The sequence below is a fragment of the Pan troglodytes genome, chromosome 18 (assembly GCF_028858775.2).
Source record: "Pan troglodytes isolate AG18354 chromosome 18, NHGRI_mPanTro3-v2.0_pri, whole genome shotgun sequence".
In the NCBI taxonomy this organism is placed as follows: Eukaryota; Metazoa; Chordata; class Mammalia; order Primates; family Hominidae; genus Pan; species Pan troglodytes.
The window spans coordinates 67,464,176-67,536,264 of record NC_072416.2 but is presented as its reverse complement, the minus strand read 5'-3'; the positions used below and the strand labels follow the sequence as shown (position 1 = coordinate 67,536,264).

General features: G+C 41.5%; 1 protein-coding gene and 1 pseudogene across 1 annotated transcript; one reads left to right on the top strand and one right to left on the bottom strand.

Moving 5' to 3' along the window:
• Nucleotides 1-21,181: 21,181 nt before the first annotated feature.
• On the bottom strand, nucleotides 21,182-63,058 carry CYB5B (cytochrome b5 type B). The gene is made up of 5 exons (NM_001242609.3): nucleotides 62,726-63,058; nucleotides 40,249-40,377; nucleotides 39,370-39,399; nucleotides 28,330-28,358; nucleotides 21,182-25,021 (listed from the first exon to the last, which is right to left on the bottom strand). The coding sequence occupies exons 1-5, from the start codon at nucleotides 62,897-62,899 to the stop codon at nucleotides 24,931-24,933; spliced, it is 453 nt and encodes a 150-aa protein (NP_001229538.1). The 5' UTR covers nucleotides 62,900-63,058; the 3' UTR covers nucleotides 21,182-24,930.
• On the top strand, nucleotides 40,520-45,750 carry LOC107968681 (ER membrane protein complex subunit 3-like; annotated as a pseudogene).
• Nucleotides 63,059-72,089: the final 9,031 nt, after the last annotated feature.

The window sequence follows — 72,089 nt, the reverse complement described above, 5'->3', positions numbered from 1 at the left end:
GTTACCTCCGGCAGGGGGAATGAATATCTAGGCAGAAGAAGACAAGAATGGGAGGGAGCCTTTGCATGTGAATGTATTGCCTATTTAAAAAGAGATTAAAAATAAAATTTGAAATATATTTTTTGTTTTTTTGGAGATAGAGTCTCGCTCTGTCACCCAGGCTGAAATGCAGTGGCGTGATCCCGGCTCACTGCAACCTCTGCCTCCCCGTTTCAAGCGATTCTCTTGCCTCAGCCTCCCAAGCAGCTGGGAGGACTACAGGCGTGCACAACCACACCCAGCTAATTTTTGTATTTTTAGTAGAGACGGGATTTCACCATGTTGGCCAGGCTGCTCTTGAACTGAACTCCTGGCCTCCTGTGATCCACCCGCCTCAGCTTCCCAAAGTGTTGGGATTACAGGTGTGAGCTGGTGTGCCTGGCCGTATCATATATTTTAAATTACATAAATAGCATACAGTTGTTAATTTAATTTTAACAGTTGTTTTTAGCAGTTTTTTTCTTAATAAAAAAATAAAAATGAAAGGTAGACAGTGACATTCCTTTCCCTAAAGGTTACTATTGACAGGCTTTCGAGAACCCTTCCAGACTTGGTCTGTTAGGGACAATCACACATAATAACTTTATGATGTAAGCAGGATCGTAGATATCTGTGCTGGGCCTTGTGGTTTTTGCCAATAGCACCATCTCTTAGACATTTGACCATGTCTGTGTGCATTTGTTCTTTCTTTAGACATCACCAGAGTCCTGCCTCCGTTCCTGTTGATGAAGGCTGGACAAGGAGGGCCTTTTTCTCTCACACTGCAGGCGGTCCTTGACGCCACCTCCACGTCTCTTTTGAAACCCCTGTGTCAGGCTGTTTCCAGGTGCCGGCAGAGCTGGCGTCAGTGGGTCTAGTCGATCCACCCATGTTGCCAGCCAGGTGTGGGGGCGGGGTTGCCTCCCTGACCTGGCAGGGGCTGTTCCTCCTGGCCCTCCTCCTGCCTCCGGTATCTCCTTGCTTGCACCTTTCCAAGGTGTGGGGGTGACATGAGAAAGGCACGCTGGCAGAGTACTGGGTGTCAGAAGGAGTCACCTACAGGTTCCTCTCTCCTTCTCCAGCAGCCAGTAATAACAAATTATTGTTGTTTTTGTTTTTTCCTTTTTGTGGAGAATGGGGTCTCCCTATGTTGTTCAAGCTAGTTTCACACTCGTGGGCTCAAGCAATCCTCCCTCCCTGGCCTCCTTAAGTGCTGGGATTACAGGCACGAGCCACGGCACCTGGCATAACAGCACTTTTACTTACTCCTCTCCTTTGCCCTCCAAACTCTCTTCCAGCCCCGACCTTGCTGGATGCATTCCTAAACCGTCCTTAACTCCCCCGCATTTCTGTGATGGGTTTGCCACATTGACCTTAGAGGTCCACTCCCCACTCCTTCGCTGGGTGCATCATTGCTCATGCCTTCCACAGGCAGGGGAGCAGAGTGAGCAAGGTGCACTTCCAGAGCCTGCATGGGCTGGGGTGGGCAGGGGAGGGAGGCAGGGACACAGGGGCTGAGTCACCTTCAGATGTCTCTCTGATGCTCTTGAAATTCACCACCCAGCACCTGGACCAAATGGAGGCCCTCCAGTTCAGAATTTTGTTCAGGAAGGTAGTGGGCCTGTCCCCTCACTGGGAAGCCAAGTAACTGATTGAGCTTCAACGTTTGTGCTCCTGGGCCCACTGGACCAGAATATAGAAATCATTAGAGACAGAAAGAGATCAGCGATTGTCAGGGGCCAGGGCTGGGGAACTGGGGAATGAGGAGTGACTGTTAATGGGTACGGCACGGAGTTTCTTTTCGAAGTGATGAAAATATCCTGGAATCAGTGGAATTAGATGGTATCTCTGTGAATACACTAAAAACCACTGAATTGTAAACTTTAAAAGGGTGAATTTTATGGAATGTGAATTGTATCTCGATAAAAAATTTAGAGGGCTGTACATGTATTGAGATCAAATTTATATGCAATAAAATGCACCCACTTAAATGTAGAGTTCAATGGTTGTTAAAACATATACCCATGCCACCACCACCCCAATCAAAATATGAAACCTCTCTGTCATTCCAAAAAGTTCCCCTGTGCCCCTCAGCCTTTTTTTCCACCCGCATGGCCTGAAAAAGTCAGTGGACCCCCAAACCAAGGAGTAGCTAAAATCCCCAGAGCCTAGAGATTATTAAGGTCTCCTCAATACACTGAACTGGTCCCACCAGCCAGGGATGATGTGGAAAGAGTCAGACAGATGTGGGTTTGGATCCCAGTTGTCACTTGTTAGCTATGTGACCTTGGGCGATTTACCTAACCTCTCTGAACTTCAGTTTCCTCATCTCAAAAAAAGAAAGAAAAAATAAATAAATGAGGCTAATAACTTGAACTTTGTAGGGTTACTGTGAGATCAGATGAAATTGAGGTATGCAGTTGGCACTTAATACATATCAGCTCTTCTTTCCTCCTCCTGCCTGCCAAGGAGATTAACTTTCTGCAGGGACAAGATCAGCCAAGCCACTGTCTCTTAAGGAGGATTTTAATCATTTTTGTTTTTCTGGAAGGGCAGGAATAGGAGACTTTGACCTGAGAAGAGACCCTAACTTTGGTGCTGCTAAAAAGCATTAAGCTAGAGTTTCTATGGGGCCTTAACCACTGTGCATTTGCAACACATGTTACAAAGAAAATTGTCTGCACCAGGTGTGTTCACCTGGAAAACGGTCCACTGTCTTTCTATCTGTAGTGCCACCAAAGAGATCCGAGGCACCACGACCTCACTCACCTGGACCACGAATCAGCTTCTCACAGGTCCCCCATTTCCGTTCTTGCTCCCAAAGTTATGCTCCTTTCCACAGTGATCAGTTCTAAAAATGCAAATAGGGCCGGGCACAGTGGCTCACACCTGTAATCCCAGCACTTTGGGAGGCTGAGGCAGGCAGATCACCTGAGATTAGGAGTTCAACACCAGCCTGGCCAACATGGTGAAACCCCATCTCTACTAAAAACAAAATAGCCAGGCATGGTGGCACATGCCTGTAGTCCCAGCTACTCAGGAGGCTGAGGCAGGAGAATCACTTGAACCCGGGAGGCAGTGAGCGGAGACCACAACACTGCACTCCAGCCTGGGCAACAGAGCAAGACTCCATCTCAAAAAAATAAATAAATAAACAAAAATACAAATCGTTTCCACTCTACATTCTCCATTGTTTTCCCATCACCCTTGCAATAAAATCCCAACTCATTCCCATGGCAAGCAAAGCCCACTGTGACCTTGCTTCGCCTACCTCTCCCATCTCATCTCTCATCTCCCCGGCCTCACTCTGCGCTGGCCACATGCGTTTCTTCTGTTCCTCAAGCAAACCAACTTGTTCCAACCCCAGAACCTTTGCAGCAGCTCTTTCCTCTGCCTGGAGCTCTCCTTCTCCAAATGAAGGTTTCAGCTCCAATCCTGCTTTCTTAGGGACATTTCTGATGATGTTCCTGCCACCATCACATGGATCATGTCAACTTATTTTATGTTCATTTTTGCGCTTGTCACTACCTAAAATCATCTGGTACCTTGTGTGCGTTATTCACCAAGTACCCCCGGTGCCTAGAATTCTGTCTGGCACATGGCAGGCACACAATATGTGTTTATTTAATCGAGCCCCTTTGACTCGTCATTGATGTCTAAGTCAATGACCTTCAGGATCAAGTCTGTCTTCGTATGAGAGCGTCTAACATGTAAGTGTCTAGACAGTCATTTTATTTTTGGTATTTTTGGCAAAGTGAGTTGCTTCTGGAAAACCAGACAACGCCTGTCTCCCTAGAGTCTCATCCAAAGCTGTGCCACCTCTTCTTCAATCTGCCAAGACTCGCACTGCCTGGCCCCTCCATCAGAAAGAGGCATGGATAATACAAAGATTTTACAAATCTTACTGGAGCATTCTACTGAAAAATAGGCATGCCACTGGATTGGACCCTTCAACCAGAGGCGGCCAGAGCTAGCAAGAGCTTGTGCTCCTCAGCGGGTTGAACACACGGGATTAATTCAGGCAGGAGCCAGGCGAGAAATGCCGGCCCCTGCAGAGTGCTAAAGAAGAGGAATTTTAAGATCCAGACTGAACAGAAAGCTGTTGTGAGGGTGGGGATTAGGGGTGATGAAGAGAGGTGGGAAGGACTTACTGCCTTAACCCAAGGGATCTGAATCTACTAGGGTTGATATTAAATGTTTAATCTAGGGCCAGGCACAGTGGCTCTTGCCTATAATCCCAGCACTTTGGGAGGCTGAGATGTGAGGATCACTTAAGGCCACGAGTTAGAGACTAGCCTGGTCAACATAGTGAGACAACCATCTCTATTTAAAAAAAAAAATTATTATTTTTTTTTTGAGATGGAGTCTTGCTCTGTTGCCCAGGAGTGCAATGGTGCAATCTTGGCTCACTGCAACCTCCACCTCCCAGGTTTAAATGATTCTCCTGCCTCAGCCTCCCGAGTAGCTAGGATTACAGGCACCTGACACCGTGCCCAGCTAATTTTTAAATTTTTTAGTAGAGACGGGGTTTCGCCATGTTGGCCAGGCTGGTTTCGAATTCCTGACCTCAGGTGATCCACCCATGTTGGCCTCCCAAGGTACTGGGATTACAGGTGTGAGCCACCATGCCCAGCCTATTTTTAAAATTTTTTTAAAGTTTAAATAAAATTTAACAAATAAAAATTTAATTTGGGGCATTTACATGTGTGAGTGTGTGTGTGAGTGTTGTGTGTGAGTGTGTGTGTGTGAGAGTGTGTGTGTGTGTGTTTTAGAGAACTGGTCTGTAGTTTTTTATCAGGTTTGCAATAGGATCTGTGTCCCAAAAGGTTAAGAACCACAGTTCTGGAAGGCATGCAATTAGGCTAGCAAATCATCTCCATCCTAAACATGACCTGAACTGAAACAATCACGAGAAAGGAAAAGTGCTTCATGCTCCAAAGAAAACAAAAGCCACTTCCAACAGGAATTGGCTGTCACATTCTCTGCACTTGGAAAAAAAAATCAACAGAGCATCCGCCCAGCCTGCCCAAGGCCCATCCCTTAAGCCCAGGTCTCCAGGGAAGGCAGTGAGCTTTTGTTTTCCAGTCTGTGGGCAACTGGCTGGGCAAAGAGCCAGTGGGGAGAGATCTCGATGGAAGAAAATACAGCGATGTGCCGAGTCGAGTGGGCTGGAAGCACCCGAAGGTGGGCCCTGGCTGATGCCGGGACAGAGATGCTGCGATGACCCATCGCGGGAGGAGCCATGTGCTGGCTGCTGCCTTCTCTCCTTCTCTCTTGACTTTGCTCCAGCCAGGATGTTGGGCCTGCTTTTCTCTCTTGGTGCTCCGGGCACCTCAGTATTAATCATGGGCCTCAGTGTTTTTCTAAGTAGATTTTTGGACCCTTCATGGTTGGCAAATCCATGTTTCTCCCTGGGGCCACCCGTGCTATCAGATCAGAGCACCTGCCTATATTTAAGGTTGTGTCACGTTTGGTTTTCAGCGAACACTCCCTTCGCCTGGCCCTTCTTGCCTTTGTAAGAGAAGGACCTAGGACATGGCAAATGTCCCAGTAAACGCTGGAAGGAGCCCTGAGAGCAAGCGGGAGGGCCCGGAGCCAGCGTGCTGCGCCAGCACTCCGTGTAACCTCCAGGGAGGGCGCAGTCCACACATGTCCTGGCTTCCGAGAGGCAGGCCCTGGGTGTCAGCTCACAGCCATCCGCTCCAGCTCAGCCTCTCCAGCAGCCCCAGGGATTCTCACTCGGCCTGGAGTTGTTGTTTTTCTGTGTTTGCATATATGTCCTATCTTTACAGGAAACCAGGGGGATTCCTGGTTTCCTTCCCCAAATCTGTTTCTCCTCCAAGCTTTCTTATCTCAATAAACAGTGCCTTCAGCACCCAGGGGCTCATCTTTCAGGTCCCAGCTGAAGCAGCACCTCCTCCTTGGAAAGATCCTCCCAAACACCAGATCTGAAGCGACCCCATCACCCACCCACACACCAAGATACCCTCCTTCATGCCAGCCTGTTTGTTGATCACATTCTGTAATTATTTCATTTTTCTGTCTGTCTCCTCACTCAAAATGTAGAGCTGGCTGGGCACAGGGGCTCACGAATGTAGTCCCAGCACTTTGGGAGGCCGAGGTAGGTGGGAGGATCGCTTGAGCCCAGGGGTTTGAGACCAGCCTGGGCAATATAGTGAGACCCTGTCTCTACAAAAAAGAAAATAAAAAAATTAGCCTGAAGTGGTGGCATGGGCCTGTAGTCCCAGCTACTGGGGAGGCTGGGGTGGGAGGATCACTTGAGCCCAGCAGGTCAAGGTTGCAGTGAGCTGTGGTCATGCCACTGCACTCCAGCCTGGGCGACAGAGGAAGACCTTGCTCAAAAAATAAAAAAAATAAAAATAAAAAATAGAGTCTATGAGGATGGGAACAGCTGGACATACTGTGTTTGCTTCTTTCGATTCACTCTCCAGCCCTCTCCCCTCCTGCCTACAGCTCAGGAGGCTGACCAAGGGGGACTGTGCCTTGGGGGTCTCTGCAGACTCCTGGGTCGCCCACGCGCAGTTCCCATCCACGGAGGATCCCCAAGCTCCCAACTCCAAAGGCTTCCGGTTTGTGTCCCCTAAGGGGAGGCACAAGTAGGAGATGAGAGAGTGGAGGACAATGAGGCCAGGATGGCCCCCTCCCTGATGCGGCCCCTGCCCGCTCCCTCTGCTGCGGCCCCTGCCCACTCCGTCTGCTGCAGCCCTTACCAGGCTCTAGTAACCACTTTCTCCCCTTGCCTGTCTGGGCAGTAACAGCTGCCATGTGTCACCATCCCTGAAATGCTTCACCATGCCTTCAAGTAGTTTCTCTCTGCCCTGCACACATGGCTGCAAATGTCCCTTCATGAAACTCTCCTCAATGACCCCTTTTGAATGTGCCATTTGTTACCTGTCAGGAGCCTGGGGATGGTTCTGATCAATACTGGGGCCACGTCTGACTCATACAGTGTTTCCCAGCAACGTGCTGGGGAATGTCTGGCGTGTCTTAGGTACTTAATGCGTGTGTTTTGAATACATAAATCAATGATAAAGATATTGTGATTTTATTTACCTTTTTATTAAGAAAGAATTTATGGGTCGGTGTGGTGGCTCACACCTGTAATCCCAGCACTTTGGGAGGCCGAGGCAGTGGATCACTTGAGGTCAGGAGTTTGAGACCAGCCTGGCCAACATGGGGAAACCCCGTCTCTACTAAAAATGCAAAAATTGTCTGGGCATGGTGATGTGCGCCTGTAGTCCCAGCCACTCAGGAGGCTGAGGTGGGAGGATGGTTTGAGCCCAGGAGGCGGAGGTTGCAGTAAGCTGAGATCGCGTCACTGCACTCCAGTCTGGATGACAGAGCAGGACTCCATCTCAAAAAAAAAAAAAAAAAAGAATTTATGCACCACAAAATTCACCCTTTTAAAGTATACAATTTAGTGTTTTTCATTGTATTCACAAACATATGAGATGAGACCATTACCACTGTCTAACTTCATCCCCTCAAAAAGGAACTCTGTGCCCTTTGGCAGTGACTCCCCACATCTCCCCTCCCCCTGCACCCGGAAACAACTTATCTACCTTCTGTCTCTATGAACTTGCCTATTTTGGACTTTTCATTCCAATGGAAGTTACAGTATGTGGTCATTTGTGTCTGGCTTCTTTCACTTAGGCACAGTATTCTTAAGGTTCACCCATGGTGGGGCATGTATCAATACTTGATTCCTTTTTATAGCTGAATAACATTCCAGTATATAGAGACAACACACTTTGTTTACCCATTCATCAGGTGATAGACGTTTGGGTCATTTCCGCCCCTTTGGGCTATTATGAGTAAGCTGCTATGAACATCGGCATACTTGTTTTTGTGTGAGCATGTTTTCAATACTCTTGGGTACATATCTAAGAGTGGAATTGCTGGGTCACATGGTAACTCTATGTTTAACTTTTTGAGGAAGGATACTGTGTTTTCCATGGGGCTACCCAGTACTTTCTTTATCCTGTGGTCCCAGTTATTGGCATCTGCATGGAAAAGAACCCAAACACACAAGGATGTGAATCAAAGGAAGGCTCAACACTGCAGGTCCACTCCAAGGTATACATCCAGGAGACATTCTTGCACACACAAACCAGGCTATAAACGCAGTAATGCTCATAGTAGTATTGTTGGCAAAAAAAAAAAAAAAAAAAAAAACGACCTAATGTCCATTAACAGTAGATTGAGGTGGGCGTGGTGGTTCACACCTGTAATCCCAGCACTTCGGGAGGCCAAGGCAGACAGATCACCTGAGGTCAGGAGTTTGAGAACAGCTTGGCCAACATGGCAAAACCCTGTCTCTACTAAAAATTTATAAAAATAATAAAAATAAAAAAATTAGCCAGGCATGGTGGCACTCACTTGTAGTCCCAGCTACTCAGGAAGCTGAGGCAAGAGAACTGCTTGAACCCGGGGTATGGAGGTTGCAGTGAGCCGAGATTCCACCACTGCACTCTAGCCTGGCCGACAGAATAAGACTCCATCTCAAAAACAAAAAACAAAACAATAGATCAGATAAATACATTGTGGATGATGCATCCAAAAAAATACGAATGACAGCTACACATAACAGCATGGGTGAATCTCACAAACATATTGTTGAAAGAAACACATCACAAGAGAATACATACATTATGATTTCATTTATACAAAGTTCCAGAACAAGCAAAACTAAATCATGTGGTTTAAGATTGCAAGTGTAGGTACAAAAACTATTTTAAAAAAATTACAACCAAAAAACCAGGATATTGGTTGTCTCTGGCAGGAAGAAAGGGAGACACGTCAGAGAGGGGCACAAGAAAGTCTTCCAGGCTGTAGCCAATGTTCTAGTTCTTGTCCTGGGTGATGGATACATTGGGGTTTATTCTGAATGGCTCATAACTGTATATAGGTACTTACCTACTTATGCCCTATTCTGAAAGGATTTTTTTTGTGTTTGTTTTTTTGAGACAGTCTCGCTCTGTCACCCAGGCTGGAGTGCAATGGCGTGATCTCGGCTCAAGTGATCCTCCTGCCTCTCAGCCAGGCTGGTCTCGAACTCCTGGATCAAGTGATCCTCCTGCCTCAGCCTCCCGAGTAGCTGGGACTCCAGGCACACACCACCATGCCCAGCTAATTTTTATATATGTATATATATATATGTGTGTGTATATATATGTGTATATATATATATACGTGTGTGTATATATATGTGTGTATATATATATACGTGTGTGTATATATATTTTTTATTTTTATTTTTATTTTTTTGTAGAGATGGGGTCTGGCTATGTTGCTCAGGCTGGTCTCGAACCCCTGGGCTCAAGTGATCCTCTTACCTCAGCCTCCCAACATACTGGGCTTACAGACATGAGCCACCACTCCCAGCAAGACCTCTAGCTCATTTTGTTGTTTATGGAAGAAGAATATGTGGGCTTTGGGGACCAAAGTATCTGGAGAAAGACCTGGCTCAACTAGAGGAAATCCAAATAAGGAAAATTAGTGGAGCCTGAGGCAGGAGGATCACAGAAGACAGAGGCTACAGGGAGCCATGATCACACCACTGCACTCCAGTCTGGGTGAGAGTGAGACCCAGTCTCCATAAATAAATAAATATATACATACATAAATAAAAACTAAAGTTCTCAATAACCTAGACAGCATAAGGTTTATAGTTGCTTTCTTCTAAGTCCAGTGATTTCTTTGGAGTTTTCCTCCCATAAATAAAATTTTTCTCTCAAAATGTTGCTGGACAAAGTTCTCCAAGGACCATTGCTAGTCCATTAGTTTTTATTCTGGTTTTTCATATTAATTATGACTGGGTTCTAAAAATGATGAAGCTGTTCATTGGCAAGGCTTTGAGGCCCTTCCATCCAAACCAAAAGGGAAAACATTTCGACTGAGATAAGCGTGGGTTGGCCACACACTGGTGACAGGAAAGCTTTACAATAAGCTTCTGGGAGTTTGTGAAAGAAAGCAGAACCTACCGCTTCATTCAGCTGCCTGGTACAATAACCACAATATGCCATCCATATCCTTCCAGGCAAGATATAAACAGTTTGTTTAGAGGTCTGGCTACAATATAATACTTAAAAAATAAACTTTTTAAATTGACGTAGAACTTACCAAAAAACACACAAATCATAAGCACACAGCTCAGTGAATTTACCCTAAAGTAAACTATAACCACCACCCAGATCAAGAATTTACTGGCATTCCAGAAGCCCCTCTCAGTCACTGTCGCCACCCTCTCCCTAAAGGCAACCATTATAACTTTAATATTCTGACCTCCATATTTTTATATATCTGATGGCCCAGATAATTATCTCTGGAGGCCAGCGTTAATCAGAAGCTGGGAGGATTGCTTGCCCATGAGTCATTCCTCTTAGGAATAGTTTATCAGTGAGGATGCTTCCAGCTGCAAGTAATAGAAACCTCAACTCAAATGGCTTAAACAACAAGAAAATTTATGATCTCCACATAAATGGAAGCCCTGCTGCAGGGTTAATTGAGTGAGCAGCTTGAGTCAACAGAGACCCATGTTCTTTCCACCTCCTGCCTTGGCCATCCTTGCTGTTTGCTTCCTGCTCCAGCTGGTGGTAGAACAGCCACCAATGCTCTTTCTTGTGGCTCTCTCTTTGGAGAGGAAACTTCTCCCAGAGGTCCCTCTGCAGACAGCCCCTCACAGTCCATTGGTGAGAACAGGGTCACATGTACAACCAGTCAGACCAGGGGCTGGGATTATCCCAATGTCCTAGACCTATCATTGGGGTGGGATGGACATTGAGAGGTCCACTCCAAAGCTCCCCAGAGAAAGACATGTAATTAAATGGAAAGTGTCTGCTTTCCTTTATAAACATGCTTTACATTACTAATTGGTAACAAGAGTTATAAACAGGGGAGGTACGTGGCTAAACATACTGTTGGAGATTCAGGGTTAGAGGGAAGAAAGTAACTCTTTGATGAAAGCATAAATTGACCATGGCAAAATAAACACAGCAGCTCTTGCTCTTTCTCCTCTGAACGTCAACGATCCTTCCTGACTGAATTGCCTCTTTGGGTACTAAGTCATAAACATATTTTTTTTAATTATTGGGATAGTGTCTGTTACCAGTTATGTTAAGCACGGGACATCATGTTTCAGTCCAATTTAGGACGAGTCCCCCCTCTTTGCAAATCACATGATGACATGCAGTGCACACGGGGCATGTCATTTAAGTGCCTCAAGGTGTGCAAGCTGCAGCTCTTCCAAAGACTCCAGGTTCCTTCAGTTACCTCAATAATATCCAATAGCCATTCAGTTGCCCTAGATGTTTGAATATCCTCTCACATTAAAAGCCCAATTTTTACAATTTAAAATTTCCACCATTAAAAGCACTGTGGTGGCCAGGCACGGTGGCTCACGTCTGTAATCCCAGCACTTTGGGAGGCTGAGGCAGGTGGATCAGCTGAGGTCAAGAGTTCGAGACCAGTCTGGCAAACATGGCCAAACCCCATCTCTACTAAAAATACAAAAATTAGCTGGGCGTAGTGGCGGGCACCTATAGTCTCGGCTACTCGGGAGGTTGAGATGGGAGAATCACTTGAACCTGGGAGGCAGAGGTTGCAGTGAGCTGAGATCACACCATTGCACTCCAGCCTGGGCAACAAGAGCAAAACTTCGTCTCAAAAAAAGAAAAAAAGGCCGGGCGTGGTGGCTCATGCCTGTAGTCCCAGCACTTTGGGAGGCCAAGGTGGGCGGATCACAAGGTCAGGAGATCAAGACCATCCTGGCTAACATGGTGAAACCCCGTCTCTACTAAAAATACAAAAAATATTAGCCAGGTGTGGTGGCGGGCACCTGTAGTCCCAGCTACTCAGGAGGCTGAGGCAGGAGAATGGCAGAAACCCGGGAGGCCGAGCTTGCAGTGATCTGAGATCACGCCACTGCACTCCAGCCTGGGCGACAGAGCAAGACTCCGTCTCAAAAAAAAAAAAAAACAGTCACGGTGGCTTATGCTTATAATCTCAGCATTTTTTGGAGGCCAAGGCAGGATTGCTCGAGCCCAGAAATTCGAGACCAATCTGAGCAACGTAGCAAGACACTGTCTGTACAAAAAAAATTTTTTTAATTAACGGTGGGATGGTGCACATCCTTAGTCCCAGCTACTCAGGAGACTGAGCCAGGAGTGCTTGAGCCCTGGAGTTTGCAGCTGAAGTGAGCTATGAATGCACCACTGTACTCTAGCTTCGGTGACGGTGAGATCCTGTCTCTTAATAAATTATAATTAAAATGTAAAAGTCCCATTTTTTTCTAAAGAATATTATAAATATGAATCGTACACATGGATACATGTATTAATATTTATATTCTCAAGGTGGCTGAGAATGTAACACACTTCCATCTCTTTCTTTTTTTTTTTTTCTTTTTTGGAGACGGAGTCTCACTCTGTCACCCAGGCTAGAGTGCAGTAGTGTGTTCTTGGCTCACTACAACCTCTGTCTCCTAGGTTCAAGCAATTCTCCTGCCTCAGTCTCCCGAGTAGCTGGGATTACAGGCGCCCACCACCACACCCGGCTAATTTTTGTATTTTTAGTAGAGATGGGGTTTCACAATGTCAGCCAGGTTGGTCTTGAACTTCTGACCTCAGGTGATCCGCCTGCCTCGGCTCCCAAAGTGCTGGGATTACAGGCCTGAGCCACCGTGCCTGGCCAAGAGGTCTTTAAATAATCATTCGCAGAGGATGAATACACAAAGTGATATTATTCTTAATACCAGCAAGAGAGGATGAATACCAGGGCAATTCCAATTGAAGAGTGAAAAGTTCAGCACATCCTTCAGAAAACTAACATTCCTGAGGAAGGTTTTTTTTTTTTAAATGTTTCTAAGATTTTAATTGTACTATATTTATAAGGCATTGTGTCAGCACAAATATTATAAACATTATAGCTAATAGGCACAGTTCTAATATGAGAAGGTACACCAATAGTACTTGATCTTGATGGGCCTAATCCTACCCAAGTTTTAGAAAATTTATTCCTTTTTACAAAGTAAAAATATAATATTGCACAATCATCAAATATTTTGGTTGTTTTTATGATATCCAACAGCCATTCAGTATTCCTGGGATGTTTAAATTTTCATTCCTGTTAGAATTCCAATTCCTTTTCAAGAATAACATAGGAGTCATATACATTTTGCTGTTCATTCTTATGTCAACCAGAAATGTATCTTTTATTTGTAACTCAATACTACTTCCCTTTGCTTTTCAGTGTAGGTTAGGCCTTCTTGAAAGAAGTTGAATATTTCATGATGTCAGGACCCAATGTAGCCAAGGATCCTCCAATGAGGACCCTCAATGTTACAAAGAAGCCTCTGTTAATTTGTTCCGTGAAGGTCAGATGAAGGTTGTGGAGATTTTAAGAGGAATGCTCTTTTCTACCATACCAGCAGAGTGCACATTTTTCACTTCTGTTTTGCTAAAACTACCCCCAGCCAAGCAATCCAATGGATTCTGAGCATCTTCTATGTGTAGGGCGTTGCACTGTGATATGGTTTGGCTCTGTGTCCCCACCCAAATCCCATCTTGAACTGTACTCCCATAATTCCCAAGTGTTGAGGGAGGGACCTGGTGGGAGATAATTGAATCATGGGGGCGGTTTCCTCCATACTGTTCTCATGGTATTGAATAAGTTTCACGAGATCTGATGGTTTTATCGGGGTTTTTGCTTTTGTGTCTTTCTCATTCTCTCTTTGCCTGCTGCCATCCATGTAAGACGGGACTTGTTCCTCCTCCTTGCCTTCGCCATGATTGTGAGGCTTCCCCAGCCACATGGAACTGTAAGTCCAATTAAACCTCTTTCTTTTGTAAATTGCCCAGTCTCAGTATGTCTTTATCAGCAGTGTGAAAACAGACTAATACATACTGGTATAGTGAAGGAACATAGAGTAAGAATACTGCCCCATCTCTGCCTTCAAAGAGACTCCAGTCTATTTGGGAAGACTAACAAAAACTATTCAGGTGCCAAAAAATGACATGGCACAAGTGTGACAGGGACTCAGGGAAGGGAGAATTCAGTTGGAGTGGACAAGAGTGATTTGAGGTTTCATGGAGAAAGTGAGACTTAGGCTGGTCTTTGAAGCCTGGATATGACTTAGCTAGGCCGATGTGGCAAATATGCTGCCTGTGTACTGCCACTCTCTTCATGCCAATGTGGTTCCACTTCCTACTGAGCTCAGACCCAACACAGTGCTCCAGGCAACCCAAGCCCATCCACTGGAGCCAGAACTCATGACAAAATTCATTTGCCAACAGAAATGGGTGGGAGTGGATATTGGATATTGGCTCATGGAAAACAACGCTCCAAAGTACAAGGGGTAGGAAAGAACAAGGTGGGAGCAGAAGACAGTGGATGTGGCCAGCTGAAAGTAGGTTCTCTAGGCAATAAAATCTGATAGGTAGTATTGGATCAGTTCATAGAAGATATTGAAAAACAGGCAGTTCTCAAAGAATGTTTAATAAAGAATAGCTTAGAGGCCAGGCACATTGGCTCATGCCTGTAATCCCAGCACTTTGGGAGGCCAAGGTGGGTGGATCACCTGAGGTCAGGAGCTCGAGACCAGCCTGGCCAACATGGTGAAACCCTGTCTCTACTAAAAATACAAAAAATTAGCCAGGTGTGGAGGTGCGTGCCTGTGGTCCCAGCTACTCGGGAGGCTGAGGCAGAGGTTGTGGTGAGCCAAGATTGCACCACTGCACTCCAGCCTGGGCAACAGAGCAAGACTCTGTCTCAAAAAAAAAAAAAGTGATAATTCATAATTCTTATGAGCAAATGATTTCTTAAGTAAATAGATTGGATTCATTTTAAAAGAATTACGTGACCAAAATGATTTCTACTTTCCAGGTACCTAAGAAAAGGTACACCAGCATTGGATTTAAGATGCAAAATATCCAGTTCCACAGTGAAACGGGCATTCTTAGATCTTGCTGGTGGGACGGTAAATTGTGCCACTCTTAGAAAGTAGTTACAAAGTGATACAGAGACTTAACAATATACACATCTTTAGCCTGAATAAGTTCAGAGCAAGAAATTGATCCTAAAAAAAAAAAAAGCCAAGAAAAGGCTTTCAGACAAGGATTTCTTTACAATGCTGCTTATAATTTCTAGAAGTCTTATTCTCTGAATGTTCCTTTTTTTCTTCTTTTTTTTTTTTTTTTTCTTGAGACGGAGTCTTGCTCTGTCACACTACACTCTGTCGGAGTGCAATGGCGTGATCTCAGCTCACTGCAACCTCTGCCTCCCAGGTTCAAGTGATTCTCCTGCCTCAGCCTCCTGAGTAGCTGGGATTACAAGCACCTGCCACCACACCCAGCTAATTTTTGTATTTTCAGTAGAGATGGGGTTTCACCATGTCTGCCAGGCTGGTCTCAAACTCCTGACCTCAGGTGATTTGCCTGCCTCGGCCTCCCAAAGTGCTGGGATTACAGGCTGAGCTGGCTGAATATTCCTTTTCTAAAATAGCATCCTACTGTATTCATGGAGACAATGTCATCTCTCATCTCTTTGGTGTTATCAGCTTGTTGTTTTGTTTTCCCTGTCAGTTTTATTCTGCATTGTTTTTTTCTTTTTTTTTTTTCTTTTTCTTATTTTGTTTTGGTCTCTAAGTTTCATGGGAAGGCTTTCCAAAAATGGTTGATGGCTTTTGGCTATCCACATTTAGGCAAGTTACTAAACACCTTTTGGGGCCGAGCATGATGGCTCATGCCTGTAATCCCAGCACTTTGGGAGGCTGAGGCAGGCGGATCACGAGGTCAGGAGATCGAGACCAGCCTGGCCAACATGGTGAAATCCCATCTCTACTAAAAATAGAAAAACTAGCCAGGTGTGATGGCACATGCCTGTAATCTCAGCTACTTGGAAGGCTGAGGCAGGATAATCACTTGAACCCGGGAGGCGGAGGTTGCAGTGAGCCGAGATCACGCCACTGTACTCCAGCCTGAGCGACAGAGTGAGACTCCATCTCAAAAAAAAAAAAAAAAAAAAAAAATCTAAATATCAATCCACTATAAAATTCTGTGAAACCTGGGCGTGGTGTGGTGTGGTGGTATGTGCCTGTAGTCCCAGCTACTCAGGAGGCTGAGGAGGGAGGATCACTTCAAGGCCAGAAATTTGAGACTGCAGTGTGCAGTGATTGATTGTACCTGTGAAGAGCCACTGCACTCTTGCCTGGGCAACCTAGTTGAGACCCTGTCTCTAAAAATAAATATGTAAATAAAAAGAAATTTTAAAATCTATGAAACCAATCTCCTATCCAGAAAGATTCTAAATAATTCATGTAGACATTCTGCTCTCAGGGAGATGGAGCATAACTCCCCACTCCTTAAGTGTGGGCTGTGCAGCAACTTCCTGCCACAGTGTGGAACAATATGGAAAGTCCCTCCTGAAGAGTGACTAGAGAGTGGAGGAACCTGATAAACAGTCCCTCAGCCAGGTGATCAAGGTCAGCATCAACCATCACAGATCATGTTGACAGTGTGTCCTCTGGAGATGAAGTAATGAAAATGGCAATTTATCCCTGTGGTCTTCCTCTCCCCATTTCATAACCTCTGTCTAATCATGAGAAAAACATCTGACAAATTTTAACAGAGGGCATCCTACAATGTACCTGACCAGTACTCCTTAAAACTGTCAAGGTCAGCTGGGTGCGGTGGCTTATGCCTGTAATCCCAGCACTTTGGGAGGCCAAGGCGGGTGGATCACGAGGTCAGGAGTTCAAGACCAGCCTGGCCAGCATGGTGAAACCCCATCTCTACTAAAAATACAAAAAATTAGCCGGGCGTGGTGGCGGGTGCCTGTAGTCCTAGCTACTCGGGAGACTGAGGCAGGAGAATGGCGTAAACCCAGGAGGGGGAGGTTGCAGTGTGCTGAGATTGAGCTGAGACTCCGTCTCCAAAAAAAAAGAAAAAAGACAACAGGCAAAAACTAAGAAACTAGCATAAGAACTTCAATAATAACGTACCAATATTGGTTCATTAATTGTAACAACTGTCGCATATAAACATGTAATGTTAATAATAGGGGAAACTGGTTATGGGACCTCTACTTTTTTTTTTTTTTTTGAGACGGAGTCCCACTGTCGCCCAGGCTGGAATGCAGTGGCACGATCTCAGCTCATGAAACCTCCACCTCCCAGACTCAAGCAATTCTCTTGCCTCAGCCTCCCGAGTAGCTGGGATTACAGGTGCATGACACAACACCCAGCTAATTTTTTTTTTTTTGTACTTTTAGTAGAGATGTGGTTTTCCCATGTTGGCCAGGCTGGTTTCAAACTCCTGACCTCAGGTGAGCCGCCCACCTTGGCCTCCCAAAGTGCTAGGATTACAGGCATGGGCCACTGTGCCTGGCCTATACTATCTTCATTATAGCATGGCTATAGTTGTGCATGCAGGCACAGCATGATAAGCCATACTGAATCCACTTCGCCCTCCCTATGGCCCAGCCTAATGCAGGGCACCCTGAGAAATGCAGAAGTGCCTTCCTTCAGAGGGCTTTTAGTTCATTAATGAAGACATTTAAATATACATGCAGTATGCGATTACAGCATCTCCCTGGTGAAACTGCTTTCCCTATGATCCCTTTCCCATTCAAGGCTGGGGGATGGGTCCCCATCCCCTTGATGGGACCAGAAGTAGACACTCATATTACTCAGCCAACCACATTTTCACTTCTAATTATTAATTTCCTTTAGAAGTTTAGATAGGAAACTAAAGTAACCACTTTGGTTCCTATGGGTTTCTGGTTCCTCTTCCTAGTTCCTCAGGAGGGCCAGCTGGGATTTCTACCCTTGTGTTCCACCAGATACTCATTCGTTACTGATTCACAGCAAGTCATTTCTCTTTTACCTATGTGAGCTTAAGTGGGTTTCTGTATCCTACTCTATGACAATAATAATCTGTAGGTGTTTTAAAGTGAAGAATGTTTCTTCTTTCCAGAGATACTGAGACTTGGCATGGAATAAGAAATGAGTTTCTGGGCACAGTAGCTCACACCTGTTATCCCAGCACTTTGGGAGGCCAAGGCCAAGGCCAGAGGACCACTTAAGCCTAGGAATTCAAGACCAGCCTGGGCAACATAGCAAGACCTTTTCTCTAAAAAAAATTAAAAAAAAAAAATTTAAATTAGCTGGGCACGGTGGCATGCACTTGTAATCCCAGCAACTCGGGAGACTGAGATAAGAGGATTGCTTGACCCTGGGAGGTGGAGGCTGCAGTGATACATGATCATACCACTGCACTCCAGCCTGGGCGACACTGTGAGACCCTTACTCAAAAAATTAACAACAACAAAATGACTTTCTGTCTTATGGGAACTCAGGTATACTTGGAAAGGAAGAACTCTTATAAGGACATTACCCAGGCAAGTGTTTTAAGGTCAGATAAGTTGCAGAGACCATAGTTGTCAAGAGACGTGGGTTTCAGAAGCCCAATTTGAAGTAACTTAAAAGGCAAATTTGACTCACATGAAAGGCCCAGAGCTAGAATGTAGATTTAAACGAAGGTGAATAGAGATGTTCAAACAGAACTGCATTCTTTCTGGATGGTCCAGCTTATAAACAAATTATTTCTTCCCAGTGTTTTTAGGACAGAGTGTCAAGTACATTTTTGTACCACAACACAAAAATGAAGATGTAGCCAGTGCAGTGGTGCGTGCCTGTAGTCCCAGCTACTGGGGAGGCTGAGGTCGGAGGATGGCTTGAGCCCAGGAGTTCCAGTCCAGCCTGGGCAACGTAACAAGACCCCAGCTCTAAAACAAAAGAAAAAGAAAAGAGGAGTATAGCTGAGGTGTTGTCTTTTATAAAATAAAACACAAGGCAAAGCAAGGGGGCAAGATGAGGTAGGATGAGAGGTAGGGAAAAAAAAGTTACAAAAGAGAAAAAAGGGTCAGACTGGGAGTCTTGGAAGCTCATTTTCCAGTGCTGTTCATGACTTAGCCTCTCCTGGTTCTATCTCTATTTGTCTCTGATTAGATTTCTTAGGTTATTAAAATCAGAGTGAGTAGGTCTGTCAGAAGATTCTTATTATGAACATCATTGTATTGTTTGGGAAGACAATCCCACCTCAATTTCTGAAAAACGGGAAAAAAAGAAAAAAGGAAATTGGGGCCAGGCACAGTGGCTCATGCCTGTAAACACACACTTCGGGAGGCTGAGGCAGGAGGATTGGCTTGAGTCCAGGAGTTTGAGACCAGACTGGGCAACATAGACTCTACAAAAAAAAAAAAAAAAAAAAAATTGACGTTGCTGGGCATGGTGGCACACAGCTGTAGTCCGAGCTACTTGGGAGGCTGAGACTTGAGCAGAGGAGTTTGAGGCTACAGTGAGCTATGACCATGCCACTGCTCTCCAACCTGGACGATAGAGCAAAACCCTCTTTACAAAAACCAAAAACTATATATTTACATACACAGTTCCAGGTTAAATTTTATCCAGGATCCTAGACTGATGGAGTTATGCAAGGACTTCTCATCTGTGCTGCTTAAGGATTTCATCAGTCGTCCTCAATTCTCAATCCCTTGCCTCTTATGAAAAGTTGTTTCCAGCAACATAGTCCAGATCTAAATTCTCATTAACTGGCTTCAGGAAACTTTTGCATGGGATTCAAGGGTCATTTCAAACTAGTCTCTACTGAGGCAGGTTTAAACCCTGGCTCTCAGGCGGTGGCTCACGCCTGTAATCTCAGCACTTTGGGAGGCCAAGGCGGGTGGATCACTTGAGGCCAGGAGTTCAAGACCAGCCTGGCCAACATGGCATAACCTTGTCTCTACAAAAAAATACAAAAATTAGCTGGTTGAGGTGGCGCATGCCTATAGTCCTAGCTACTTGGGAGGGTGAGTGAGACAACTGCTTGAGCCCAGAAGGTGGAGGTTGCAGTGAACCAAGATCACGCCGCTGTGCTCCAGCCTGGGGGACAGAGTGAGACTCTGTCTCAAAACAAAACGAAACAAAACAAAAACTCTGGCTCTCCTCTTACCTCTGTGGTCAAGTCAGGTGGCTCTCTGAGTTGCCATAAAAATGTCCTTACAAGGTAGACAGGGACTACCTTGTAAGGACACTGTAAGAGTAAGGATCAGCAAGGTTTGTAAACCACACTGCATGGCACATAGTAGGCATCAGAGAAATGACAGCATTGCAAGTGCATCCTCATGTTTCACCTGAAAAGCCACTCTAGTCTCTCACTGCTTCATCAAATAATTTTGTTTTTAAAATGCTGGTATATATGTGATTAAGCTGACTGGGCTTTGAAAATACATAGTAATCTAGTTCACTAATTAACGTTAGATTTATGCTATCAATTACCAGCAGTTTAACAGATTGTGTGGGTATTTCTTCCCTTAAATTTACATAATTGGACAGTCTTCTACCTCAGGCTTTCACGAATCAACCAGGATTTGTCAAGCACCTACCCACTATTCAGCATCAGGGAGAGTGCTGTGATAATAAATTCTTACTAGTATCAAAGATTAAACATTAAATTCAAACTTTGGTAACAAGAATGGGGTTATCCTTTCCTGTTAGTAATCCTCAGTTCCTGTGACAGTGAAATAGCCAAGCCCTAATGAACGATCTCTCAACAGAAATCTGATATGTTAGTAATGTTAGACGGCTATCAGTATGTTTTAAAGGTAATTATAAAAACGGTTTATTTCCCTTGTTTTATTAACACAGTCACTAAACTTCAATCTCAGTGTTTAATTTTCCCCAACAGTTTAGCTATTTCCAAGAAAAACAATCATTTGAAGACTGGCATTGCAGATAACAAAACAGTATTACCTGGTACTGGCTTCTCTGTCAGTAGGTATTTTCAGTGGAAACAGAACCTCAAACCTGGCTACCCCGTTCCCACTTCACAGCCATTAAAACACAGCCTTGCTTTTTGCATTTCACGATTATCAAATGAACGATTCACTTCACGAAAAGAACAGTGAGGAGAATCCTGGAGAACCACGGAACTCCCCACCACGTTATGCTAAACACACCATTAGCACAGACACGGGAGACTGTCATGCTTCTGAAATCCTTTTCTTCCAGAACACCTGAGGATTACAAAACCAACACTTCTACTTAAAAAACATCTTTTTAAATTAAAAATAATAAGTGTAGTCGGGGCAAGAAAAGGAAAACAGTGTCTTTATTGTGTGTAGTTCTAACAAACGTTCACTGTGTGCGCATTCCAGCAGAAAGAGACAAAGATCTTTGTTCAAAATATTCTGAAAAAGGTAAACTAACTGCATTATTGAATACACAAAAGGAATGTTACTGTTACTTGTTCATAGTCAAAGGTGAAGTTAAAAAAAAAGGGAAGTTAAATAACTGAAGTAATGGTTTGCCCAAATAGCAAACGTAGGATACAAGCGTGGGCAAAGAGCAGCTACTGAAGCTCATGAGGAGGATGCTGGATATAGGGTAGGTAACTTGACAAATGCCTCTGCTTCTTTGGAACCTTCTTCCTAGATCACCCCCACAAATTCCAAACCTGGCTCTTTCAGAGCACAACAGCCAAATGTAACTAAACTCCTCATTACTTCTGTGATATTTGGCAACAGAATGAGATAGTTAAAAAAAAAAAAAATCAATTTCTTGTTGAGACAAGACATGTCTGAATCCATTTCTCTTGGGGTAGGAGGAGGTAATGAACATTAACGTTCTGCATCTCAATCTCCTAAAATGGAATTTAACCAGATAGATATCGCTTGAGATTTTAAAGCAGGAGATACCATAAGTAATGATACTCCAGGCCTGTAAAGCATTTTTCATTGTCCCACATTGCAGCTAAATGAGTATAAACTCGACAGTGTTCTGATTTCACAACATATGCATTTATGACAACTGCTAAAACAACTTTACAGGCTCAAAGGATAGGTTCCAAGGGATTTTTGTTTTTGCTTAAGCAGTCTTGAGGAGATCTAAACACAAGATAAACTTTGACCCCACCACTCTGTTATCTTTACAAATGCAGAAGTCATTTGGAAACCAAAACCAATTGCTGAGTAGGGGCTGAGGAATTTTGGTGTCATTTCAAACTAGACTCTACTGAGGCAGGTTTAAACCCTGGCTCTCAGGCCAGGGGCAGTGGTACCAACACCCTCTATTTCGGTAGCATGAAACTTCTCTCACCTCCTCCTTCGTGTCCAGCAGCCATGATGTGTACAGTACAGTTTGCAGCAGCAGCAGCAGCAGCAGCTAGTCTTCCTCAGGAATAAACAACCGAACACCCCAGAGACCAGCTCCAGGTGGCACTGTCAGCCAATGGGGACTGGCTCCACTTGCTCTCCAGAGGGTTTTTCACCACCTACCCATGTCAAGACTGTTTTGTGAATTCAAGTCTACTTCCTAAAAAAAAAGGTCCTTTTGGATGGATTTGGCTAGTGTGCTATACTACTTTATTGTATAGAAAAACCTCTGCAAACTCTCACACAAGATTTAGCTTTCTCCTGGCTGTTTTTGTAGGCAACAAAATAACAGTAAATGGACCCCAAAGTGATTTTCCAGATACAAAGTGACATCATATCGGCAGTAGTTCAGAAGAAGCCCTGGGTACTGGGGGATTTCATGGGTAGAAGAGACAAAGTCTAATTATCTTTTCCTCTGGCTCTCAGCAAAAAACAAGTGCAGATGTAAACAGGAAAAGAAAACCAATGTGAAGTAGAAAAACATACCTTTTGCATTGGCATTTACCTTAAAAATAACAAAAACACCAATTTTACTTAAGATGGTAGTTCTTTAACATTTCTTATAAGCCAGGTGTTTTTCATTCAATTTCGGACATTGCCAACACACTTTTACAACTGATTCAAGTTATCTTCAGGCTTGGCTTTAGTTTGAATGTTCCCTTTCAAGCTCCTCAATACTCCTCTGTTCTTTACTTTTACCCCAATGTACTCCAATAATCACGCAATTTATTTATTACAGGCAATCATATACCAATCCTTCCTTGCCTTTAAATAGAGAAGCATCAAGTCATACCACTTTTGTTAAATAATAACCAAAGTTTTTTTCAATATTGTCTTAAAAGTAGCATCTTATAATGCATACATTTTTCTAAAGATAAAAGCTTTACTAAACCCATATCCCTGATAATAAAAGTCAGCCAGAAATCTCCTAAAATTACTCCCAAATATATCCAAGTGTGCAAGTACAAGGTTAATATTATTTTGATGAATTCTGTATTCATTCAACTGCTAAATCACAGGATACAAGACCTGGGTTGAACTTTTTCTTAAATAGTTTACATGGGCAGTCCCTGGTTTGCTGGGCAGTTTCCTGTCTCATCAAATCCCTGGCAAGCTGGGAGGGAGGGAGGAGATGCTGAGCAGCCTCTATGGTCCTTCTTGAACCAAGCTGCTCCCTGCTGGATATGACAATGGCTCAGAAGCAGACTAGCAATTCTCAAAGGACAGGGAGAAAAATCACCACAGTTGCTGGCAGAAAACAGCCAGTGTACTATTTATTTCCTCAAGTGCTTCCATGGGGGAAAAAATAAAAGTCTAATATGCCAGAGAAATCATCACTGAACCAATAAGACACAGTAACATAATTCTAGTAACCTACTTCTCAATGAACACACATCTGAGAAAAAAACTGCCAGTATTTTATTCTCATGGAAAAACAGAACAAACCCACAAGTTGAAGCCACGGAGGTAAAATACAGATGAAATGGAAAACGGTCTCTTGTCATGAACTCTCACTTTCAAATACCATTTTATATGGAAGTTACTTTACTGCGGGGCAAACAGAAGGCCATGCTGGAGTCTCTTACTTTTGGAAAATGGAGAATCAAAAATTTGCTAATCAACAAACAAAAAAGGAGGGAAAATCCTTGGTAAAGCTCTACAAACATAATTATACATTTATATTTTACCAATAAAAGATAGCTAGGGTAGAAAAAACAGATGGTTAGAAACTGGTGCCAAACCAAAGTGAAAGCTTTGGTGCCTTCTCTAAACTCCTATCCTGTTTCTTTAGAAAACACCAGTTTTCTAAAGAAAGATTACTCTGAATTCACCAGGGTTCTATCACCCCAATTCATCCCTCCCTTTCCACCCCCAAGACACGAAAGGGCCATGTAGTTTTTTGTCCGGCACCACTTGGGAAGGGGCTGGGCTCAGGGGGTGGGAAGAGCTACCTGCTGCCCTAGCTTGAAAGGGAGGAGGTGGCCACACCATTCTTTGTATTTTTATCACGCACATAAAAGAACAAAAATCATTTGGCAGTTTTAAGTTTAATAGGTGCAAAAGTTTACTTCAGGAATTAAACCCCTTATGATAAATAAAAGAATTAAATCAGTTTTTTTTTTAATACAGATAGGGGTCTCGCTATGTTGCCCAGGCTGGTCTTGAACTCTTGGCCTCAAGTGATCTTCCCACCTTGGCCTCCCAAAGTGCCAGGATTACAGGCCTGAGCCACCACACCTAGCCCTAAATCAGAATTTTTTTAAAAAAATTTACTTAAAAGAAAAATGGAAAAATAAAACTTTCAACACTAGACTGCCGCCCTGTTAAGAATGTCTAATATGCAATCAAAGTATTGGAAAGCAGGCATTTTTACCAAAGAGCAATGTCACTATAACTTATGAATAGAAAGTTGTGAAATATAAGGGTACTCATGGAAACCAGTGAAGAGAGGAAACACCGGCAATTGTTCAACACAGAACAGTGAGCAGGTACTTTGGGAGTAAGGCTCTGAGAGATGGAAGACGCTGGTCTCAGATCTGAGGTGATGTCTGGCCAATCGTCTTGGCTCCAAGGGGGAAGAATGCAACTGGCAGGATTCGAGGAGAGGGCACTTCTGCAGCCCCCAAGCAAGTCTCTAGTTTTCACCCCAAAGTGGATGCACTTTCTAACTTCAGCAAGGCCTCCTCAGGAGGATTTGCTTTCCGATGTGTAGTAGCGGTACAGGAAACCTAAGAGAACAGCGCCTATGATGGGTAAAATCCAATATGCCCAGCAACTAGGAATAGGGGGAGAAAGCAATAAAGTTGTTAATATTTTAAGCCAAATGTTCACTATCTTTCAGCTTTCACACGTTTTTATATAGGCAAGGAGTTTTTATTTACTTTGGGAAATTTAACTGCTTTTATCACAAAGTAGTTGGGGAAAAATATTTGAATTGGAGTGACAATATTACCAAGTAATTTTTTAAAAGGTTAAAAACAACCAATAGTATGATATCAAATAAGATGTCTTTAAATGCCTCTATATGTGTTTCTACAAAGTCATATAGTGGTTATTTCTGAGTTAGGGATTATGGATACTCTCACATTTTCTTCATCGTGCTTTTGCTTTTCACGTATTCTACAATTAAACATTTTTAAACAGGAAAAAACACCATTATGTAAGTGACATTTCATATATGTATAAAAACATATCCATCCCAATATAAATTTGGAAGTAATCATATCTAATATAACTACCAGAAATATCCTATCTGCTTCATATGTATTTTAAAGATTTAATCCTTATGAAATAGGATAACCTATGAAATAGGGTTATTATTCTCATCTCATACAAGGGAAATATAAGCTTTGCACCCCAAATCCCAAAGCTAGAAAGGCAGCTGGACACTCTGATTCCAAACCCATCCTCTTAATCCCTAGTTAAGTTTGGACACTAATAAGGATACACATACACACAAAGCATATACAGTTCTAACAGGGTGAAGCAAATGGCAGCTTCAAAAGTACTGCAAGAGACCTTCCTTAGGAGCTTCAGAACAGTCATCATTCTCCTTAACATAATAATTCTTTAATAGAACTTATTAGCACACTAGTTTTAAGGTATAATTCTTCCATGATCCAAATGACCCGGCTGCCCCTCTACTTAAGACATATGAGTCTTGGTATTAAAAGGTTTTGAAGTCAATAAAACGAGCTGAAGTTCACAAGAAAAATGATTCTCTTTGCCTAAACATGCCTAGCACTCTGTATGCTTACGTACAGCAGAAAGCTACTCTGGACTAGTTTAGAATATCAGCCAGGTAGCTTTGTTTACAAAACCAAGCAATATGGCACGTATAACAGCAATATGCACATGGGAACTCTGAAGTAATCTCCTGATAAGAGTAATGAATTCATACTCCTTGAAGAGCAACCGCAAGAGACTAAAGAATCCAAAAGTAGGATCCTTGAGAAAACATTGAAGGAGAAAATTTCTTTCTTTCTTTTTTTTTTTTTTTTTTTTGAGACGGAGTCTCATTGTCACCCAGGCCGGAGTGCGGTGGCGCGATCTTGGCTCACTGCAAGCTCCACCTCTGGGGTTCACGCCATTCTCCTCAGCCCGTCCTCGTGATCCACCCGCCTCGGCCTCCCAGTTTGCTGAGATTACAGGCGTGAGCCACCAAGCCGGCCAGAAAATTTCTTTAGTACAAAAGACTGAGAATGGTTGACACCAATCCTCACATAATCTTTCCTAATACTTAATTGCCACTGAGGAGAGAACCAGAGGAAATACATTTATACTGCATCACAGGAGATTCAGGTTCAACAATAACTTCCTACCATAAGACAGATTTTTCTTCTTGGAGATCCATCTAGACTACTACATGTTTGTGATTCCTTTATTTTTATTGTTTTGTAGTATTCCATTGTATGAATATACCACAATTTATTAGGGTTGTTTCTGATGTTTGAATATCTCGAATAACACTGCTATGAACATTCTTGTACATATTTCTGGGTGTACCTGTGCACACATTTCTATCAAGTATATCATTAGAAATGGAATTGCTGGGTCAAAAGTTAAGTCATCCTATCAAATTTACTAGATAATGCCAAACTGTTTTCCAAAGTGATTATACTCATTTACATTACCCTAGGAGTGCTTAAGAGTCGGGGATAAACTTTCCAACCAATTCTTATTTGCAAAATTTTTAATTTTTACCAATCTGGTTAGGTATGAAATATACCTATGATTTTAATTCACATATCACTAATGATGAATGAGATTAAACCTCATTTCCATATGTTTACATTTGTGTTTCCTTTTCTGTAAAGTGCTTAAATCTTTTTCTCATATTCTACTGAGGTTTTAAAAAACTGATTTGTAGGAATTCTTTATATCTTCTACCTAATAATTCTTTATCAGTTTTATGCTTTGCTTAAGTCTAAGTTTTATAGCATAAGCATAAGGTTTGTTTTTTTTTTTTTTGAGATGGAGTTTCGTTCTTGTTGCCCAGGCTGGAGTGCAATGGAGCGATCTTGGCTCACTGCAACCTCCACCTCCCAAGGTTCAAGCGATTCTCCTGCCTTGGCCTCCCAAAGCTCGCACCACCATGCCCAGCTAATTTTGTATTTTTAGCAGAGATGGGGTTTCGCCATGTTGTCCAGGCTGGTCTCGAACTCCTGACCTCATGATCCACCCGCCTCAGCCTCCCAAAGTGCTGGGATTACAAGCGTGAGCCACCGCGCCTGGCCCTGCATAAGCATAAGTTTTGTTTAAAATCTGCAATTTTGTGGCTTGTATTTTCAAAATTTTTATGCAGCATTTCGCTGATCCTAAGCCCTTAATATTAAGGAAACTAAATTTACTAATAGTTTGTAATTTTTTATACTGTGTCCGTTACCTCAAGTAATAGATCTGATACTTTATGGGAAAAAAAGACATATTTTCTTTCTCTGAAATACTTCGAGATGTCCAAAAAATAGAATGGCTAGCTCTATATAATCTCCACAAAGATACTGTACAAGCCAAGGATTCCACAGTCATTTTAGATAGAGGCACTTAAGGGAAGGCAATTTATAACTTTCAGAGCTAATACTAATGAATTACTAATATTAATGCCAAGGAATATATTGTAAATAAACCTGAGAAAACCCAAATTCCTAAATATGACCGTAGTATTTTTTTCTCCTGCAAAATGTAATAATAGCACTTACCTTCCAGAGTGGTTGTGAGAAGTAAATGCGATTAAGTTTTAAGTAGAATCATGTAGCTGGGTTGAACTTCGGGACTAAAGGCTGACCCAATAGTAGCTACCTGTCCATGCATCCTGGCCTCTTACTGAGTGTGATTCCAATTTATGTCACAATAAGATTAAGAAATGACTCAAGGCATGAACCTTTTAGATTATTCAAAATGGCTGAAACTGTAAAAGTTAATTTTTCTAATGTCAAGGAACAACTGAATTTGCAATGATTTGGGCCAAAAAAGAATTTGTTGTCAAACTGCACTCATAAGTTATGTTACATACATATACTTATGGAAGAGTCTCTTGCCAGACATTACCTTGAACATATGGAAAGCTGTTAAGGAGATACTAACCTTTTGCATGTATCATTTTTTGAAGGGTCCTGAAATGACAAAAAAAAAAAAAAAAATTCAAAAATAACAAACAAAAAGAAAGAAGATTAACATAGCACATGTACATTTTCTTGATCAAGCTATGTCAACCCTGTAACTGATACCAGAACTTCATCTTTCATGCATTTTGGTGTTTACAAATATATAAGCAATGGATAGACTGGGAATTTTATTTCTGATAACATACTGGCACTTCACTAGGTTCCTTCCTAGTGAAGAATCACTAATGAAAGCATAGAAATGACCTAAACTTTTTTAGATGTTAAAAAATGTTAATGATACAAACTATATTGAAATGGACTACTCTGTGGTCATGATGATGTACCTGGTTCAGCTGGGCTTGCCACTGGCAATAGCTAACATCACACTTTCTAAAAACATTTTTTAAAGTCCAAAAAGCTCTTCTAACATGTAGATCAACTGTGAAATGCTCTAGATCATACAGATGATTGCTTGTAGATCACAAAAATATACTGGTTCACTCTTTGAAATCATAATAATTATGACAGGAGACCTTAGAATTGATTTCACAATGAAAAGAGAAAAAATGGAGTCAAGGGAAAGAAAATGACAAAATAATCTTAAAAAACAAATCTTGGCAATAAAAAGTACTGAAGTATTGATATATGCTACAAACTTCACAGCATTATACTAAGTCAAAGAAAGCAGACACAAAAGACTACATATTATATAAATCTGTTTACATAAAATGTTCAGAACAGGACAATCAATAGAGTTAGAAGTAGATTAGTGGTGGTTGCCTAGGGCTGGCGTGAGGAGGACGAGTTGTGGGGAAATGGAAAACGACTGCTAATGAATATGGGGTTTCTTCTTGGAGTGAGGAAATTGTTCTAAAATAGACTGCACAGTTCTGTAAATACACTAAAAACCATTGATTTGTACATTTTAAATAGGTGAACTGTATGGTATGTGAATTGTATCACGATAAAGCTGTTATTAAAATTTTTTTACTCAATTCAAGTATCAAATGAGTTATTGATTCCATTAACCAGCTGTATAGTACAAAAGGCCTGCTAACTTACTGCCAGAGGACAATAACCCTTTAGCATAGGTTGCTGCTGCCCAAAATACCATCTTTGCAAAATGTAGAAGTATATCAGGGTATGAACATGGAATATTAGCTCTGCTTAACCACCGTTTTCAATAATCTCCAAGAATTTCCAGAAACCAATCACATTGGCCCTGATATACTTTAGAGCAGTCCATGAAATGAGTTTTAATTTCATATATCCAAAACACTGTCATGCAAATGAATACATGCCCCAACCCTGAAAGAAATTAGCCTGTAGGCAAGAAAAATGGCAAACGAAAGGTTTTAAAGAAACCATATTAATATACTTCTATGCTTCTTTAAGACTTTAATGATTATCATTATCTGGGACATTTCAACTAGTCTAGTAAGGACCCGATTAATTAAAATGAGTTACAAGTCAATCTTTGAAAAATACAACAAATGTTACTAGCTACTTTACAGATTCGGAAGGTAGGAGTGGTAGCGATGGTAGTATGTGCATCAAGTTAATTTATAATGTTGCCTTTTAAAATAAATATTCCACTACAGTAACCGAGAAATAATTGAATTCCATCAAGAAAATGTTCATGGTCTTTTATGCTTTAGCTACATAAATACCAATGATTTATAGACAAAAAATGTAGTTACTATTTTTAAAAGGGATAATTTGAAAGGCTTATATGAGAGCATCACAGCATAATATATGTATTATGATGTTTAATCTATAATTAGAGTAAAAATCATATACTTCATATAAATGGATTCTCTAAATTTCAAAGCTTTTAGCCTCTTTTACAATCAAAAGCCCTGGATGTCTGCTAAGTAGGGTGAGCCTTAGAAAAAGGTAATAAGCAACTGAAGAAGAAAGAGAACAAAGATAGCCAAAACCGTACTATGCTGAAATGTAAAAATTTCTAAACAATAAATAACTTAAAACATATGGTGTTCTTTGAACTAAGTACTGCAAAATGTGCCTGTTTTAAGATCAATCCATCCCTGGGGACGCAAAAAAAAGACCAACTTGTCTAACCCATTAAAGGAAAGAGAAGAGAAAGAGGCATACACTCCCTTTAGGATACTGACAGCCAAGTAGATGCAAACCATAGTGACCCCACTTTTAATCAAATACATAATAATCAAAGAGATGTTGAAGGCACAGCTCTTAGCAGCCAGGACTCTCAGCCACATTTGGAAATAAACCAAATCGCTTGTTTTTAAACTGAAATGAAAAAAGTTCTATTAACACATAACCTCCCTTCACCTCCACCCTTCCCCTAGGCACAGTTCCCCCCAGTCTTCATTTCCACAGCTAAGCACTAGACTAAAGCTAATGGATGCTTAAGAGAAAATCTTACAGTTTATAGTTGACTTTAATTTATCCCTTCAGGTATTGAGGCATATCTAGCTGGTTATGTCCATGCCCAGATTTTAATGCTCTCAATCTTTGGCCTGGAAAGTAATAATTGCAATACTATGATTTTAGTTACAAGTGGTGAATCAAATCCAAAGTTCTTCCAGCATAACCCCTACCAAGCAATTAATATGCATGCTTCTTTCTCTTTGAAAAGCTTAGAATAAACTGGCAAACAACAAAATTGCTGTGAGTTTTGGTATTATAGGTTCAAAAACAAATTGCTGTTAAGTCTACTCTCACTTTAGCTCAAAACTCATGGAAATTAACTGTTTAAATAAAACTGGTTCCTCAAGTTCAAGGTTCATTAAGGCTTTAATTCCCCACTAAAATAAATAAGTAGGGCTGGGCACCTTGGTTCACATCTGGTGAATCCCAACACTGGGAAGGCTGAGGCAGGAGGATCGCCTGAGCCCAGGAGTTCAAGGCTATAGTGAGCTAGGATTGTGCCACTGTACTCCAGCCTGGGGGACAGACCAAGACCCTGTCTCAAAAATAAATAAATATATTTACATACATATAAACACAAAAGACGGACTTTTTAGGGAAAAAGGAAATATTTTGTAATAGCTGAATAGAATATTTATAAAGCTGCTCAAAACTAAAATTATATCTAATATCTTCAAGCCCAATGTTATAAATCAGTTTCCTCGTTTGTAAAACGAAAAGCTCAGATCAATGTGAATTCTAAAGTCATATTCAATTATCTCAACACAATTTTCTGAGCCAAGGACATTGTGGTGAAACCTACAGCAGCAGGCTTCTAAAGGGTAGAGAGAAGAAAACACCATTCTCTTATGTCTAGGAAGACTGAAGAAACACTACCGTAAGTAGATTTTTCTCTCTTCCACCAGCTACATAGAGGAGTAATTTCCCAGATCCTTGTCGCACCATAAGCACTGACCCAATTTGATAAGATTAAGAGAATGACAAAAAGGCCAGGCGCGGTGGCTCATGCCTGTAATCCCAGGCATGGATTACATGAGAGGCCAAGGTGGGCGGATCACGAGGTCAGGAGATCAAGATCATCCTGGCCAACATGGTGAAACCCCGTCTCTACTAAAAATACAAAAATTAGCTGGGCATGGCAGTGTGTGCCTGTAATCCCAGCTACTCAGGAGGCTGAGGCAGAAGAATCGCTTGAACCCAGGAGGCAGAGGTTGTAGTGAGCCGAGATCACACCGTTGCACTCCAGCCTGGTGACAAGAGTGAGATTCTGTCCCCCCACCAAAAAAAAAAAAAAAAAAAGAGAGAGAACAACAAAGAAATGTCTCAACTGGCAACCACATAGAAAGGATGTGGGGGTCAATGGGTGTGGATTTCACGATGAACTTTGTTTATGAGAAAACATGAGAGAAGAGCACACACTTAAGGAATGGAGTGTACTTTGTCATCAGGACATAAATGTAGGAAAGAATGAACCAGAATCATGATTATGACGCATTACGACAGACAGGGAAGCCGGGTGCAGTGGCTCATGCCTATAATCCCAGCACTTTGGGAGGCCGAGACAGGCAGATCATGAGGTCAGGAGCTCAAGACCATCCTGGCTAACAGGGTGAAACCCCATCTCTACTAAAACTACAAAAAAATTAGCTGGGTGTGGTGGCGCACACCTGTAGTCCCAGCTACTTGAGAGGCTGAGGCAGGAGAATCACTTGAACCCAAGAGGCGGAGGTTGCAGTGAACCAAGATCGCGCCACTGCACTCCAGCCTGGGCAACAGAGTGACACTCTGTCTCAAAAACAAAACAAAACAAAACAAAACAAAAACCCCAAAAAACAGGGCATTATACCTTCAGCCTATACAGCTTACATTTAGGCTTTCAAAAGCTTAAAAGGCAAATATAAGGTATATAAAGACTTTATGTTTTAATTCCTACATTGCTATTCCAAGAGGATTCTAAGTATTTAAAATTGGAAAAAGGAGATTTTAAGCCACAGGACACCTTTGGCAAATGTAATGGGTATTTAGGTGGTCTGGTAGAGATTGTGTAGCTTTGAATTTGGAACACTTTGGTATCCCTGTGGCCAGTAACTTATGAAAAACAAGTTGGGAACTTCTGGCTTCAAATTCTAAACTGGAAAAGATTTCTCCCCCTTAATACCATGGACCTTATAACATGAGCTAACACTATATGAATTTTAATATTAGGTTCATTTTACCACCTAAAATGTTTTGAGTATTGAAGGTATATGATTTCAGCATTTTACAGTCCCAACTATGACACAGTCATGTGGTATGGATCTTGAGGACAGCCTTCTCATGAAGCTCCAATGTATTAAAATATTCAAGTCAGTAAGAACCATTTCTTTCTGGATGTGAATATAATTTAACAATTACTGCCTTGCAAAGTATATAATCCTAGAGTCAAACCGTTATATAAAAAAATTTCCCTGTAGATATGGCAAAATTCAAAGATGAAAAACAGCCTCTAAAACAAATTGCTATAAACTCTCTTAAGAACTCATTGTGATAAAATATGTAACACCTCACTCAAGAAAAAAAATTAACACATTCACAGGATGATCTCTATCAGGACTTAAGAAGTGAAAAATTTGTTATAACATTGGAGGGCTGATTTGAAAAGAATGTTTCCTTACCCTTCTGATCCCTGTTTTGCAAAACTATACATCATTTCTAAGTAGAGCTTTACCAATAGAAGACATTAGTCCTTGAGAACCCTCAGCAAAGGGTATTTTGTCTTTCAGGAGTAATTTTGTCATCACATTCTATGCTTTCTTTCAAAAGATTATGTTACAAAATATAAGTGTGTATGAAAATGGGAAATAAGCCAGGCGCAGTAGCTGGTGGCTCATGCCTGTAATCCCAGCACTTTGAGAGGCCAAGGCAGGTGGATCACCTGAGGTCAGGAGTTCGAGATCAGCCTGGCCAACATGGTGAAACCCCATCTCTACTAAAAATACAAAAATTAGCCGGGCATGGTGGTAGGCGCCTGTAATCCCAGCTACTCAGAAGGCTGAGGCAGGAGGAGAATGGCTTGAACCCAGGAGGCGGAGGTTGCAGAGCCGAGATCGCGCCACTGCACTCCAACCTGGGTGACAGAGCAACACTCCGTTCCCCCGCCCAAAAACAAAACAAAACAAAAAAACACACAAGAAATCAGGAAATAACCAGACAAAATTCTCTGGTAAATAGCAATCACTGCTTGTCTAAAGGGCATCAGCATCCCATTCCAAACTTTAATAAATTAGGTAGTAGGTATGGTAGGGATATTAAATAATTCTTAAAAATAAAATTTTTAATTTGATGTAATCAACTAACTATATTTCATAATTATAAACAATATATTCTTTTTAGTTTCTCTCTCATAAAAGAAGTAAACTGTATGTTACATAATACATTATGTAACAGAAAACTGTATGTATAATAAAATTCAGTAGCATCTGGGAGAAAAAAATGTAACTTTAAATGCAATTAATAGACTGCTTCTAACATGTAAAATTTACTAGATTTCAAAAGTCAAGCTTCTTAAGTTAAAAATGAAGTTAAAAAAACACGTTAAGCCTCTATGGAGACAATTTTATTTGTTTTAAAAAACAGATCAAATCCTTCGAAAGCAAATGTCATCACATCAACACTTTCATCTATGGAATACTAAATATCTACTTAAAAAATGAGAAAGATTTTTTTTTTTTTTTTTTTTGAGACAGAGTCTCGCTCTCTCACCAGGCTGGAGTGCATTGGCACAATCTCGGCTCATTGCAACCTCCGCCTCCCGGGTTCAAGCGATTCTCCTGCCTCAGCCTCCCGAGTAGCTGCGACGACAGGTGTGCACCACCACGCCCAGCTAATTTTTGTATTTTTAGCAGAGACAGGGTTTTACCATGTTGGCCAAGATGGTCTTGACCTCGTGATCCACCCAGCTGGGCCTCCCAAAGTGCTCGGATTACAAGCGTGAGCCACCGCCCCCAGCCCAAAAGATGTTAATAAACTGACAAGAAATAATGATGAATAAAAAAAAAATTTTTTTTGAGACAGGGTCTCGTTCTGTCACCCAGACTAGAGTGCACTGGCACAATCTTGGCTCACTGCAACCTGTGCCTCCCAGGTTCAAGCCATTCTACCGCCTCATCCTCCCATGTAGCTGGGACACCACCATTCCCAGCTAATTTTTGTATTTTTAGTAGAAACGGGGTTTCGCCATGTTGGCCGGGCTGGTCTCGAACTCCTGGCCTCGTATGATCCGTCCACCTCAGCCTCCCAAAGTGCTGGGACTACAGTCGTGAGCCACAGTGTGCAGCCAACAAATAAAATTTTTAAGTAAAGAGAAGCAAGGTGAAGAATAGTATGTATGAGGCTTTTTACCTTTTTTTTTTTTTTTTTTTTTTTTTTTTGAGGCGGAGTCTCGCTCTGTCGCCCAGGCTGGAGTGCAGTGGCGCGATCTCAGCTCACTGCAAGCTCCGCCTCCCGGGTTCACGCCATTCTCCTGCCTCAGCCTCCCGAGTGGCTGGGACTACTCAAATTTTGGGCCTCCCCAAATGCTGGGATTACAGGCTTGAGCCACCGCGCCCGGCCAGCCTTTTACTTTTTTAAAGGAAATGATGGTTGGTTTGTCTGTCTATCCATCCATCCATCCTTATGAATGCATGGAATCTTTGGAAGAGTAAACAACAACAACAAAAATGATGGCTGGTTACCTCCAGGGAAGGAGAACTAAAAGTCTGAGAGCTGGATATACGAGGGAATTTTTTTTTTTTTTTTTGAGACGGCGTCTCGCTTTGTCGCCCAGGCTGGAGTGCAGTGGCGCGATCTCTGCTCACTGCAAGCTCTACCTCCTAGGTTCACGCCATTCTCCTGCCCCGAGTAGCTGGGACTACAGTTGCCCGCCGCCACGGCCGGCTAATTTTTTGTATTTTTAGTAGAGACGGGGTTTCACCATGTTAGCCAGGATGGGCTCTATCTCCTGACCTCGTGATCCGCCCGCCTCAGCCTCCCAAAATGCTGGGATTACAGGCGTGAGTCACCGCCCCCGGCCAACTTTTTTTATAGTATACTGTTTTGAACTATTTAAATTTTTTTTTTTTTTACCATGTACATTTTATAATACTCACTCAAAAAAAAATGTAATGGGGAACAGGTCAAATTACTAGACCTATTTGACTACAAGATTTAACTAGTAAAGCAGTTGAACTATTATCTAGATAATATCTGTTGAAGAAATGAATGAAATGGTGCCCACTTTTTTAGTCAGGTTACGATTTGTATGCACTTTATCTCTTGAACTGATGGCAGATTAAGTGATAAAACAGCTAACCAAGAAGTAAATACATCATCAAAGAGAGAATTCATAGACCACGAATATTTATAGGTTACTTGCTAAAGAGCAGGCAAGCAGGCAGGCAAACTGGCACAGAGAGCACTGAGTCTGTTTCTAAGGTGAGTTTCCGTAACCAAAAACAGACCAGAAAAATGTTAAGTCAAATATAAGTAGGAGATTGATGGCTCTCAGCATGAGGGTTAATCCAGCAAGGAAGAGATTCACAAAGACAAATGGTTTTTAATTCTAGTTAGTTATTTTTTATTGAAGCGGGTTAAAAAAAAATCTGTTGCTACATCTTTAAGTTTTTAAGTCTTTACGTTTTTAGTATATTAATTCTGGGCCTTCAACTCAGGTACTATCCATCTAACAATAAAACAATGGTGACCATTAATTATTTACCTGTGTTATAAAAGTAATATGAAAGGTGTTTTCTAAAAGAATTAGGGAATGGTTACTGACTTACACTTTGGATTAGCAACATTTTGAGTGTTTCTTTCTTGGGGGGCAGTAGGGATGGTGCAGTTCAGACAGGGAGTAGAAGAAGGAGAAGAAGTAGAAGTAGAAGAAGGAGAAGAAGGAAAATGGAAATGAAAACTCTCTCCCATAGGCTGAAGATACTTTTTAATTTGACTTTTAAAAATCACTTCTTCATAAAGATTCAGAAACCATGAACCAAGAGAAAGGAAGGTAACCAATGAAATGAACTCCATTTCCATTTCTTAATGGTGAATGTTTAAACCAGATAAAATATGGAGAAGAGAGATACCTACATCCTAGACACCAAGTGCCTATTTAAACCTCTGTAAGAAATAAATCTGAGAGATCAAGAATTTCTTCCTGGAACTGAAGTCAGGTTGGAATATGGCTCTATAAAAACCTATGTAGGTGGTCTTGAGAATGTTCCAAAAGGCCTTTCTTGCCTGATCTGCCTGAAGTAGAGCAGAATGACTAGAAACACAATAGCCAGACTCTCTACTTAATGAAGACATGTCCCTTGAGTACAGTGACATGAGGAAAACAGGATTGAAAACACTGCCTTTATTCACTTTTTAACCCAGATAGGGGCTAAACTACATTTGGAGACTTCTAAATTATTATAGAACTTGGTGAGCTTAAATGCTTTCTTTTTCTATCTTTCTTACAAAAAAATCTAAGGCTCAATAGTTTTTTGGGTTTTTTTTTTTTTTTTTTTTTGATATGGGGTCATGCTGTGTTACCCAGATGGAAGTGCAATGGTGTTACCATGGCTCACTGCAGCCTCAAACTCCCGGGCTCAAGCTATCCTCCAGCCTCAGCCTCCCCAGTAGTTGGGACTGCAGGCACACATTATAATGCTCAGCTAATTTTATGATTTTTAAAAAATAGAGACAGGGTCTCACCATGTTGCCCAGGCTGGTCTCCAAGTGCTGGGCTCAAGCCATCCTCCCATCTCAGCTTCCCAAAGTGTAGGGATTACAGGCGTGAGCCACTGCACCTAGATGGCTCAATAGTTTTAATTCAGCTGAGAAATCTCTAATCCTTTGGCCTATAGAAGGCAGACAATGCTTACCACAGAAGAGAATTAAATTTTCCTAAGTTTTCAAATGAAAAGATGGGCATATCATTCAGCAAAAAGTTTGGGCTTAGCTGCCTACTTATCACCTAGATTACTTAAATTGCAAATTCCTAAACCCTATCTCCAGAGATTCCAAAGCAGTAGGAGTAGAAGCCCAAGAAATAAACATTTCCTATATATATTCATGTACATACCAAGGGATTCCAACAGAGGTGATACAAGAACAGAATTTGGGGAACATTGTTCTACATTCCTAAGAATGGTCCTAACTGTACTACCAAGAAAGAAAAACAGCAACAAGAAGCAATCTGTAGACTTCTAGACATTGTAATTGCAAACATGTTTTTTCTATTGTTTTAATATAAAAGATGCTCTCATAGTTGCTGTGCAGAAATGTGTTATGGCTCCTATATCCTTTGAATCAGATGTTGACCTCTGAAAGTGGTATTTTCTGGACATGTTCAATATACAAATCAAGGCCACGCTTAGTTCAAATTTTACCATAATAACACAAGTTATTAAGAGTAAGCAACAACAAAAAATGATGGCTGGTTACCTCCAGGGAAGGGGAACTAAGACACTGAGAGCTTGAGACAGGAGGAAACTTTTTACAGAATACTGTTTTGAACTATTTAATCTTTTTTTTTTAAGGATTCAAGAATGGATAGTACATGTGTTAGGAGGAGAGGACAAACAACCAACAGTTGTTACAAAGTGTTTTAAGAACCATTTCATTCCCCTTTCAGAAACAATTCAATAGTTCAGAGTAGCAGTCTAGCAACATGGAAGAGTTAATTTACACAAACACTCTGGATTGCAGGGCAACAGATGGCAGACACTGTTAAGCAAGCAATCTCTTGAGTTAATAGAATTCTTGTGTCTAGGCCAACTTTAATTGCTGTGTCAAACCTATTCAGTAATTTCGGCTCAATGAGGAATGGGAAGCAAGCAGCAAGGAGGAGGAAAATGGAAGGGAGGCAGCATCACTTTCCTATGTTCTAGGTGGCACCTAAACTGCTGTCCCTTTAAATTAGAGTGCTGTGTAACAGCTATCTGAAGGACAGAAATTAAGGAAAATTGTTAGGGAATAAGGGAAATGAACCACCTAGCATGTGGGAGGCAGAAAATGGTTCCATATTTTCTTCCTGGTATGCAATGTAGTACACATTAAAGTTTTCAAACACTCAAATACTTAGTCTTTTGTTTTCGCTGTATTACTAAGTAACCGGGAAGGGTGTGGGCCTGTTTGAGCCTACAGGATAAAAGAATTAAATTTGGAAAATAAGTACAGAAAGGCCTCTGTATTACAGATAAAGAAGATAACCTATAAGAAACAAAACAACTTTGCAATTATTTTTTTCCAACACAGAAACCATTATTATCACTTGTTCTACATAATGTAAAAGTAAGATATTTTTCCACAACTGAACCCATAAACTAATTTCTTTCAAAACCACACAGGGCATAGCTTTGGAGTTTCAGTTAAAAAAAAAAAAAAAGCGTATAAAGGCATTAGCAAAATGTTTCCTACTGTTCAAGACTCAGCTATTCTTTTATTCCTGAGATGATACTGAGTCCAAATTCCAGAAAAATGGGATTTTTGCTTGGGGAAAAAGTAAATACTTTGTAACTTCTCTTGTTAAGAAAAAATGTTTCAAAAAGCAGTCCTACTTGAGTAAACAGAAATATAAACACAAGACAAACCGCTGACTTCTTACCTTGCTACCACTTTCAGGTTTAAGGTCACTCTGTCAAAAAAAGGAAAACAAATAATATTTTAAGACATAGCCAAATGAATTCTCACTATATGCTTGTTTCTAACTTTGGAACATGAGACTATATTCTGGTGATAGTGAATTCCCTGGGAGATTTGAGGATCCATAGAAAGATACCCCTACTCTGAGCATATCAGAGTCCCTTGTTAGAATGGTATATATGGATAGTTTTTAAAGTCCATAATTACTACCTTTAGCAAGGAGCTTGCAAAAACAAGCAAACCACTATTTTAGGTAAAGATGTTATTAACTGCATTACAAAAATAAATCAACACATAAAAATAATCCAGAATCAGTTCCCTTAGCTTTTTAGAGATATTACATGTGCTACCTGGCAAAGAAGAAGCTATATCCTAGCACAGTAAGACTAGACAATTTTGGAGAAAATTTAGCCTGATGGCTAGATTGAATGAATTTCCATTTTAATAATTTTTTTTTTTTTTTTTTTTTTTTTTTTTGAGACAGAGTCTTGCTCTTTCACCCAGGCTGGAGTGCAGTGGTGCAATCTTGGCATACTTCAACCTCTGCCTCCCAGGTTCAGGCAGTTCTCGTGCCTCAGCCTCCTGAGGAGCTGGAATTACAAGTGTGCGCCACCACACCCAGCTAATTTTTGTATTTTTTAGTAGAGGTGGGGTTTCACCATGTTGGCCAGGCTGGTCTCGAACTCCTGACCTCAAGTGATCCGCCTGCCTTGGCCTCCCAAAGTACTGGGATGACAGGTGTGAGCCACCACGCCCAGCCAATAATTCATTTCTTCATCCTGTTCTGCAGCTGTTAAGTAGTTTTCTCTGCATAAGGGCTCCCATCTCTGATAGTTCTTACCGGATGGATATCACCAATATAGTACTGCTTTAGCATTTCTCTGGCATCAGAAGAGTGTCCTACATCTTCAAAGCTTTCACTTGCATCTACACCGGCTTGTTCCAGCAGAACCTCTTCTCCTCCAGGGTGCTACAAGGAAAAGATATTTACTGAACCGAGGGTTCTCTGAAAAGCAAACCAACAAGTTACTTTCCCATACCCCCTTCTTCCTTTCTCCCTTTAATAGAAATAATGGAACAAATTGACATTATGTGGTACCTGACAGGATGCAATGGGAAGAACACAGCATAACTTCTGTGATACTGTGGTCAAAAATGCATCATATGGGGATTACAGTGAGGACACCTGGGACAACCACAAATTTAGAAATATTCTACAAAATCTTTCTGGACAGGTCTGGCCTGTGATCTCTAAAGATACCACAGTCATGAAAGTCAAAGAAAGAGTGAAGAAACTGTTCCAGATTGAAGGAGGCTAGAGATTCATGACAACTGGGAATAATGGGTGATCCTAGGTTGGTTCCTTTTGCCAATATTATTGAGATAGCTGCAGAAACCTGACTGAGGACTCCAGGCAAAGGGTATATGCAATTCTTTATTCTATTCTTGCAACTTTTCTGTAACTTTGAAATTGTTTCAAATTAAAAAGTTAACTAGGCCAGGCACGGTGGCTCATGCCTGTAATCCCAGCACTTTGGGAGGCCAAGGCGGGCAGATCACTTGAGATCAGGAGTTCAAGACCAGCCTGGCCAACTTGGTGAACCCGTCTGTACTAAAAATACAAAAAGTGCCAGGCATGGTGGTGGCGGGTGCCTGCAGTCCCAGCTACTCAGGAGGCTGAGGCAGGAGAATCACTTAAACCTGTGAGGGGGAGGTTGCAGTGTGCCAAGATCACGCCACTGCACTCTAGCCTGGGCAAAAGAGCAAGACTCTGACTCAAAATAAATGAATAAATAAATAAATAAGTTAACTATATAAAGTAGTGCCTCAGGAAGTAGATTCTGTAAGTATCAGCTATGTGACCCTGCACAAGTTATTTAAAAATTGAGATGTCTTTAGTTCCTTACTTGTAAAATGGAAATATTAATGAGTACCTGTCTTGACAACTATTGTACATATTAAATGAGATAAGCATATAAAACACTTTGTACTCCAGAAGAGCATAATATAATACCATCTACAATTTTTAAATGAAGATATATATATGCATATTTATACCCATGCATAAAATATCTCTGAAAATGGTGAAAGAACCTAGTGGCTGGGAGATAGGGTAGAAGGAAGACTTCACCACATACTCTTCTGAAAATTTTTTTTTTTTTTTTGAGATGGAGTTTCGCTCTTGTTGCCCAGGCTGAAGTGCAATGGCACAATCTCAGCTCACCGCAACCTCTGCCATCCGGGTTCAAGCGATTCTCCTGCCTCAGCCTCCCGAGTAGCTGGGATTACAGGCATGCACCACCATGCCCAGCTAATTTTGTATTTTTAATAGAGACGGGGTTTTTCTCGATGTTGGTCTCGAACTCCCAACCTCAGGTGATCCACCCACCTCGGCCTCCCAAAGTGCTGGGATTAAAGGTGTGAGCCACCATGCCCAGCCTCTGAAACTGTTTTACCAAATAAAGCATTACTTACTCAGAAAATTAACCATTTTGTAAAATTATATTTAGCACAGTCCTTGACTTAAATAAAAAACATTTACTTAAATTAGCAAATTTAGAATTTATATTATTTAATATATCAAAATTTGTATTTTTGAAATATTAATGCTTTTTACTTTTTATAACAACCATTTCAGCAGGAATAAATTATCATTCCTATTTTAAATAAATGTTAATTCAATTGAAGTATAAAAACTGTAAGTGTTACTTCCCAGTCATAGTCACCAGCCTATGAGCTCCCTGAGGATAAGGATAACTTCTATTTTTATCTCCTAAAAGGTCTCCACCCAGTGAGTGGGTTTCACATCCCAGTATTTAAGAATGCTATTTTACAGCAAGAGTAAGACAGCCACGATTCACTTGTTATTATATCTGAAACTCTCAGGTTATTATATGTGAAACTGTTCTTTGTTGTGGAACTAAGTCATCAGTTCTGGAATTATGTCCCAATTTGTTCTATACACCTAAACTATGGATGATATTTTTTCCTTTTGACACAACCCAACTATTGTGTTGCCTTTCAGAGTAAAAGGACAATAAAACTCCTTGGTAGATTACAACATTTCAGGGAATGACTGAATTTTTGACTTGCTACACAGTTCTTTCTACAAGTACTTTCACTTTCATCAGTCTCTCACCACTTATAAACAAGAGAAAGCACAACACTTTTTTAAAATATTAAGTAAAAGTTATATATTCGCTGTGGTAAATTTGGAAAAAAGAATAATCAACTAGAGTTCTGGAACAGAAATAAGTCCAGTTAACAATTTGGTGCATAAAACTTCATTTTTCCTGTGTATTCTTTCAATCATTTCAGCCATTAGTCTACAATTTTTTATTGAATCCTTACTATTTTGTGTGGTAGGCAGTGATAAATAAAAGTTTTTTGTGTTCTCACAAAGTGAATTCATGTAGTACATAATGTTTTATAGCCTGCTTCTTTTTTTTTTTTTTCACTGAAGCAAGTGGGGGTCAGAGTGATCAAACAAAATTCTTTGGTTTAATAACTTTCACTCTAAAATATGGTCTTAATAGAGATGGCTTAGAACAAGCAAAAAGACGTCAGGGAGCTCTTGGTTTCTGTTTAGAACTCTATAGTCTCCAGATAGAGTTAGCGAAAATCAAATGGATGCAGAGCTGCCATGGGCCACTGGCAGCCCAGCTGGAGGAGTTGGAATCACTGCACTAAGCCCGAGGCTATAGCAGGGTCCTGGCCAGTCCTAGGCCAAGATAATGCCCAGGCTGAGGAGCATAAGAAGGCCTCGACGAAAACCCAAAGAGCCCCGGCACCCCAGGAGAAGCCAGACCAGCTCTCAGTGAAGACAGAGGGTAGGAGCTACTGTCCAACTCCAGCATCAGCCACTGGATGGTCCCGCCCATGTTTATCATCTGCTTCTTCTCAGATATGATCTGCCACTACATGTTCATCCTGGTACAGAGCGACAAGAAGCTCACCCAGGAGCAAGTATCTGACAGTTAAGTCCTAATTTGAAGCAGAGCCTTCAGTGAAAATGGAAATTACATTCCCAAAAAGTCTTTTTCTTGACATGAGAATATTACATCAACAACCCAGAGGATAAAAATATACCACCACTTCCTCCCACTATGCTCTCAGGCATGATGAAAGGAAATATAACAAACGTCATCCCTATGATTCTTACTTGTGAATGGATCAACATTGACATACTCAGGCATTGTTGCAACCAAGGTCCTATTTCCACAGACCCTCTGTTTTTTGTTGTTTTTGTTTGTTTGTTTGTTTGTTTTGAGACGGAGTCTCACTCTGTTGCCCAGGCTGGAATGCAGTGGCACAATCTCGGCTCACTGCAACCTCTGCCTCCCAAGTTCAAGCGATTCTCCTGCCTCAGCCTCCCAGGTAGCTGGGACTACAGGTGCCTGCCACCATGCCCAGCTAATTTTTGTGTTTTTAGTAGAGACAAGGTTTCACCACGTTGGCCAGGCTGGTCTCGAACTCCTGACCTCAGGTGATTCACCCGCCTCGGCCTCCTAAAGTGCTGGGATTACAGGCATGAGCCACTGCACCCGGCCGACCCTCTGGTTTTAAGCCTATGCTGCAGCAAGTTATCAAACTACTCACATTAGATCCACCCTGAATGAGCTCTGCATCCTGGTATTTCCTCAACGTATTTGGGCTTCAGAGAATTTACTGTGATTCTAGGCCAAGATAATGGCAACTGACCAATAAGAAATGAGGCAGGAGCAGATGACCAGAGCAGCCATGGCCATGCCCACAGAAACCAGCAAAGCTTCCAAGACAAAGTAGAAAGTTCTGGAGCTGATGGGTCACCAGTGGACACCAGATGATGTCAAAGAGCTCATGGGCAAAGGCCTTCACTTTGAAGTTATGTTCAAATAGGAGTTACAAGACCAAGTGCCATGGCTCACGCCTGTAATCCCAACACTTTGGGAGGCTGAAGAGGGCGGATCACTTGAGGCCAGGAGTTTGAGACCAGCCTGGCCAACGTGGTGAAACCCTGTCTCTACTAAAAGTACAAAAATTAGCTGGGTATGCTGGCACTCACCTGTAATCCCAACTATTCGGGAAAACCACTTGAACCCGGGAGGCGAAGTTTTCAGTGAGCCACAATCGCGCCACTGCACTCCAGCCTGGGCAATACAGTGAAGCTCTGTCACAAAAAAAATTTTTTTAAAAGCCTCTATTTTTTGAAGACCAAGCAGTAAAAATTAGCTCTGCCAGAACTTGGAGTAGTCCTTAACCTGCTAACTTGTGTTTGAGCTAGAGACTCTCAGAATTAAAAAAAAAAAAAAAAAGAAAAAAAAAAAGGATAGCTAGGCACAGTGGCTCACACCTGTAATCCCAACACTTTGGGAGGCCAAGGCAGGAAGATTGCTTGAGGAATTCAAGACCAACCTGGGCAACCAAGCAAGACCTTGTTCTCCACAAAAAAAATTTTAAAAATTAAAAAATTATCCAGGCATGGTGGCCTGTAGTCCTGGCTACTCAGGAAGCTGAATTAGGAGGATCATCCAGGAGCCAAGGAATTCGAGGCGTGGCACCACTGCACTGCAGCCTGGGCAACGGAGACCCTGTCACTAAAAAAATTAAAAATACATAAATATTAAAAAGTAAAAAATAATAATTTAAAAAGAAAGATATATGAGCCGCTGAGCATGCAGCAAGGATCATTCTTATCTGAGCCAGGTTTCCCTTTATGCCTGAAGCTAGAAAAAATGCAGTGTGTGTGCTGGATGATTTACAGGGAAAGAGCCATTTAAAAAATGTTTTACATTTTCCTTCTGGTGACTCTAGAAATGAGAGGCAGAGAAAGGGGAAAACTTAAGCTAGCCAAAATATAAACATTTACCAAAAATTCAATCTTTGAAAAAGCATTATTATTTTCTGAAAGATTTCATGTAAACAAAGAAAGAAAAAGCATTATTAATTATAACTAATTATTATATGCAGTCTGACTTTTAATCACAGTAAGCTCCTATTTTCTTGAGATCCAAGCACCCTGCATTTTTATATTTAATTGTTAGTATTTTTATAACTTTCTTTACAAAAGTAATAATTTTCATTACCAAAAATTTAGAAACTATAGATAAGCAAAATGAATCTCCCTGTATTGTTCATTCTGAGCCTACAGGATGACATGAAGAGCAAATACGTGAAAACTTCATTCACACAAACTCTTTTCAGACAGATTATCCAGGGCCAGGAGAAGTAGCAAACCTTCTATATATTTTAATACTATCCATGGAAAATTAGTGACCCTGACATACTGCCAGATCTATTTCCCATCTAGGGAACTTTCAGGATCATCAAAGACAGGTTAAGTAATGGGAAGTTCTTGATCTAGAGTTGAGAATATTATCAAACCCACTGAAAAAAATGAGTTTCTATACTGTATATGTCCAGTCAGTTGAACTAAAAACCCCAGATATTCTAGATAAGAGTTTACATAACTTTTTAAGGAGGCAGAGAGATCAACTGCTGGCAGACATGTAGGTGAGGGTTGCACAGGAATTTTTCTGTCCGGAATAAATGTCCAGGGAAGTGGCAGGGTACCATTTCTGTATCAACAGGTAGATGAAATTTGCATAATGAGCACTGTAATCAAGAAGAAATGACTCTTGACTACAAATTAAACCATCTCGCTTTCTCTTTAAGAAATAAATCAAAGAGAAGTAAGGCCAGTCGTGGTGGCTCACGCCTATAATCCCAGCACTTTGGGAGGCTGAGGCGGGCGGATCACGAGGTCAGGAGACCGAGACCATCCTGGCCAACATGGTGAAACCCTGTCTGTACTAAAAATACAAAAAATTAGCTGGATGTGGTGGCATGTGCCTGTAAGTCCCAGCTACTCAGGAGGCTGAGGCAGGAGAATCACTTGAACGCGGGAGGCGGAGGTTGCAGTGAGCTGAGATTGTGCCACTGCACTTCAGCCTGGGCAACAGAGCAAGACTCCGTCTCAAAAAAAAAAAAAAAAGAGAGAGAAGTAAAACTGGGAAATCAGAATAATATCTGTGGACTGATTAATGTCAATATCCTGGTTGTGATACCATACTAAAGTCTTGCAAAATGTTACAAATGGGAGAAGAGTACAAAGGATCTCTATCATTTCTTACAACTACATATGAATCTACAATTATCTCAATAAAAATTTCCATTAAAAACTCAAATGAAGGCCAAGCACGGCGGCGCAGGCCTGTAATCCCAGCAGTTTCGGAGGCCAAGGTGGAAGGATCGCTTGAGCCTGGGAGTTCATGACCATCCTGGACAACATAGTGAGACACTATCTCTTTAAAAAAAAAAAAAATCAAATGAGATCCCCTAATATATACTAAAGAGAAATGTGTAATAGATATATGTATTTACACACACACACACACACACACACACACACACACGCAACACACACGGCCATAGCAGCATTATTCATTACAGTCCCATACTGGAAACAGCCCAAACATCTACAGCAGAGTATGTACAAAATGAGATATAATCATACAATGGAATCCTAATCTGCAATGAAAAAGAACGAACCACTGCCACATACACAACACATGAGAATGCAACATGTTGAACTGAAGAAACCAGACACAAAAGAATATATACTGTGAAATTTCCATTTATAAAAAGTTCAAACACAGGCAAAATGAATCTATGCTGTTATGGTAATACAGTGTGTACCTCTGGGGATGAGGAAGAACCAGATGGTGGTTATACAAGTGTGTTCACTTACTACAGTGACATCTTATGGCTAAATCTCAAAAATATAGGCAGTATGTAAAGTAAATTCATAGAAACACAAAGTAGAATGTGATTGCCAGGCACTGGGGAAGGAAAAAAAGGGAATTTGTTTAATGAGTATAGTCTCATTTTTGTAAGATGTAAAAGTTCTGGAGATCTGATTCACAACAATATTCAATATTCAATATTTAAAACAATTGAATTGTACACTTAAAAATGTTTAAGATGGGCCAGATGCAGTGGCTGAGGCCTATAATCCCAGGACTTTGGGAGGCTGAGGCAGGAGGATCACTAGAGGCCAGGGGTTGGAGACCAGCCTGGGCAACACAGCAAGACCCCGATCTATATTAAAAACAAATAAAAAAATTGGCCAGGTGTGGTGGTGCACATCTGTAGTCCCAACTACTTGGGAGGCTGAGGCAGAAAGATTGCTTGAGCCCAGGAGTTCAAGGCTACAATGAGCTACAATCACACCACTGCACTCGAGCCTGAGTGACAGAGCAAGACCCTGTCTTTAAAACAAACAAATGTTTAAGATGGTAGATTTTGGCTCACACCTGTAATCCCAGCACTTTGGGAGGCTGAGGCAGGTGGATCACTTGAGGTTGGGAATTTGACCCTAGCCTGGGCAACATGGTGAAACTTTATCTCTACTGAAAATACAAAAATTAGCTGGGTGTGGTGGCCCACACCTGTAATTCCAGCTACTCAGGAGGCTGAGGCAGGAAAATCACTTGAACCTAGGAGGTGGAGGTTACAGTGAGCAGAGTTCATGCCACTGCACTCCAGCCTAGGTGACAGAGTGAGACTGTCTCAAAAAAAAGATGGTAGATTTCATGCTGTTTTTATCATAATATAAACTTTTAAGTAAAATACAATTAAAAATAGAAACAGGCCGGGCGTGGTGGCTCACAACTGTAATCCCAGCACTTTGGGAGGCCAACGTGGGCGGATCATGAGGTCAGGAGTTCCAGACCATCCTGGCCAACATAGTGAAACATCATCTTTACTAAAAATACCAAAATTAGCTGGGCCTGGTGGCGGGCACCTGTAGTCCCAGCTATTCGGGAGGCTAAGGCAGTCGAATCGCTTGAACCCAGGAGGCGGAGGTTGCAGTGAGCCAAGATCGAGCTCCCATTTGATTTTTCACAAGGATGCCAAGTCTATTCAGTGGAGGAAAGAACAGTCTTTTCAACAAATGATGCTGGGAAACTGGATTTCCACATGCAAAGGAAAGGTTGAACCCCTACCCCACACCATATTACAAAAATTAACTCAACAACCTAATATAAAATATCAACAACCTAAATATAAAAGCTAAAATCATAAAACTCTGAGAGAAAACATAAGGGTAAATGTTCATGACCTTGAGATTGACAATGGATTCTTAGATATGATACCAAAAGCATGGGCAACAACAAAAAAAAACAGATAAATTGGACTCCATCAGAATAAAAACTTTTGAGCATCAAAGGACATCAAGAGTAAAAAGACAATCTACCGAATGTGAGAAAATATTTGCAAATCATATATCTGATCAAGAATTAATATCCAGAATATATAAAGAACTGTAACCTAACAATAAAGACACTCCAATTTAAAAGTGGGCAAAGAGCTCTCTCGCTCTCTCTCCTTCTCACATTCAAATTTACAAAAAGGCAAAGAACTCTAGTAGACATTTCTTCAAAGTAAATACACAAATGACCAATAAGAAGATGAAAAGATGTGCAATATCAGTAGTCATTCAGGAAATGAATTCTGTCAGAAAGGGACTCCCCACACCAAAAAAAAAGAAATGAAAATCAAACCATAACGAGACACCACTTTACACCTGCTAGGATGGCTACAATTAAAAAAATATATCGAAAAACGGGATCTTTGTACATTGCTGGTGGGAATATAAAATAGTGCAGCTGCTGTGGGAAACAGTTTGGAGGTTCCTCAAAAAGCCAAACATAGAATTTCCATATGACCCAACAATTCCACTCTTAGATATGTCCAAATGAATTAAAAACAGATTCACACAGATACTTGTACACCAATGTTCACTGCAGCATTGTCCACAACAGCCAAATGGTAGACAACCCATGCCTATAAACAGATGAATAGATACACAAAATGTGGTATATACATAAAATATTATTCGGCCTTAAAAATGAATGAAATTCTGATACATACTACAACATGAATGAACCTTGAAGACATTATGCTAAGTAAAATAAGCCAGATACAACTGGACAAATATTGTTGATTCCATTTATATTCTAGAGTAGTCAAATTGATAAAAACAAAAAATAGAACTGTGATTACCAGAGGCTGGGAAGAGGGGGAAATAGGGAGTTATTTAATAAGTACAGAGTTTCAGTTTGGAGTAATGAAAAATTCTGGAGATAGATGGTACTGATGATTGCACAGCAACGTGAATGTACTTAATGCCATTGATCTGTATGCTTAACAATTAATAAAATGGTAAATAAAAATAAAACAAAACACATTATGCTAAGTGAAAGAAGCCAAATACAAAATGACAAATATTATTTGATTCCATTTATATGGGGTACCTAGAACAGGCAAATTCAATAGAGACAGAAAGTAGATGAGAAGTTAGCTTGAGTTTGGGGAGAGGAATACGGAGTTATGGCTTGATGGTTAGAGTTTCTGTTTGGAGTGGTAACGAAAAAGTTTTGGAAATAGATGGTGGTGATGACTGCATAACAGTGTAAACGTAATTAACGCCACTGAATTATACAACTAAAAATGGTTAAAATGGCAAATTTTGTTATCTATATTTCACCACAATAAAAGAAAGAGTAAAGTTAGGTTTATATATCTATAATTAATATAAACTAAAAATGTGCTTTTGTCTGAATCCTAACAAAACAAGATAGAAGTGTATGGGGGGGTTATGCTCAGTAGTCTAGATTAGTTGTCTGTACTATTCAAATCTACTAGACACTCAAAAATTCCTCCCTACTTTTTATTAAGTAAACCTAGTAAGACAGTAGATATTTCCCATTTTTTTCTAGGATTTGCTTTGTATTTAAACCTCTTGTGAATCTGCAAAAAAACATTCTTCCAACCTGAATAGCCTTTGTACTTTAACACTAATGGACTCTTTGTCTACTTAATATTAATATTATGTACGCAGTTACACAATATTACAAATGAAATGTTTCAAATAAACTATACTGCAACCGAAATTATAAACTGCCAAAAAAGATGAAACAATGATTGTGATCTATTCATTTCTGTCTAAATCAAGCAATAATAATCAAGTGAAATACTTTACAGCTGCAAAGGAAATTGTGTAATGTCCTCTTGTGAAAAATTTTATCCAGTTCAACTGTCCAAAGAATATGTGATAGTAGGGGAAATCTACTGACTTTTCCTTAAGTTCATTTACTTTACTAAGTATTTTTGGAGAGCAGACAGAAAATCTATGTTTCAACAAAGAAGAGGACAAATTCCTTATGGAAAATAATACTTCCAGATTACTAATTCTATGGAAATAGGGGACTGATGGGCAGAAAAGAGGAGAATGTGAAGAATGGCAGTTACAGAATAAAAATCTTGTTGGAAAAAAAATTACACAAATTATCTGTAGGTGGAAATTCCATAGTGATGTAATAAAAATATAACAATGGAGATATACTAGAGATCACCTGACTTGGAAAATGAAATCTAGAAACACTAAGATTGAGGAAGTGCAAAATTAGGCCTAGTGATGAAAAGGGGGTCCTCTAGCCAAACACATTACCTCATCAAAATAAAACATGGAGGTTAAAATTTTAGAGAAGACAAAAACTACTTCCTAAAAAACAGTCTGCAGGGCAGAGAAAGATAACAGACCTGGGGGGTGAACAGGAGGAAATGGTGCAGGTCTATAGGTATTTGCATTTGGGTTAGAATGAGCCTGATAAGAAAAGGCTGTCACCTAAGAGAGGCAAACCAGCTGGCTGCCAGGAATGGTGTAACCTTGGCAGGGTCTGAAGTTCAGGTCTGCAGATCCAAACATAACTTGACATCCTTATCCCCCCAGATGGGGTCCCACTGCACTGATTCTCACAATGCCATATGTACCTTCATGATATTTATGTATCACAATTGCAATTATTTATTTAATATCTTTCTTCTCCATCAGACTAGATAAACTCCATTGGGAACAGAGACCACGCCTGTCCCATTCATGGCTGTTTTAGAACACAGCATGGTGCCTGGAACATAATGGGAGCTGGGAGTGAGCACACACACTGCTCACAAGCGCGAACACACATGTGAGTGCATGCCATGCCCCCGGGCAAAATGAATAAATAAATGAAAGTAGATTCCTTGATCAGGTCACCTCACCTGGGCAGTGATAGAGGTTAAATTCTGCCTCATCTTATTTCTCACCTTCCCTAGAACTAACCACTTGGAACCACTCTTGGCAGAGAGCATTCTTTCTATAAAATTATAACGTTAGGCCAGGCACAGTGGCTCGCTTCTGTAATCCCAGCATTTGGGAGGCTGAGCCAGGAGGATCACCTGAGGTCAGGAGTTTGAGACCAGCCTGACCAACATGGTGAAACCCTGTCTCTATTAAAAACACAAAAAATTAGCCAGGTGTGGTGGCGGGTACCTGTAATCCCAGGTACTCAGGAGGCTGAGGCAGAAGAATTGCTTGAACCCGGGAGGCAGAGGTTGTAATGAGCTGAGACCGCGCCACTGCACTCCAGCCTGGGAGACACAGTGAGAGTCCGTCTCAAAAACAAATAAATTAATTAATTAAATTTAATTATAATGTTAATTCCACTGGACAGGCAACAATCAACTTTCTTTTGACCAGCCTTGGAGAAGTACAGTAAGAATTATTAGTCAAACGCCAAAGCTTTCAAGAAATACCCTGGGATTGTACCAAATAGAGCCTGCATTCTCAGGCAAGGCCACTCTATACCTCACACAAGAATTACTTGGGCACAGATCTTCCCTGCAAATCCAAGTCATCTAATTTACCTTTCAATCCTTCAAAGCACTTGCCACTTGGTACTCAAAAGATGCTGCAGGAAACAATGCAATTTTGTATTAAATGCAATTTTGTATTAAAAACAAAAATAATCACTAACACTTACTGAGCTCTTTAAGCCAGGTAGTATGCCATAATAAGTCTATATATGCATTATTTAAATTACTTGTCACAACCACAACTACCCTGTGAAGTATGTGCTATTATCTCCATTTTACAGAGGGAAAAGGGCCTTTACAGAGCTTATTTCCACAAGGTTCCACAACTATTAAGTGGTAAAGTAGAAAGCTCAACCAGACACTTGGACCCCAAAGCTAATACCCAGCCACTAGAAAAAAATGCTTTCAAGTCAAAAATAACAAACAACCCAATTTTACAAAGGGCAAGACCAGATACTTCATAAAAAGGCATATATAAATGGCCAATAAGCCCATGGAAAGATACAACATCATTAGTCATCAGGAAAATGCAAGTTAAAACCACAATTATATACCATTACACACCCATTACAATGGCTTTTTTTTTTTTTGAGATGAAGTCTTGCTCTGTCACCCAGGTTGGAGTGCAGTGGCGCGATCTCAGCTCACTGCAACCTCCACCTCCCGGGTTCAAGCGATTCTCCTGCCTCAGCCTCCCAAGTAGCTGGGACTACAGGCACCTGCCACCACACGTGGCTAACTTTGTATTTTTAGAAGAGATGGGGTTTCACTATGTTGGCCAGGCTGGTCTCGATCTGCTGACCTCGTGATCTGCCCACCTCAGCTTCCCAAAGGGCTGGGATTACAGGCGTGAGCCACAGCACCTGGCCAACCACACACCCATTAGAATGGTTAAAAGTAAAATAACTGACAAATACAATGTATCAATGAAGATGTGAAGAAACTGGAAAACCTACATTGTGGTGGGAGTATAAAATGATATAAACACTTTGGGAAATGCCCTGGCAGTTGCTTAAAAAGTTAAACAGACATATAACCTAGTAATCTCACTCCTAGCAATTTTACTACTAGGTATTTGCCCAGGAGGAATAAAATCATATGTCCACACAAAGATTTGTACATGACAGTTCCTAGCAGTTTTATTCATAACAGCCCCAAACTGGAGACAACCCAAATGTCAATCAACAAGTGAATGGATAAACAAATTTTGGTATGTTCACACAATGAAATCATAAGTTACAAATCACTGATAACACAGAAAAAATAGATGAATCTCACAGATATACTGAGCAAAAGAAGCTAGACAGAAGAGTACATACTATAGTGTTAGAAATAAAATCAGTGTGTATGGGGACAACACTGGTAGAAATGTTCTACAGTTATGTGCCACATAATGTGGTCAACAATGGATCACATATATGATGGTGGTCCCATAAGATTATAATACCATATTTTTATTGCACCTTTTCTATGTTTAGATGCACAAATACTTGTTACTGTGTCACAACTGCCTACAGGTTTGTACAGGTTTATAGCCTAGGAACAAGAGACTATACCGTACAGCTAAGGTGTGTAGCAGGCTATACTACCTAGGTTTGTGTAAATATACTCTATGATGTTTGTGAAGGGGTAAAATCAACTAATGATGCAGTTCTCAGAATGCACCCTCATTGTGAAGTGACCCATGACCGTATATTGATTGTGATGGTGATTATACAGATGAGACATTTGTCAAAACTCACAGAACTCTACATTCAAAATCTGTACATTTTATTGTCCCTACATTTGATTTCAATTAAGTTGATTTAGAGAAAAAAATGTGACAGCAAAATATTGAAAAACCCAAATGTTTATCAATAGGATACTGCTTAAATAATGATCCATATAATAAATCCTATGCAGCTGTGGTGAAGGAGGAGGAGGGATGCCAGTTATTGCTATGGAAAGATCCCTGAGATACACAGTTAAGTGAAAAAGGCAAGACACAGATGAGTGTGCATAGTATGTTATCTTTTGTGTAAAAAAAGAGAAACTACATTCACTTTGGCTTGTACAAGCAAAAAGAAACTAGAGGGATACACAAACAATGGGAGTTAACTTTAGGAGGCAGTGAAACTGGGCAGAAGGGAAGGTGGCTTTTTACTATATACCTGTTTGACCTACTTAAAAAATGAAAAAAATTACCTAGGTTCCAGGAAAGGGGTATCTGTTCTAACTTCCCTATACCACATTCCCAATCCTTCCAAATTATATTTAAAATGTGAACAAAGCTATAAAACAGACCTAATTCCATACTCTGCAGCCATGAAAAACATTGAGGCAGATCCTAGGGTACGGTTAAGAGTACAGGCCACAGGCCGGGCATGGTGGCTCAGGCCTGTAATCCCAGCACTTTGGGAGGCTGAGGCAGGCGGATCACCTGAGGTCAGTAGTTTGAGACCAGCCTGGCCAACATGGCAAAACCCCGTCTCTATTAAAACTACAAAAATTAGCCAGATGTGGTGGCAGGTGCCTGTAATCCCAGCTACTCAGGAGGTTGAGGCAGGGAGAATCGCTTGAACCCGGGAGGTGGAAGTGGCAGTGGGCTGAGATCGCGCCATTGCACTCCAGCCTGGGTGATAGAACGAGACTCTGTCTTAAAAAAAAAAAAAAAAAAAGAGTACAGGCTATAGGGTCACAGTGCTTGAGTTCAAATCTCACCTGTGCCACCTAACTTTATGACTCTGTGAAAGTTACTCCTCTGCTCCTGTTTTCTCACCTCTGAAACAGGTTGTTGGGAGGCTTAAAAGAGAAATTACATGTAAAAGCACTTAGAATAATAAGCACCCAATAAATACTATGACGACTACGAGGGCAAATCAACTAATAGAATACTATGACTCTATTTCTGTATATATTTGTACATATTTGTATATATAAGTATATACATGTTTGCACATGTAAGTATATGCACGGAAGATGTAGTATTCAAACAAATTATTGGGATTGAAAGAGTTTAGCCTACCCTAACTTAAATGTGTTCAGAACATTTATGTTAGCCTACAGTTGGGCAAAATCATCTAACATGAAGCCTATCTTACAATAAAGTGTTGACTATTTCATGTAATTTATTGAATACCATACTGAAAGTGAAAAACAGAATGCTTGTATGAGTACTCACATATCACTTTCACACCATGGTAAAGTCAAAAAATTTTAAGTCAAGCCCTAATAAGTCAGGGACTGTCTGTAAATTGCTTCAATGTCATCCCTCATCTTCAAACATGTCAGTGGTTTTCTATTACCTTTTGGATCAAATCCAAACTACCTACCAGACCTTGCATGTCCTGGCTCCCGCCTAGCTCTCTGGCCATTCTTGTCCTTCATTCACTATAGACACAGCTTCTTTCAGTCCCACTAATGTGCCAAACTCTTGCTTGACTTCAAATGCTGCTGGAATGCTCTTTTCTGTATTCTTTCCAAATCAGGTTCATGACCATCAGCTCAATTAAATGTTATCTTCTCACAGAGGCTTTCCCAGATCACTCTTATTAAATTAAATCTTTCCTGATTTTTCTTTCTCAACTCATTTGTTTTCTTCATAAAAGTGCCATAATTTAAAATTATTTCATCTGTCTGTTTTTGTTTTGACTCCTCTAGAATGGTAGCTGACTCCTCTAGAATGGTAGCTTCAAGAAGGCAGTATCATGGGATATTTTCGTTTTGTTTGTTTTGAGACAGGGTCTCGTTGTCACCCAGGCTGGAGTGCAGTAGTGCTATCTCGGCTCACTGCAGCCTCGATGTCCTGGCCTCAAGCCCTTCTCCCACCCCTGCCTCCTGAGTAGCTGGGACTACAGGCTCATGCCACCATGCTCGTCTAATTTTCGTATTTTTTGTAGAGATGGGGTTTCGCCATGTTGCCTAGGCTGGTCTCAAACTCCTGAGCTCAAGTGATCTGTCCACCTTGGCTTCCCAAAGTGCTGGGATTACAGGCGTGAGCCACTGCACCCAGCTTTGTTTTGTTTTTAAGACAGAATCTCACTCTGTCGCCCAGGCTGGGGTTCCATGTTTATGTTTATTTTTATACACCACCAGGGCCTACTACTATATAGAACTTAACAAATATTTGTTGGGTTAATAAAATGTTATCCCATTTATGAGATGGTTCCTAAAGTAATATTCTCATTTATGGTGACAGTTTCTAAAAACACATATAGGCCGGTGCCGTGGCTCACACCTGTAATCCCAGCACTTTGGGAGGCCGAGGTGGGCAGATCACTTGAGGTCAGGAGTTCGAGACCAGCCTACCTAACATGGTGAAACCCCATCTCATAAAAACTAGCCAGGTGTGGTGGGAGGGACCTGTAGTGCCAGCTACTCCAGAGGCTGAGGCAGGAAAATCGCTTGAACCCAGGAGGCAGAGGTTGCAGTGAGCCAAGGTAATGCTACTGCACTCCAGCCTGGGCGACAAAACAAGACTCCATCTCAAAATAAATAAATAAATAAATACACATATAAAGCTTTAAAATAGGGCTGGGCATGGTGGCTCACACCTGTAATCCCAGCACTTTGGGAGGCCGAGGCAGGTGAATCACCAGAGGTCAGGAGTTCAAGCCCAGCCTGGCCAACATGGCAAAACCCCATCTCTACTAAAATAGAAAAATTAGCCGGGCATGGTGGCATTCACCTGTAATCCCAGCTACTCAGGAGGCTGAAGCAGGAGAATCACTTGAACCTGGGAGGCAGAGGTTGCAGTGAGCCGAGACCATGCCATTGCACTGCAGCCTGGGCGACAAGAGTGAAACTCTGTCTCAAAAAAAAAAAAAAAAAGTTTTAAAATATCACAATGTTATTTCAAGTTACTCTTTTGACAAATGACTATTTATACACAAGTCAATGGCTTCCAAATTTTCACTTGTAATACCCAGTAAGAAAATAATTTTACACTGCAATCCAATAAACACCATATACATGAGATATTATAGGCCAGGCACAGTGGCTCATGCCTGTAATCCCAACATTTTGGGAGGCCAAGGCGGAAGGATCACTTGAGCCCGGAGTTTGAGGCCAGCCTGGGCAACATGATGAAACCCCATCTCTACAAAAAAAATACCAAAAAAATTAGCAGGGTGTGGTAGTACATACCTGTAGTCCCAGCTACCTGGGAGGCTGAGGCGGAGGATTGTTTGAGCCCAGGAGGCAGAGGCTGCAGTGAGCTAAGATGGCACCACTGCACTCAAGCCTGGACAACAGAGCCAGACTGTCTCCAAAAAAAGAAAAAAAAAGACATTATATATAACTGAACAAAGTTTCACAAAATTTTACCCTTGATAAGAGAGATGCACTTTGATATTTTCTATTCAATGTCATAAGATATTACAATCATTTTTATGTGATTTTTCTAAACTACTAAATGGTGGAAAGATAATGACATGTACTACTTTCATTCATGATTTCAACAACTCATGAATGCACTGATTCAAACAATGCAAAATTAATCTGCCAGGGAAAGACAATTCAATTATATTACTAATTCTAAACTACCACATTCAAACTCCAGTATCATACTCTAACCAGTCATTAATAAAAAAAAATGGTAAGCTACAGACACAGGACACTTAAGATTAGGAACCTCTTGCTAAAGGAGGGGCCCCAAAGTGACATCAGATTGGAAAGAGAAGGATGAATACCAATGTAAATCTTCCCTCTCTCATCTAATAGCAACCCAACTCTTGAAGACTCATAAGCCAAAAACTTTGGTGTTATCCTTGACTCATTTTTCTTTCATTCCCCAAATCTGGCGCATCATTAAATCCTATTGGCTCTTCCATCACAACACATCCAAAATCTGACACTTGTTCTGGTACAACCCACTATTTCTTGCCTAATTACTAAAACAGCCTCCTAACTGGTCTCCTCAATTCTGCCCTTGTCCTCTTAAGAAGGCAAAGCCAGCTGGACTTCCTGGGTGGAGTGGGGACTTGGCAAACTTTTGTGTCTAGCTAGAGGATTGTAAATGCACCAATCAGTATGCTGTAAAAATGCACCAATCAGCACTCTGTGTCTAGCTAAAGGATTGTAAATGCACCAATCAGCACTCTGTAAAAATGGACCAATCGGCACTCTGTAAAATGGACCAATCAGCAGGATGTGGGCGGGGACAAATAAGGGAATAAAAGCTGGCCACCCCAGCCAGCAGCAGCAACCTGCTCTGGTCCCTTTCCACACTGTGGAAACTTTGTTCTTTCACTCTTCACAATAAATCTTGCTGCTACTCACTCTTTGGGTCTGTGCCACCTTTAAGAGCTATAACACTCACCGTGAAGGTCTATGGCTTCATTCTTCAACTCAGAGAGACCAAGAACCCACCGGAAGGAACCAACTCCAGACACACTCTTCCTTCAGTCTTTCACAACAATGTAGTCAGAACGATCCTATTACACCATTAAGTCACATCATGTCACTCTTCTGCTCCAATGATTTCCCATCTCAGAATAGAAGCCAAAGTCCTTCCTAAAACCTGTGAAGTTGTACATGATTTGTCCTCCCCTGATCATTCTGATCTCATGTGCAACTATTCAACCACTGTGGCCTCCCTGACTGTTCCTCAAACATACCAGACATCCTCCCATCTCGAGGCCTTTGAACTTGTTTCCTCTGCCAGGAATGCTCTATGCTCTTCCTACAGATACCCTCATGGCTAGCTCCTTTACTTTGCTCCTGGCCTTTACTTAGTCATCTTCATAAAGTTATCTCGCCACCACCACTAAAATTTCAAACCCTCCTCCTCAGACCACATAAATATTCCACAGTCCTCTTCCCTGTGTTATTTTTCTTTTTTTTTCTTTTGTGACGGAGTCTCACTCTATCACCAGACTGGAGTTCAGTGCCACAATCTTGGATCGCTGCAACCTCCACCTTCTGGGTTCAAGTGATTCTCCTGCCTCAGCCTCCCAAGTAGATGAGAGTACAGGCACATGCCACCATGCCCAGCTAATTTTTGTATTTTTAGTAGAGATGGGGTTTCACCATGTTGGCCAGGATGGTCTCAATCCCGACCTCATGATCCACCCGCCTCGGCCTCCCAAAGTGCTGGGATTACAGGCCTAAGCCACCGTGTCCAGCCCCCTGTATTATTTTTCTTCTTAGCACTTACCACTACCTAATGTAGTATATATTTTAGTTATTGACTCTGCTTATCGTCTGCCTCCTGTGCCATGTAATCTCCATGAGGGCATAGCTGTTTATTCACTACTAAATCCCCAGCACCTAGAACAGTGTCTAGAACATAGTAAAGGCTTAATAAATATTTGAATAAGTGAATGAATGAATAGGCTTGGAATGAACAAGAAAACAGAATAAATAAGAATAGCTAATTAGGCTGAGCACAGTGGCTCACACCTGTAATCTCAGCACTTTGGGAGGCCCAGGCAGGAGGATCCCTTGAGCCCAGGAGTTCCAGACCACACTGGGCAACAGTGGGACCCCAATTCTTTTTTTTTTTTTTTTTTTGAGACTGAGTCTCACTGTCGCCCAGGCTGGAGTGCAATGGCACCATCTTGGCTCACTGCAACCTCCACCTCCCGGGGTCAAGCGATTCTCCTGCCTCAGCCTCCTGAGTAGCTGGGATTACGGGTGTGCGCCACCACGCCCAGCTAATTTTTTTTTATTTTTAGTAGAGACGAGGTTTCACCATTTTGGTCAGGCTGGTCTGGAACTCCTTACCTCATGATCTGCCCACCTTGGCCTGGCAAAGTGCTGGGATTACAGGTATGAGCCCACACCCAGCCAGTGGGACCCCAATTCTACAAAAAATTTTAAAAATTAGCCAGGCGTCGTGGTGCACACCTTTTCCCAGCTATTCGGGAGGTTGAAATAGAAGGATCACTTGACCCCAGGAGACTGAGGCTGCAGTGAGCTGCACTCCAGCCTGGGTGAAAGTATGACCTTGTCTCAAAAAACAAAACAAAAAAAAACAAAACTGCAGGTAAAGAGCTGCGGCTTAAGCTCCAAGAGAAACCTTGGCACATTAGTGATGTCTCTGGCTATATCAGCATGTGGTTGAAATAGGTTAGTTACTTCTGGAATCTTCACAGAGGAAAAAAAAAAAGAAAGAAACAGGTTAGCAACTATTACTTGAGACTGAATTAATGCTCTCTGTAAGGGCTGAGTGTTCCCTCCAAGCTCACCATCTATTCTGAATCAATCAAGAAAAAAAATGGAGGGAAATAAAACCACAAATGAAAAACATGATTTTTTTTTTCTTTTTTTGAGACGGAGTCTCACTCTGTCACCCAGGCTGGAGTGCAGCAGCGCCATCTCACCTCACTGCAGCCTCCACCTCCCAGGTTTAAGCGATTCTCCTACCTTAGCCTCCCAAGTAGCTGAGATCACAGGTGCCACCAAGCCTGGCTTATTTTTGTATTTTTAGTAGAGACGAGGTTTCGCCGTGTTGGCCAGACTGGTCTCGAACTCCTGAACTCAGGTGATCTGCCCGCCTGTACCTCCAAAAGTGCTGGGATTGCAGGCATGAGTCACTGCGCCCGGCCAAAAAACTTGATTTTCTACCCATTATGAACCATGCTTTAGCATGAAACTTATTATGAAGCAAATACCAGAAGTCATAGCTAAGGCTAGAATTTTGAAGTAATGCTATGCAGACAAGAGAAATCAAGGGATCTGTCAAATCTGCTACTAATTGATTGTATGACCAGGATCTCTCTGAACCTGTTACTTGTACCTCTGTTAAAAAAAAATCACTACTATCCAAGTCACCCTCCACTAGCTTTTTTTTTTTTTTTTTTTTTGGAGTCTCGCTCTGTCGCCCAGGCTGGAGTGCAGTGGCGCAATCATGGCTCACTGCAATCTCCGCCTCCCGGGTTCAAGTGATTCTCCTGCCTCAGCCTCCTGAGTAGCTGGGATTACAGGCGCCCACCACCACGCCCAGCTAATTTTTGTATTTTTAGTAGAGTCGGGGTTTCACCATGTTGGTCAGGCTGGTCTGGAACTCTTGATCTCGTGATCCGCCCGCCTCAGCCTCCCAAAGTGCTGGGATTACAGGCGTGAGCCACCACACCTGGCCGGGAAAGCACTTTTTTTTTTTTTTTTTTTTTGAGATGGAATCTCGCTGGGTCCCCCAGGCTGGACTGCAGTGGCGCGATCTAGGCTCACTGCAAGTGCCACCTCCCGGGTTCACGCCATTCTCCTGCCTCAGCCTCACGAGCAGCTGGGACTACAGGCGCCCGCCATCACGCCTGGCTAATTTTTTGTATTTTTAGTAGAGATGGGGTTTCGCAGTGTTAGCCAGGATGGTCTCGATCTCCTGACGTCGTGATCCGCCCGTCTCAGCCTCTCAAAGTGCTGGGATTACAGGCGTGAGCCACCGCGCCCGACCGGAAAGCACTTTTAAAAGCATAAAATGCCATACACCATACAAATGCAAGAAGTTAGTAAATTCTGAGTTTGTTAAATTATTGTTCACTATTAAGATTTATTAAAAATAATGTTCTTTGGGGGAAACTTTTAAATTTTAAAAGTTTTTAGAATTAAAAGTCAGGATGCAGAGATTTCTCTTTTAGGCCCCAAATTAATCGAAAAAATATTTCACTAGTATATTTGCTTCAGAGAAATAGAAGTGAACTTTCACAAGTCATTAATCTATTGCTCAAAATAAAATGATCACACACAAACCGAAAATCAAAGCTTCAAACACACACACACCGAAAATCAAAGCTTCAAACCAATCTTTAGCGGCTGCATATCACTAGTTGCCTGGGGTTGGGAGAGAATGACTGCAAAGGGAAAGGAAGCTTTTTAGAATGATGGAAATGGTTTATGTCTTAACATGGATGAATACATTTTTCAAAACTCATCAAAATGTACATTTTAGATAGGCACAATTTACGTATGTACATTACACCTCAATAAAGTTAGTTTAAATTTTTAGAAGTCTATCCTGTTTCCTTAAAAAAAAAAATTAGTAGCACCATGGTCTCAAAGATAATTTTTAAAATGAGATGTAATGCAACAGACTTGAAGATTAAATAAAACAGTCTTGAATATTTAAGAAAAATGACAAAACATGAGTCAAAAACAAAAAAAAAAAGGGTTGATTTATGAGTTTCTGGCCTCAAGGTCAACTCAGATTAGGGGGAAAAAAAAAACAGTGGAGGCATAATCAAGATGGGGAAGCGTGTGGAGAGAAATCTCAGCTTCTACTCTAGAAGACGAAAACCAAAACCGGTATTACTTCAGAAGGCACACTGGAAAAGCACAGATGTGGGTGCACTTCAGACCTAGGTTCAACGGATCTAAGCCGTTAACTCTATGGCCCTGAGAGTCCTGAACCTGTGAGCCTCAGTTTCCCTTTCTGTAAAATAAAGATAATGATGGCTTAGAGTTTAGCTGAGCACACAGCAAGTGCTCGACACATAAGTAATACATGATATTACATAAGGCACCAGAACTCGGAGCTGACTGGAAATGCATGCAAACTAAAGCCCTCCCCCAATCCCACCCCAGTTTCCCTCAGAGGGTCGTGATCCCTTTCTTACGCCTTATCGCCCCCAGCCAAGCCTCCCTTCCTTCCCACATACACTCCACACAGCTTTTTCACCCCTCGCCCCAGCAGCTTCAGAGGCCTCCCACCTCCCAGGCCCCACCTCGTTGAGGAAGCGGGTGACATCGTAGACTCGCCCATGGATCACAAGCCACAGTTCCTTCAAGGAGTTGCGCTTTGCCACCTCCTCCAACCGGTAATAGGTGACTGAGGTCTCGACTTCCTGCCCTTTCCCATCGCTGCCGCTAGCTTCCGCAGTCGCCATTGAACCGGACATACTGCCTCTCCACCGCTAACTGAGATTCCGCGACTACTTTCCTTGAGAGCCCGCGCTCAGCCTTCCTCGGCTTCCGTAACCAGGGCCCATAAGGCCTTGAGACGGTTCCTAGCAACAGCCAATCACACTTCCGAATAGTTCCTGGTTCGTTTTCTTTTCACCAATGAAGGGAGTGGCTCAGTTCGAAATCCCGCCCACTCCTCGACCGATCCTCCAGGTGAAAGTCTGGTTCGAGGTCCAACTAACCAATTAGGGTCGTTCAGCCCCCTCCAACCTCGCCAATCAGATACCGCGATTTTTGGACTGGCGCCCAAAAGAGGCGTGCTGACAGGTGTCACCTCAGGAGAGGTTCCACTTCGCTCAGCCTGTGGGCCTTTAGGGTCTCCAGTGTTCCGCTTCCCTTCCCATCGCTGTGGCTTTCTCCTGAGTCTCAGAAAGTTCGTATCCCCTACACTACAGGCGCAGCCTGTATCCCAACCCTGATTTTACATCTTTGCTGCCTCCAGGTCGTGATCTGGCCAATCCCGTCTCTCCTCAATTTCCCCATCAGTAAAATGGGCTTGATAAAGCGCTCTCTTACAGAGGGGGTTGCCTTTTTTTTTTTTTTTTTGAGACAAGTTCTCGCTCTGTCTCCTAGGCCGGAGTGCAGTGGCACTATCTCGGCTCACTGCAAACTCCGCCTCCCAGGTTCAAGCGATTCTCCTACCTCAGCCTCTCGAGTAGCTGGAACTACAGGCATGCGCCACCACGCCCGGCTAATTTTTGTATTTTTAGTAGAGAGGAGGTTTCACCATGTTGGCCAGGCTGGTCTCGAACTCCTGACCTCAGGTGATCCGCCTGCGTAGGCCTCCCAAAGTGCTGGGATTACAGGCGTGAGCCACCGCGCCCGGCCCGGTTTGCCTATTTTAATGAGAGTGCCTGTAAAGCGCTTGGCGCATAGTAATCGCTAAACATGGCAGTCGATTAGAAAGGCAATTGCTGTCCGGGACAGCAATTGGGGGTAGAATGTGGAGTATCCTATGTTTCTACCACCATTCAGAATCCGATTTTCAAACGAATTCTGTGATGATCAGGATCAATCGGCACTATTTTAGTCTCTACGTGATCTAAAATAGAATTGAACTCAACTGCTCTCCGCTAGAGGTCCCAGCACTTTGGAATTCCAAGTTTGGTTAAGGTACAGTGTTGTGCGCCACTTTTTAACTGCCATTACAACTGACAGATTGCTCTTCCTATAATGTCGTTTTCATCCTGTCACTCCCGCAGTCTACCATTCAGGGCTCTCCACAATCCATTCGCAACCTCTTTCACTAACGTATAATATTTTCCACCATTCCCTTTATAAGCCTGTTGCACCCGCCCCGACTCTGAAACCTGCTGGTTTAAAACCACATCCGTGGTCATCCCAGGTCCACCAAGTTAATTTTAGATCACTTAGAGACTAAAATAGTGCAGACTGATCCTGATCATCACAGAATTCATTTGAAAATCGGATTCTGAATGGTGGTAGAAACATGGGATACTCCACATTCTACCCTCAATTGCTGTCCCAAGGACTCCTCTTCCTTTCAATGCCTACCGACTTTTCAAGTTCCTCTTCAGTTTCTTCTATTTTCAAACTTCTCCTACCGTTTTGAGCTCCAGTGGTTCCATCCCTTTGTAGTACCTAAGAAAGCATATTACTATTTTGGGAAACCTGCTACGTCTATAAATTTTAACTTTACGTATTTTACCTCCCTAGTTAGACTGACACTATGAGAGCAATCTCACAAGATTCTTAGGATCCTCCACAAACTCTAGATTCAAATATTTACATTTATTCCAGACATTTACTATTTACTGTTACAAGTCTTATGATAGGCATTGGGAGTAGAGAGATAACATAAGAAACAAAATCTCTGAAAGAAATAAAAACATTTACAGGCTGAATGCGGTGGCTCAAGCCCCGTAATTCCAGCACTTTGGGAGGCCGAGGTGGACAGATCACTTGAGCCCAGGAGTTCAAGACCAGGCTGGGCAACATAGTGAGGCTCTTGTCTCTTCAAAAAATACAAAAATTATCTACGCATGGTGGCACACAACTGTAATCCCAGATATTTGAGAGGCTGAGATCTGGGGATGGCTTGAGCCTGGGAAGTCGAGGCTGCAGTGATGCATGATCGCACCACTGTGCTCCAGCCTGGATGACAGAGCGAAACCCTGTTTCAAAAAAATAAAAATAAATAAATAAAAATAAAAAATTAAAAAATTACAAATTCTAGCACTTAAGTGATATATACCTGTAACATTATATTTGAAAATGTTTTTAGAATTTCAAATAAGTTAGTTACAAGAATAATACAATGAATGACCATATACTTTTAGCTTAGGTTTACCAACTGTTAATATTTTTCAATATTTGATTTTTTCCATATTATTTTGATCATTGTTGTTAATAATGCTGAACTATTTCAGATATCACCACCCTTTACAGCCAAATAATTCTACATGTATCTTCTAAAAATAAGAACATATTGTCACGTAACTGCAGTATGAATTTCAAATTCAGAGAATTTAACATTCACACAAAATTATTATCTAACATACTCTCCATATTATTTTCCATTATTGCATTCATGTCCTTTGTGGAATTTTAGTGTGCCTGTATGACCCAGGATCCAGTTCAGGATCATGTATTGCACTTAGCTAAGTCTCTTGAGTCCCCTTTAATCTAGAACATTTCCTTAACTTTGCTTTTGCTTTCATGACATTGACATTTTAAAATAGTATAGCCTCAAATTGAATTTTACACTGAAAAATTATTGTGACCTAAATGTTTTGGTTATAAATTTATATTTACAATTGATAGCACATGTTAGCCAGAAAGTCTGGCTTGGAATACCTGTCCCTGCCACTCACAAACTTGGTGACCTTGGGCAGGTTTCTTAGCCTCTTTTTTTCCATGTGGATACCCACTTGTTCCTGCACCATTTGATGAAAACACAATTCCCCCTTGAATTGTTTTCCTGTCTTTGTCGAAAATTGATTGATCATATAAGTGTGGTTCTCTTTCTGAAATTTCTACTCTGTTCCGATGACTTATTTGTTTATCCTTGTGCCAATTCCACAGTCTTGATTACTGTAAGGCATTAAATCAGGTAATATAAGTCTTATAGCTTTGCTCTTAACTTTTGAAAATTATTTTTGCTATTCTAGATCCTTTGTATTTCCACATACATTTTTTTTTTCACTCTCATCACCCAGACTGGATGGAGTGCAATGGCGCAATCTCAGCTCACTGCAACCTACACCTCCCGGGTTCAGAGTAGCTGGGATTACAGGCCCCCACCACCACACTTGGCTAATTTTCATATTTTTAGTAGAGAGGGGGTTTCACCATGTTGGCCAGGCTGGTCTCAAACTCCGGACCTCAGGTGATCCGCCCACCTCGGCCTCCCAAAGTGCTGGGATTACAGGCATGAGCCACCATGCCCGGCCCCACACACAATTTAAAATCAGCTTGTTGACCAAGTGATCAAATTAAAACATCTCCATAATAAATCATGTTGACAGCATGTACCCCTGGTGTGATGTGATGAAAAGGGCATGTTGCCACTGTGGCATTCTTCCACAAAATCCATAACCATAGTCCAAGCATGGGAAAAACATCAGGTAAACCCAAACTGAGGGACATTCTACATAATGCCTGACCAGTACTCCTCAAAACTGACAAGCTCATTAAAAAAAAAAAAAAAAAAAGGAAAGATTGAGAAATTGTCACAGACTCAAGTAAACTAAGGAGACATGACAATTAAACGCAGTGTAGTATCCTGGACTGGATCCTAGAACAGAAAAAGGGCACTAGGGAAGAACTAGTGAAATCCAAATAAAACAGTAAGGTACCAGTGTTGATTTCTTACTTTTGACAAACATATTATGGTAATGTAAAATGCTATCTTTATGGAAAATTGAGTGAGTATACAGAAACTCATTGTATTATTTTTGCAACTTTTCTGTAAATCTAAAATTATTACAAAAAAAGGTTATTATTTTTTGCTGGGCACTGTGGCTCATTCCTGTAATCCCAGCACTTTGGAGGCTGAGGCACAAGGATTGCTTGAGCTCAGGAGTTCAAGACCAACCTCGACAACATAGCAAGACCTCATCTCTTTTTTTTTGAGACGAGTCTCACTCTGTCACCCAGGCTGGAGTGCAGTGGCATGATCTAGGCTCAGTACAACCTCCGCCTCCCGGGTTCAAGCAATTCTCCTGACTCAGCCTCCTGAGTAGCTGGGATTACAGGTGCCCACCACCATGCCCAGCTAATTTCTTTGTATTTTTAGTAGAGACAGGGTTTCACCATGTTGGCCAGTCTGGTCTTGGACTCCTGACCTCAGGAGATCCGCCTACCTCGGCCTTCCAAAATGCTGAGATTACAAGCTTGAGCCACTGTGCCTGGCCTGCAAGACCTCATCTCTTTAAAAAAATGTAAAAATTAGCTGGGCATGGTGGTGGGCACCTATAGTCTCAGCTGCCTGGGAGGCTGAGGCAGAAGGATTGCTTGAACCCAGGACTTGGAGGCTACAGTGAGCTATGACTGTGCCACTGCACTGCAGCCCGTGTGGCAGAGTGAGACCCTGTTTCTAAAAGAAAAAAAAAAAATCAGCTTCTTAATTTTACAAAAGTGCTTATAGATGAATTTACAGAAAAAAGACACCTTAAAAACCTTACATTTCATAAACCATTTACTTCAGTTTAATTTGTAGTTTTCAATGTAGACATCTTTAGCATCTTTTATTAAATTTATTTCTAAATGTTTCGTTTTTTAATGCCCCTATAAATGAAATTATTTCATTTTCCAATTGTTTGCTGCCAGTCTAGATAAATATAATTGATTTTGTACATTGACTTACTCTCTTATACCTTGCCAAATTCACTTATAGTTCCTGTAATTATTTTATGGATTTCTTAGAATTATCTATGTAATAAATATGTCGTCTGCTAATAGAGACAGCTTTGCTTCCACCTTTCTTCCCAATCTGTATGCCTCTTTTTTCCTTGCCTTGTTGCACTGGCTAGGACTTTCAGTACAATGTTGAATAGAAATAGTGAAGTTAGCATCCCTGTCTTGTTCCTAATCTTAGGAGGAAAGCATTCAGTCTTTCACAATTTAATATAATTTTTCAGTAGATGTCTTTTATCAGCTTGAGGATCTTGAGGATCTAGTTTCCTGAGTTTGTTTTATTTTTATTTTGTTTTTATTAAGAAAGGGTGTTGAATCCTGTTGAATATTTTTTCTTTTCTTTTCTTTTCTTTTTTTTTTTTTTTTTTTTTTGGTTGTTGTTGTTGTTGTTGAGACAGGGTTTTGCTCTGTGGCCCAGGCTGAAGTGGTGCAGTGGCACGATCACAGCTCACTGCAGTCTCAACCTCCCGGGCTTGCAAGCAATCCTTCCACCTCAACCTCCCAAGTAGCTGAGACCACAGGCTCCCACCATCACACCCGGCTAATTTTTGTGTTTTTTGTAGAGACAGGGTTTTGCCGTGTCGCCCAGGCTGGTCTGAAACTCCTGAGCTCATGTGATACACCCACCTCAGCCTCCCAAAGTGCTAGGATTACAGGCATAAGCCACTGTGCCTGGCCTGTTGAATATGTTTTATACATCTATCAGAATGATCATATTATTTTCCTCCTTTATTCCATTAATATGGTGAATTACACTGAATGGTTTTCAAAAACTTAACCATCTGGCCGGGCGTGGTGGCTCATACCTGTAATCCCAGCACTTTGGGAGGCCGAGGTGAGCAGATCATGAGGTCAGGAGATTGAGACCATCCTGACTAACACGGTGAAACCCCGTCTCTACTAAAAATACAAAAAATTAGCCAGGCATAGTGGCACGCACCTGTAGTCCCAGCTACTTGGGAGGCTGAGGCAGGAGAATCGCTTGAACCCGAGAGGCGGAGGTTGCAGTGAGCCGAGATTGCACCTCTGTGCTCCAGACTGGGCGACAGAGCAAGACTTCATCTCAAAAAAAAAAAAAAAAAAACTTAACAATCTTTGCATTCCTGAGATAAATCCCACTTTGGTTATGATGCTAATCTTGTTTATTGAATTCAATTTGCTAATATTTTAAAAGGATCTTTGCATTTATATTCATGAAGAATATTGGTCTGTAATTTTCTCTTCTTGAAGGTCTTTGATAGTTTTTTCAAGCTCTTTGACAAATATTTACTGGGTAGCTACAGTAAAGCATTGTGGTGACATGAGAATTAAACAAAATTCTTAGCACACTGCCTATCACAGAGAGTCCCCAGTAAATGCTAGCTATTTTGGGGGTTATTATTTCTAGATGCTGAAAAATGAAACCCAGTTCTTGAGGAAATTTACAAGGAAGATGGCACTTACCATATAAAACAAGTTTAACATGAACATTTTACTATTGCTGTTTTTACAAGTTAGAAAATTCTCTCCCCAGGCTGGATGACAATCAGTGTGAATTCTGTAATTTACCTCAGATAACAGTACCTTAGCGTGAGACACTGCTCCACCAGGGTTGTTATTTACCTTGCAAGCTCATTTTATTGCTTTTGTATAAACAGGAAATGGTCAAGGCAAACACTGTGCATGCTCCTTGAGAACAGAGCAAGAAGCGAGGATGCTGTCCCAGTTTTTGCAGCCATCGGGCATGCCCTGTGTTCTCATACCCTTTTGAGGTGGCAGCGGGAAGGAATGTTCCCTTTTCCTCTTCCAGGAATGAAATACAATGAGGTGGCCCTCCAATCTGTTCTTGCCCTTCTCAAGATATTATGTTCCCTGGCAACCTACTCTTTGCTCCTGCCAGAGGGAAGACAAACTTCTAAAGCTGTCACACTCCAACACTCTTTCCCTTCCCAAGGCCAGGCTTGAGTCATCCAGTGTTTGGGAAGCTTCAGGAAGTCCTTGCAAAGTTAGGAACGTATATCCTCCAGGGGATAGCCTCAGGGGTGTTTGGTTGTCAGCATTCTGGAGTAGATCCCACCCCCAAGTCAGCCAGATCTTCCCAGCCCGTTAGGTGGCCTCTTCTGGAGTTTCATCCAAGACCATCCTGTCAGTCTTATGCCAGTGAGGTCCAACCCCCACCAGCCCAGCCCAGCTTCTAGGAGTGAAAGAAACTATAGGCTGATGCAAAACAGCCATTGGCAAGAATGCTTTCCACCCTGGGTTGCTTTTCCTGGCTTCAGAACAGTCGCTGTTCTTCCTTCCAGTGTTTGCTAGCTTATTTTTAATAGGTAATAAATACAATTCACTTTTATTTATCCCTTCCACAGCCCTTCCCTTTTTATACAAAGCATAGCTTATTATAGATAAACTTTATTGTTTCATTTGTTGCTTTATTCGCTTAAAATTTTTCTTCAAGTTCATTCAATATCTTTATTTATTTATTTATTTACCGAGACAGAGTCTCGCCCTGTCACCCAGGTTGGAGTGCAGTGGCATGATCTTGGCTCACTGCAACCTCCACCTCCCAGGTTCAAGTGATTCTCCTGCCTCAGCCTCCCAAGTAGCAGGGATTACAGACACACGCCACCATGCCCAGCTAATTTTTGTAATTTTAGTAGAGACGGGATTTCACCATGTTGGCCAGGCTGATCTCTAACTCCTTGCCTCAAGTGACCTGCCTGCCTTGGCCTCCCAAAGTGCTGGGATTACAGGCTCAATATCATTTTATTCTTTTATTATTTTAATTTATTATTATATATATATTTTTTGAGACAGAGTCTCTGTCACTAAGGCTGAGTGCAGTGGCGCAATCTCAGCTCACTGCAACCTTGGCCCCCCAGGTTCAAACAATTCTCCCGCCCCAGCCTCCAAGTAGCTGGGATTATAGGCACACTCCACCACACCCACCTAATTTTCGTATTTTTAGTAGAGATGGCATTTCACCATGTTGGCCAGGATGGTCTCAAACTCCTGACCTCACCATGTTGGCCAGCCTGGGTGACAGAGCAAAACTCCAACTCAAAAAAAAAGAAAAAAACTGGCCCACAAATATTCATAGTAGCATTATTTGTAATAGCCAAAAAGTGGAAACAATCTAAATATCCATCAATTAATGCATGGATAAATAAAATATGGTTGTATCCTTAAAATGGAATAGTATTCGGCAACAAAAATAACATGCTAAAACATGGTGAAAACATCATGCTAAGTGAAAGAAGCCAGTCACAAAAGATCACATTCTATATGATTTTATTTATAGGAAATTTCTAAAAGGGGCACATCTCCAGAAAAAGAAAGTAGATTTAGTGGTTGCCCAGGACTGAAAGAGTTGGGGGGAAATGGGGAGTGACTGCTAATGGGTAAGAGTTTTCTTTTGGGAAAGATAAATATGTTCTAAAATTAAATTGAATCTCATAAATTTGCATAATTATTATGTATCAAAAATAATAAAATAAAATTAGATTGTAATAATGATTGCACAACCCTGTGACTATACTAAAAAAAAATTCAGTTTTACAAGATAAATGGTAAATTGTATGGTATGTGAGTTATATCTCAATAAAGCTGTTAAAATCACAAACGAAACCTAGATATAGTGTTAGAAGTCTGGATTCAGTGTTGCAGAAAAGTCATGAAGGGGAGGAGGGAGAGTGATTTAAAAATATTGAAAGGCTGCAACCCCTGTCAGGTGCAGAGCCAATGAGTAAATGGATGTAAAAAGACTTTAAAATTGTGAAGCTCTTTACAATATAAGGGATTCTTTTTACTTTTTTTATTCTTTTTTCCTTTCTTTCTTTTAAATGGGTTCTTGCTGTGTTGCCCAGGCTGGAGTGCAATGCCAAGATCTCAGCTCACTGCAACCTCTGCCTCCCGGGTTCAAGCGATTCTCCAGCCTTAGCCTCCTGAGTCGCTGGGACTACAGGCATGCCCCACCATGCCCAGCTAATTTTTGTATTTTTAGTAGAGACAGAATTTCACCATGTTGGCCAGGATGGTCTCGATCTCTTGACCTCATGATCCGCCCGCCTCAGCCTCCCAAAGTGCTGGGATTACAGGCATGAGCCACTGCACCCAGCTCTTTTTGTTTTTTTGAGATAGGGTCTCACTCTCTTGCCCTGGAGTGCAGTGGCATGGTCATAGCTCACTGCAACCTCGAACTCCTGGGTTCAAGTTATTCTTCTGCCTCAGCCTCCCAAGTAGCTGGGTCTACAGGCATGTGCCACCATGCCT

What these genes read in the sequence shown, in the direction of transcription:
- CYB5B (NM_001242609.3), bottom strand. Translation starts at nt 62,899, where the DNA reads ATGTCCGGTTCAATGGCGACTGCGGAAGCTAGCGGCAGCGATGGGAAA. An exon ending in TCACCCGCTTCCTCAACGAG is followed by an intron (nt 40,378 to 62,725) that starts GTGGGGCCTGGG and finishes TTTTCCTTGTAG; the next exon opens with CACCCTGGAGGAGAAGAGGT. An exon ending in ATATTGGTGATATCCATCCG is followed by an intron (nt 39,400 to 40,248) that starts GTAAGAACTATC and finishes TTTTTTTGACAG; the next exon opens with AGTGACCTTAAACCTGAAAG.